This window comes from Arachis hypogaea, chromosome 4, assembly GCF_003086295.3.
Source record: "Arachis hypogaea cultivar Tifrunner chromosome 4, arahy.Tifrunner.gnm2.J5K5, whole genome shotgun sequence".
In the NCBI taxonomy this organism is placed as follows: Eukaryota; Viridiplantae; Streptophyta; class Magnoliopsida; order Fabales; family Fabaceae; genus Arachis; species Arachis hypogaea.
Genome location: NC_092039.1, coordinates 21852682 through 21924770, shown reverse-complemented (window position 1 = coordinate 21924770; position 72089 = coordinate 21852682). Strand labels below are relative to the sequence as shown.

The 72089-nt window shown below is 40.0% G+C and overlaps 1 protein-coding gene and 2 non-coding genes across 4 annotated transcripts in view; all 3 read left to right on the top strand.

The window, feature by feature from the left end:
- The window catches only part of LOC112796504 (uncharacterized), a 3245-nt gene extending 2797 nt beyond the window's left edge, over window positions 1–448 (top strand). For both annotated transcript variants that reach the window (XR_011881020.1, XM_025838974.3), the window contains exon 9: window positions 212–448. Coding sequence is in view for 1 of the 2 variants with exons in the window: in XM_025838974.3 (XP_025694759.1) it covers window positions 212–238 (27 nt within the window). In the remaining variant the exon portion in view is untranslated. The remainder of the gene's footprint in view (window positions 1–211) is intronic.
- A 25794-nt stretch (window positions 449–26242) lies between these two features.
- On the top strand, window positions 26243–26350 carry LOC112798627 (small nucleolar RNA R71). Its single transcript, XR_003200231.1, has one exon. It is a non-coding gene; the product is annotated as a small nucleolar RNA R71 (small nucleolar RNA).
- Window positions 26351–33132: 6782 nt separating this feature from the next.
- LOC112798768 (small nucleolar RNA R71) lies at window positions 33133–33236 on the top strand. Its single transcript, XR_003200365.1, has one exon. It is a non-coding gene; the product is annotated as a small nucleolar RNA R71 (small nucleolar RNA).
- The last annotated feature ends 38853 nt before the right edge of the window (window positions 33237–72089 follow it).

Here is a 72089-nt window from a genome sequence, read left to right as displayed (position 1 = left end):
ATTACTATTTTGAAAATTTGTCCAAATAAATGTTCAACTTTTTTTTTTGTTGGGGTGTTTTTGTTTTTTTTTTTTTTTGGGCGGCGGGGGGAGATAATACAAGCACACCTTAATCTCCATGGTTGAAAAACATACTGAGCGAGATTGAGTTTAACTTGTGTATTTCGTCGTTCCATTTGGACTAATCAATTTTAATGTTTCTTTCTGCCAGGAAAAATCTGTAAACTCAAGCACCTAAGCATGAATGGGCAGTTTAGTGAGGAAGGCATTATCATCACTCGACAAACTTGTTTTAGGACTCTTTTAATGTAGTTGATACCATAATTTGTAATGTTAGATAACATGCTTTTCTTTGCAACAATATATTACCATGATTTTCTTCATGTCTGCTGAAACTGTGATACCAAAGGAGCAGCATAATTTCTAAATATTAGTTTGATTGATTTCATGAATTGTCCATTAATTGAACTATACATCATGGAGTCTTCAGGACTTTTTTTTTTGTTTATTTAAAGAAAAGAATAACTAGCATTTGACATTGTTGTGATGCTGCTGTCTCTGCTTTGAGGTTTTCAGGATAAATTAGCAATTCTCAAGCTATTAGAGGCAAAATTTAAATGTAGCTTTAGTTTGTGAGGTATTATGGCAAAAAAAAAAAGTCTTAAGGTTTTAGGATCAATTAGTGTAAATATATGAATCATAAAAATGATTCACGTCTCACAAGTCTTAATATTTGATTAAGCAAAAAATAAAAAGAAAATGTAAAAGAACCAGACTAAGGATTCATTTGGGAAATTTTAAAAGTTATTTTTTTGAGCTTTTAATTTATGAAAAGTAGTAGTATTAATGTTTGGTGTAATTTTCAAAATTAAATCGTAGCTTTTTAAGAAATCCTTTAAGTATTTATAGAGAAGTTAAAAAATGATTTTTCTCATAATAAAAATATTTTTATCACTTTTTTTTTAAAATAAGTATTTTTAGAATTAAAAAATCAAATACAAAATAACTATAAGTTATTTTTAATACAAGTATTTATTGTTTAAACTGTTTAACCAAACTGGACCTAATCTATTCTTAATATATAAAAGTAGATACATGAGTTTATTCACATTACTTTTAAGACATTTTTCTCTTCCTACTAATGACATGTTAGCAACATTGCTTACTTGACAAAATTTTAGAATCAACCACTCAATTTTTGCCAAATCATCTATTATTTCCAAATCAGCAAAAAAAAAATAAAATATATAAAAATTTGTAACCTATTGAGATATTGAATTCATATTCCTATATTTATTATATTTCACCGTTATAAATAATATAATAAATTTATAACCCTAATAATTAATTTATTAATTTCTATAAATAACTCATTAAATATAATAAACATCTATATTACAAATGTCATAATAATATTATTAATCATAATAAATTTATGTTACAAATATTCAAATTCCATACTATTTGAACTAATATAAGTCTCTTATCACTATTCCTTCAAATAATATCAAATTTAGCACAAAAAATTTATTTTCGAACTACGCAGCATCTCAAACTTACTCAATAGAATATCATTCTTTGGACAATATCACCAAACAAACAGACAATTAGTTTATCAAAGTTCACGTAGTTCGTCTATGAAAAATATTAACACCCACAAATGAAGAGGAATCTCTTTGCTTAGAAATGATAATATTAGATGAAAAGATACAAAATAAACATATTTATTATATTTTTAAATTGATTTACAGAAAATACTTTAATTATTTTTACTTTTTATACTTTTTATATTATTTTATAATGCTTTATATATAGTTATATTTTAATATCATTAAATTTATACTTCTTTTAATATGCTATTCATTGAAAGAAGTATAAATGTAATCAATTTTTTTAATTAATTATTAACTATAATTTACTAACATTACAGAAAACACCTCTTCATGTAATTATAAAAAAAATATGATGAACAAATTCAAACATTTGTTACAAGAAAGAAAAGTGATAAAAAAATTTGAAGACAATAATGGAGATACCAAGCCAAGACAATGCCAAGACAAATCTTTAAAGCAGAATGATTAGAAAATGAATAGAAATCAAATAACTATCCAAGATCTAATGGCCATACAATGAGAATCTGATGATCAGGTATGACAAAAAAAACTCACAACATGCATCATATATTCATACTTAATCAAATATCATATACCTAATGATAACATAAATTGAATATTAGAATAGGAAAAGATCTTCACAATTTTAGCAACTATAAACGAAATTGATGACAAATTTAAATGGAACTATGTTAAATGTGAAAAGTGTAAGAAGAAAACATATAAAAAAGAAGACAACTATATTTGTGGCACATGTAATCAAACACCATAATATCCAACAATAAAGTAACTTTATATACTTTTCATAATCCCATCTATCAATTTTAGGTTCAGAAATTAATTAAAGGTTTCAGATCAAAGTGCTACAACAACTTTTGTACTATTTGATGGCAAAGAAAAAAATTGTTAGGCACAACTGTTTTAAATCTAATGACACTCTAGAAAAATAATGATATTGAAGCACCACCCCAATTAAAAAAATTGTGCAACCTTACACTTATATTGAAGTCAAAGTAAATTATTTTAATCTCAAAGAAGGTTCTCAACAATACACTATTACCAAGATATTTGTTCCAACCAAAAACACTAAACTTCAACGTCCATTATAACAAATAAAATAGGTAATATTCCAAAAAAATTACTTATTTAAGACATTATTTTTATTTCTAATTTAAATTATTAATTGATTATAGGAACTAACTTTGCCAATACTAATATCATCAGATGAAGGTCACATACCCATCAAGAGATTAAGGAGAAAGAAAATCATACAAATTCAAGACACATCTTCGGAATAAGAATATACATGCAAAGATGGAATAAACAACAAAATAGAAAGTGTATACAACTCAACAATTCATAAAGAACATGCCATCACAAGAACCTATGACAGAAAGAAGAAAGTAACAACTCTAACAACAACCAATAAAAAAAAGGAGGATGAGCACCACGTAAGAAGGCTAAGACCATCAACTAAAACAAATACAAAAATCAAACCATCAAATAAAAATGTTATTTTGTATAACTCTAACATCCAAATCTTTTGTACTACAAATTATTTTAAATAAAATACCTTTTAAATTTAGTTTTATTTTACACATATTTAATTTAATTCTATAAAACATAGTAATTTTTAATATTTATGATCCGGCCGTTACAAATTCAACATCATAAATCGGCATTGTCATTCATAACTCGACATTATTCACGTTATTATTCAGAAAGCTGGCGTTATAGTTTGGCATTACAGTCATTAATCGGCAATAAACGCCATTAATCGACAACTTACGTTACAACTCAGCTTAACGGACCGCTTCCCAAAAGTGAAACGTCCAACCTAATATTTCACCCTTATTATTGCTCTTTAATACAGGCAATAAAGCAGAAACATAACCGACTTGCACATTTTTACCCATAAAAGGTATGATCTTCCATCCTAAAAGGACACATTGAATTCTCAAAACTGACTTAAACTTCGGAGTGCCTTTGCAGGTACACTCCCCCCTTGTTTCTTGTTCAAAGCTCTACGCAATTGAACATCCCCTTGGAGTAAAGCTCGGATTACCACAAAGTTCAAAGGTCGGTGATAAACGAAATTTAGCATGTCGATTTAGAATTCAATGATGAATATGATCGTGAGTATAGTCTAATCGACACTTAAACTTCGCACCAAACAATCCTACAATCTATAACCGAGAGTACTAGTCTCCCGAGTTGTCCTCCCTTGGAATTGCTAGAGTGTGCATCTTATTGATTAGGAAGCCTTGTTATGATTCTTTGAAGGTTTTAGCAAAATAGAAAACAAACAATCAATCCTTAAAAAACTTGGCTTAGGGTTGGCATTAGAAATTCTATCCTTATAGTTCCTTCAATGATGACAACAATTAGGCCTTGCTTCATTTAGTTAACCCCTAGGCATAGAGGAAAGTCAAATAAGAGTAGTCAACTTGAGTCACAAGTCCTAGCTTTACCTTATGGAAATCTAGCTTTAGTGTACTCCAAGTCAATTAGCAATCCCTAATTCCAAATCAACAATTGACACAACTATTCAACTTCTTCTAATGGCCCAAACCCTATGCCAAGTAAGAAACTTTTACTCCATAACTAGTGTTGGTATTTCATCAAACATTTGGTGAGCAAGAGTGAAAATCATAGTAAAATTGAGAAGAAAGTAGAATTAAAAGTATTCCAACACAAGGAACTATCAACAATTAACAAAGAACAACAATGGAAATGAGATTCTAAAGGAATTGATTAAATCCAAAACTACAAGTTGAATCTAAGATCTATGAGAGTTGAGAAATTACAAACACTAATTGAGATTGGAGAAGAAGATCTATAACATGAACAAAATGAATTGAGAATTGCAATGGATCTCACCCAAGAGTGAATGAAAATTCAGAAATTGGATGAAGATGAACCCTAGTGAGAGCTTGGAATCTCTCTCCTTCTCCAAGAGTGTAACTAACTATCTCCCAAAAAATATCTAGAATCTAGAAAATGAGCTAAAAGTCCCTTAACCCTTGTTCCTTTGGTCTTCTTAAGCTTTTCCCGCCAGGGCACTTCCCCAAAATGGGATTCCCAACTGCCTCCACTCCCAAGTCACGTGGCTCTTTAAAAAATCACATTCAAACATCGGCGCGCACGCGTACATAATGTGCGCGGAGGCGTAATGTATGCGTGCGCGCCCACGAAGATCATGGCCTAGCCGCTACGCAAGCCGGCTTGTGGCTTGGCTCTTGGCTTCGACTTCTAACTGCTCAATCCACGCGGACGCGTTAAGTACGCGTACGCGCCCATGCTGAGATTTCCAAGTTCAATTCTCATGCTCCTTTCCTTTGCACCCGTCCTCCTTCTCTCTTCCGGTCCATCCCTGCCCTATATTCTGAAACCACTTAACACACAGGTCACGACATCGAATGGCACCAAGAGAAGATTAGAAATGTATCTAATTTAGTGCAAAATAAGCATGTTTTCATCCATGAGGCAAAATTAGGAAAGGAACACAAAGTCTTGTATTTTCATATAGAAAGCGTGTGGAATTATTGATAAAACCCCCTGAAATCAACACAAGATCAGCCCTCAAAATGGGGTATATCAACCTCCCCCACACTTAGATTCTAGCATGTCCTCATGCGTAGAGAAATGCAAAAGAAACACAAAAGACCGAGGGATCATAAAGGTATAAGGCTCATGAAGTGCAACCTACTTATATGAATGCAACTATGACTAGTGCTATTATCTACTTGGTTAGGAACAAATCAACCTTCCTAAGATATATGCAAGCATATAGGGTCCGATGGTGGTCAATATATAGAACTTACCAATTTTCAAGCATCAAATGCAATATATGCAACCTTGCATGAAGAATGCTCGTGAGAGCCGGGAATCATGAATTAGAGCCTTCGAACCCTCACCGGAAGTGTTTACACTCTATTCGCTCAAGTGTCTAGGGTTGATTCTCTCAATTTTCTCCTAATTATACTCTCCAAGATTTGTTCTCCATCTAACAATCAACATTTATTCCATGCATGTGTACAAATATCATGAGGTCTTTCTTTAGGTTGTAATGGGGCCAGGGTCAAGGTGGGATGTATATTTGGTTAAGTGAGTTGAAATTTGAATCCTTGATAAGCTTAAGCTTTCCACCTAACCTATGACATCCTATACAATTAAATTCTAACCTAACTACCCATTTTTCACTCTTTCACATACTCATGCGTTTTCTTTCTCATTTCTCAACACCTATGCATTGATTTCATTGGACTACACTTTGCTTTGGGGCATTTTGTCCCCTTTTTATTTCTTTCTTTTTCTTCTTTTTCTTTCTTTTTCCATTTTTTCTTTTTTTCTTTTCTATATTATTTTTCTTTTTTTCTTTTCTTTTTTTCTTTTTGTTTTTTCTCATTTTTTTTCTTTCTATATACAAGAGCATCAATGCATAAGGTCTATACATTTGATCAATACATGAGCATGTACCCAATTCTTAATATTTTCAATAAAAATACAAAATTACCCTTTTATTCACCCAATGTCCCGAGGTTCCCACACTTGAATGATACTCACACACACTAGCCTAAGCTAATCAAAGATCCAAATAAGGACATTTATTGTTTTTTCGCTTTAAGGCTTGTAATGTGCTAAATTAAAGAACGAAGTGGGTTAATCGTATGCTCAAATTGGCTAACAAAGGAATATAAAAGGTAAGGCTATTTGGTAAGTGAGTTACTAAAATGATGGCCTCAATCATATAAATGCGTGAATACAAGGAATAATGGACATATAGACTCAAACAAAGCAAGGATCACACTCATAGAGAGAAAACAATTTCACACAATAAGGAGAGTAGGTGACTATAAGATGTAGCCACAAAACAAGGCTCAAAGCTCACTAGCTTGTGTTCTTAACTCAAAATCCATGTTCCAAAATATAATTCTTCAAGCAAATTTGGCATCAAAGTATTCGAAATTGGTAGTGTCACGGTTGCCCCAAAGTATTGGTTTCCTAAGAAAGAGTTTCATTGTTCCAACCAAGTAAACTTATCATGCAAATGGTGTCAAATAAGATCTAATCATTCAACCTATCCTAATTATAAAGGAGTTCAAAGAACAAGAATTTATTCGGGTGTTACCTACGGAGATCGGTCGGCCGACCTCCCCACACTTAAAACTTAGCACGGTCCTCCGTGCTATAGGTGAGGCGCAAGGGTTGGTCGAGTCCCGAGTGTCCCTTATCTCCATTGTCATCGCTATGTCCGCTTGAAGTTGCGGTGGATGTGGAGATATCTGGTTCCTCCATAGGTGTAGTGACTACGCTTAGAAGTTTCTTCACGTGAGCGTATCGGCGTTGGTTACGCCTCTCATAACGGTCCAACTTCTTGTGCAGGTCTTCAAGGCGTTGGGTGGCTGATTTTTGTGGTGTGGATGATGTGGTGGTGTTGCGAGTTGGTGTGGGTAGTCCAATGTCCTTGGTGAATTCCGGAGGCTTGAGGCACCTCTTGGTCAGAATAACATCGCCCTCGACCGGAATTGAGGTTCTCCTGTCCTTAGCCTCTCAGTGGACGCCGGCCATTGCAACTAATTCGGTCACCATAGTAGGGAATGGTAGATTTCCCTTGGCATGAATGCGCCCCATGGATTGGCGAATGGCATGCGAGATGTCGACCGGTTTCTTGGTTAAGATGCACCATATCAATAATGCAAGCTCAGCGGTAATGGATGACCCATGGGTGCTCGGGAGCACGTAGTGAGCTAGAATTTGGGCCCATGCCGTGGCTTCTTGAGTGAGGTAGTGGGCATCTAAACCCTTTGGTCGTTGCTTTATGGTCCCCCGAATCCAACATGTTTCGGGTAAAGCAATTATGCGGAGGATCACGCTCCAATCGAACGCACGATCATCGCATGCAGTCAAGACTTCTTGGTAGGCATCATATCCATCCGTCAGCGGCCCAATCCCAAGGACTTCTCGGATGGTATCCACTGTGACTGACACTTGCTTTCGGTGCACAAATATTGATGTGAGAAGGGGTGAGTGGTAGTTGGAGTAGAATTCCACCACCCATGAGAGATTGGCCTTCTTTGGTTGCCTCAAGAGGAACCTCCATTGCCTCCGGTCAATGTGTGGCATCACTATCAGAGTGAGGTGAGGCGATAGGACTAGAAGAGGCTCCGGGTGATAATTCCTTTCAATCATTCTTGAGTAAACAAGTTTGCAGTAGCGGTTAGGGAACTTATTTGAATCCTTTGGAGGGTTGTCCTTCTCTAGAACATCAACGGGGCCCTTAGCCTTCTTCAGGAGTGGCTTGACCGTTAGTTCTTGGTGCGCTCTACTGGAAGCTGGCTCCTTTGGGGCTTTCCCTTTGTTCCTTTTGATTACCATCCTGTGATAGCAAAGAAAGGGGATAACATCAAACCCAAAGAAGCGTAATTGAATGCGAGTATGAAAATGAAGAGTTGTGCCATAAGAATATGGATATCATTATTACATGACAGCTGCAACATGTACTAAGATAACATGTGATGAGCAAGGCGAATCATTTGCATGTGGTGCAAGGGTAGTTTAAGCATGCAAGTAAGAAGCATGAGAGGCATACACCCTCAAATACCAAAGTGGGAGTCAATTTATGAAAAGGTGAGTAGATGGATTGGAGAATGTGGGGATGCACCCAAAAGTGATTAGTTAAGAGGCAATTAGTCAAAATGAGCTCAAAACTCAAGTATGCCTTTCCTCAAACACTTGGCGTGCATCCTTTTTGTAGTATGTAATTAGATGCAGGTGAAAGCAATGTAACATTCCACAATCCATTATTAATGACTACAGTGCACAGTGGTTGTAAGAAAATCAAGCAACACATATCATCTATTGATGAGCGGATAATTTATACGCTTTTTGGCATTATTTTTAGGTAGTTTTTAATAAGTTCAAGCTACTTTTAGGGATGTTTTCATTAGTTTTTATGTTAAATTCACATTTCTGGACTTTACTATGAGTTTGTGTGTTTTTCTGTGATTTCAGGTAAATTCTGGCTGAAATTGAGGGACTTGAGCAAAACTCTGAAAAAGGCTGACAAAAGGACTGCTGATGCTGTTGGAATCTGACCTCCCTGCACAAGAAATGGATTTTCTGGAGCTACAGAACTCCAAATGGCGCGCTCTCAACGGCGTTGGAAAGTAGACATCCAGAGCTTTCCAGCAATATATAATAGTCCATATTTTATTCGGAAATTGACGATGTAACTTGGCGTTGAACGCCAAGTACATGCTGCTGTCTGGAGTTAAACGCCAGAAAAACGTCATGATCCGGAGTTGAACGCCCAAAACATGTCATAACTTGGAGTTCAACTCCAAGAAAAGCCTCAGCTCGTGGATAGATCAAGCTCAGCCCAAACATATACCAAGTGGCGGAAGTGGATTTATGCATCAATTACTTACTCATGTAAACCCTAGGAGCTAGTTTATTATAAATAGAACATTTAACTATTGTATTAGATGTCTTTTGACCATTCGGTCTTTTGATCACCTTCATGGGGGCTGGCCATTCGGCCTTGCCTAAACCTTTCACTTATGTATTTTCAACGGTGGAGTTTCTGCACACCATAGATTAAGGGTGTGGAGCTCTGCTGTACCTCAAGTTTCAATACAATTACTATTACTTTTCATTCAATTCTCTCTTATTCTTATTCCAAGATATACGTTGCACAACAATTGATGAATGTGATGATCCGTGACACTCATCATCATTCTCACCTATGAACGCGCGTGATTGACAACCACTTCTGTTCTTCCTTAGGCCGGGCGCATATCTCTTAGATTCCCCAACAGAATCTTCGTGGTATAAGCTACATAGATGGCGGCATTCATGAGGATCCGGAAAGTCTAACCTTGTCTGTGGTATTTCGAGTAGGATCCTGGGAATCCGAAAAGTCTAACCTTGTCTGTGGTATTCCGAGTAGGATTCCGGTATTGAATGACTGTGACGAGCTTCAAACTCCTGAAGGCTGGGCGTTAGTGACAAACGCAAAAGAATCAATGGATTCTACTCCAACCTGATTGAGAATCGACAGATGATTAGCCATGCTGTGACAGAGCATTTGGACCATTTTCACTGAGAGGATGGGATGTAGCCATCAACCAAGGGTGATGCGTGCAGTGACAACGCATAGGACCATTTTCCCGAGAGGATTAAAAGTAGCCATTGATGATGGTGATGCCCTACATACAGCTTGCCATGGAAAGGAATAAGAAGGATTGGATGAATGTAAGACGAAAGTAGAGATTCGAGAGGAGCACAGCATCTCCATACGCCTATCTGAAATTCCCACTATTGATTTACATAAGTATTTCTATTCCTTTTTATTTTATTTATCTTTATTTATCCAATCTAATCACATTTGACTTTATGAGTCCACTTAACTGGGATTTACAAGATGACCATAGCTTGCTTCATACCAACAATCTCTGTGGGATCGACCCTTACTCACGTAAGGTTTATTACTTGGACGACCCAGTACACTTGCTGGTTAGTTGACGGAATTTGTGACTTCAAATAGAGCCAATTATTAAATTTCATACAAGTACAAAGAATATGGATCACAATTTCGTCAACCAAATTTTTGGCGCCGTTGCCAGGGATTGTTTGAATTACAATTACGTGCAACTACAGCACCAAGTTGATCCGGCAACAACACCAAGTTTTTGGCGCCGTTGCCGGGGATTGTTCGAGTATGGACAACTGACGGTTCATCTTGTTGCTCAGATTAGGTAATTTTCTTTTCAAAAATCTTTTTCAAAATTTTTCTTTTCTTTTTTGTTTTTTTTCTAACCATGTTTTTCGAAAAAAATTAAATAAAAATACAAAAAAATTAGAAAATCATAAAAACTAAAAATATTTTGTGTTTCTTGTTTGAGTCTTGAGTCAATTTTTAAGTTTGGTGTCAATTGCATGCTTTAAAAAATTTTCTTGCATTTTTCAAAAATCTCATGCATTCATAGTGTTCTTCATGATCTTCAAGTTGTTCTTGACAAGTCTTCTTGTTTGATCTTGATGTTTTCTTGTTTTGTGTTGTTTGTTGTTTTTCATATGCATTTTTTGTTTGTTAGAGTCCATGCATTAAAGATTTCTAAGTTTGGTGTCTTGCATGTTTTCTTTGCATCAAAAATTTTTCAAAATTATGTTCTTGATGTTCATCATGATCTTCAAAGTGTTCTTGGTGTTCATCTTAACATTCATAGCATTCTTGCATGCATTCATTGTTTTGATCATGCATTGAGTATTTTTGTTGTTTTTCTCTCTCATCAATAAAAATTTCAAAAATAAAAAATATCTTTTCCTTATTTCCCTCCAAATTTTCGAAATTTTGGGTTGACTTGGTCAAAAATTAAAAAAAAAAAATTAGTTGTTTCTCACAAGTCAAGTCAAAATTTCAATTTTAAAAATCTTATCTTTTCAAAATCTTTTTCAAAAATTATATCTTTTTCATTTTTTTCTATTTTTCGAAAATTCCAAAAATCTTTTTCAAAATATTTTCAAAATCTTTTTCCTATCTTTACATCTAATTTTCAAAAATTAGCCAACAATTAATGTGATTGGTTCAAAAATTTAAAGTTTGTTACTTTCTTGTTAAGAAAGGTTCAATCTTTAAGTTCTAGAATCTTATCTTGTAGTTTCTTGTTAGTTAAGTAATTGTTAAGTAATTTTAAAAATTAAATCTTTTTTTTCAAAAATATCTTTTTCTTAAAAATCTTTTTATCTTTTATCTTATCTTTTTCAAAAATTTTATCTTTTTCAAAATTTGATTTCAAAATATCTTATCTAACTTCTTATCCTCTTATCTTTTTCAAATTTTGATTTCAATCTTTTTCAATCAACTAACTAACTTTTTGTTTGTTTCTTATCTTTTTCAAAACCACCTAACTACTTTTTCCTCTCTAATTTTCGAAAATACCTTTCTCCTTTTCAAAAAATTCTTTTTAATTAATTACGTGTTTCCTGTTTTAATTTTAATACCTTTTAATTTTAAAAAAATACTAACCCCTTTTTCAAAATTATTTTCGAAATTCTCCCTCTCTTTTCTTATTCTATTTAATTATTTATTTACTAACACTTCTCTTCACCTCTCTTCATCTAAAAATCCGAACTCATTATATCCCTTGTGTTTGGATTCTTCTCCCCTTTCTACTTCTACTAACATAAAGGAATCTCTATACTGTGACATAGAGGATTCCTCTTTCTTTTCTTGTTTTCTTCTCTTTCATATGAGCAGAAACAGGGAAAAAGGCACTCTTGTTGAAATTGATCCAGAACCTGAAAGGACTCTGAAGAGAAAATTAAGAGAAACTAAATTACAACAATCCAGGAATAACCTTTCAGAAAATTTCGAACAAGAGAAGGAGATGGCAGCCGAAAATAATAATAATGCAAGGAGAATGCTTGGTGACTTCACAAAGCCAACGTCCAAGTTTGATGGAAGAAGCATCTCCATTCCTGCCATTGGAGCCAATAACTTTGAGCTGAAGCCTCAACTAGTTGCCTTAATGCAACAAAACTGCAAGTTTTATGGACTTCCATCTGAAGACCCTTATCAGTTTTTAACTGAGTTCTTGCAGATCTGTGAGACTGTAAAGACGAATGGAGTTGATCCTGAAGTCTACAGACTCATGCTTTTTCCTTTTGCTGTAAGAGACAGAGCTAGAATATGGTTGGATTCACAACCTAAGGATAGCCTGGACTCCTGGGATAAGCTGGTCACTGCCTTCTTGGATAAATTCTTTCCTCCTCAAAAGCTGAGCAAGCTAAGAGTGGATGTTCAAACCTTCAAACAAAAAGATGGTGAATCCCTATATGAAGCTTGGGAAAGATACAAGCAGCTGACCAAAAGATGTCCATTTGACATGTTTTCAGAATGGACCATATTAGATATATTCTATTATGGTCTCTCTGAATTTTTGAAAATGTCATTGGATCATTCTGCAGGTGGATCTATTCACCTAAAGAAAACGCCTGAAGAGGCTCAAGAACTCATTGACATGGTTGCAAACAACCAATTCATGTACACTTCTGAGAGGAATTCCGTGAATAATGGGATACCTCAGAAGAAAGGAGTTCTTGAAATTGATGCTCTGAATGCCATATTGGCTCAGAACAAAGTATTGACTCAACAGGTCAACATGATCTCTCAAAATCTGAATGGATGGCAATATGCATCCAACAGTACTAGAGAGGTAGCTTCTGAAGAAGCTTACGATCCTGAGAACCCTGCCATGGCAGAGGTTAATTACATGGGTGAACCTTATGGAAACACCTATAACTCATCATGGAGAAATCATCCAAATTTCTCATGGAAGGATCAACAAAAGCCTCAACAAGGCTTTAACAATGGTGGACGCAATAGGCTGAGCAATAGCAAACCATATCCATCATCTTCTCAGCAACAGACAGAGAATTCTGAACGAAACACCTCTAATTTAGCTAATCTAGTCTCTGATCTGTCAAAAGCCACTTTCAGTTTCATGAGTGAAACAAGATCCTCCATCAGAAATCTGGAGGCACAAGTGGGCCAGCTGAGTAAGAAAGTCATTGAAACTCCTCCCAGTATTCTCCCAAGCAATACAGAAGAGAATCCAAAAGGAGAGTGCAAGGCCATTGATTTAGTCAATATGGCCGAATGCACAAGGGAGGAGGAGGACGAAAATCCTAGTGAGGAAGACCTCCTGGGACGTCCCTCAAGCAAGAAGGAGTTTCCTATTAAGGATCCAAAGGAATCTGAGGCTCATATAGAGACCATAGAGATTCCATTAAATCTCCTTCTGCCATTCATGAGCTCTGAAGACTATTCTTCCTCTGAAGAGGATGAAGATGTAACTGGAGAGCAAGTTGCTCAATATTTAGGAGCTATCATGAAGCTGAATGCCAAGTTGTTTGGTAATGAGACTTGGGAAAGTGAACCTCCCTTGCTCATTAGTGAACTGGATACTTGGATTCAGCAAATTCTACCTCAAAAGAAACAAGATCCTGGCAAGTTCTTAATACCTTGTACCATAGGCACCATGACCTTTGAAAAAGCTCTGTGTGATCTGGGGTCAGGGATAAATCTTATGCCACTCTCTGTAATGGAGAAGCTAGGGATCGTTGAGGTACAACCTACCTTGTTCTCATTACAATTGGCTGACAAGTCATTGAGGCAAGCTTATGGAATAGTAGAGGACATGTTAGTAAAGGTTAAAGGCCTTTACATCCCTGCTGATTTCATAATCTTATACACTAGGAAGGAAGAGGATGATTGCATCATCCTTGGAAGACCTTTCCTATCCACAGCAGGAGCTGTGATAGATGTCAACAGAGGTGAATTAGTCCTTCAATTGAATGGGGACTACCTTGTGTTTAAGGCACAAGGCCATCCCTCTGTGACAAAAGAGAGTAAGCATGAAGAGCTTCTCTCAGTTCAGAGTCAAGAAGAGCCTCCACAGTCAAACTCTAAGTTTGGTGTTGGGAGGCCACAACCAAACTCTAAGTTTGGTGTTAAGATCCCATATCCAAACTCTAAGTTTGGTGTTGGGACTATACAACATTGACCTGATCACCTAGTGGCTCCATGAGAGCCACTGTCAAGCTATTGACATTAAAGAAGCGCTTGTTGGGAGGCAACCCAATTTTATTTATCTAATTTTTATTTTCTTTTATTTTATTGTTATTTTGTGTTTTCTTAGGTACATGATCATGAGGAGTCACGAAAAAATCATAAAAATTAAAAACAGAATCAAAAACAGCAGAAGAAAAAATTCACACCCTGGAGGACGCACAGGCTGGCGTTCAACGCCAGTAAGATGCATCTGGCCGGCGTTCAACACCAGAACAGAGCATCATTCTGGCGCTGAACGCCAGAAACAAGCAACATTCTGGCGCTGAACGCCAGGAATGTGCCCAGAGAAGAAAAGTTAGCGCTGAACGCCAGTAACAAGCATGAAACTGGCGTTCAACGCCAGAAACATGCTTTACATGGGCGTTGAACGCCCAGAATGTGCACCACACGGCGTTTAAACGCCAGAATGGTGTGCAAAGGCAATTTACATGCCTATTTGGTGCAGGGATGGAATTCCTTGACACCTCAGGATCTGTGGACCCCACAGGATCCCCACCTACTATATTCCCACCTTACCTCCTAATACTATTTTTGTGATTTGTATTCCTCTTCCCAATCACCCCCTTCACCACTCACATCCATCCACTCTTCCCCATAAACCCCACCTACCTTCCAAAATTCAAAATCAATTTCCCACCCATTCCCACCCTAAATGGCCGAATACACACTACCCCCTCTCCCTATAAATACCCTTCCATTCTACTTCATTTTCACACAACACAAACCCCTCTTCTCCCACTTAGCCGAACCTACATTTCTCCCTCTCTACCATATTTTCTTCTTCTTCTTCTTCTCTTCTTTCTTCTCTTGCTCGAGGGCGAGCAATATTTTAAGTTTGGTGTGGTAAACGCATAAGCTTTTTGTTTTTCCATTACCATCAATGGCACCTAAGGCCGGAGTATCCTCTAGAAAAGGAAAAGGGAAGACAAAAGCTTCCACCTCCGAGTCATGGGAGATGGAAAGATTTATCTCCAAGAGCCATCAAGACCACTTCTATGATGTTGTGGCAAAGAAGAAGGTGATCCCTGAGGTCCCTTTCAAGCTCAAGAAGAATGAGTATCCGGAAATCCGACATGAGATCCGAACAAGATGTTGGGAAGTCCTAACCAACCCCATGCAACAAGTCGGAACCATAATGGTTCAAGAGTTCTATGCCAATGCATGGATCACTAGGAACCATGATTAAAGTATGAACCCGAATCCAAAGAATTATCTCACAATGGTTCGGGGGAAATACTTAGATTTTAGTCCGGAAAATGTGAGGTTGGCGTTTCACTTGCCCATGATGCAAGGAGATGAACGCCCCTACACTAGAAGGGTCAACTTTAATCAAAGGTTGGACCAAGTCCTAATGGACATATGTGTGGAAGGAGCTCAATGGAGAAGAGACTCCAAAGGCAAGCCAGTGCAACTAAGAAGACTGGACCTCAAGCCTGTGGCTAGAGGATGGTTGGAGTTCATTCAACGCTCCATCATTCCTACTAGCAACCGATCTGAAGTTACTGTGGATCGGGCTATCATGATTCATAGCATCATGATTGGAGAGGAAGTAGAAGTTCATAAGGTCATCTCCAATGAAATCTACAAAATAGCCGACAAGTCCTCCACCATGGCAAGGCTAGCTTTTTCTCACCTGATTTGCCATCTATGTTACTCAGCTGGAGTTATCATAGAAGGAGACATCTCCATTGAAGAGGATAAGCCCATCACCAAGAAGAGGATGGAGCAAGCAAGAGAGATCCTTCACGGTTCTCAAGAGATGCATGAGGAAGCTCATCATCAAGAAATCCCTGAGATGCCTCAAGGGATGCACTTTCCTCCCAACAACTATTGGGAACAACTTAACACTTCCTTAGAAGATTTGAGCCACAATGTTGAACAATTGAGGGTGGAACATCATGAGCACTCCATCATTCTCCATGAAATAAGAGAAGACCAAAGAGCAATGAGGGAGGAGCAACAAAGGCAAGGAAGGGACATAGAAGAGCTTAAGGACATCATTGGTCCTTCAATAAGAAGACGCCACTAAAGGTGGATTCATTCCTTGTTCTTTATTTCTTTCTGTTTTCGGTTTTTAATGTTGTGTTTATTTATATTTTGTGTCTTCATTTCATGATCATTAGTATATAGTAACTATGTCTTAAAGCTATGAATAAAATCCATTAATCCTTCACCTCTCTTAAATGAAAAAATATTTTAATTCAAAAGAACAAGAAGTACATGAATTTCGAATTTATCCTTGAATTTAATTTAATTATATTGATGTGGTGACAATACTTTTTGTTTTCTGAATGAATGCTTGAACAGTGCATATTTTTGATCTTGTTGTTTATGAATGTTAAAATTGTTGGCTCTTGAAAGAATGATGAACAAAGAGAAATGTTATTGATGATCTGAAAAAAATCATGAATTTGATTCTTGAAGCAAGAAAAAGCAGTGAAAACAAAAAGCTTGCGAAAAAAAATATAGAAAGAAAAAGAAAAAGCAAGCAGAAAAAGCCAATAGCCCTTAAAACCAAAAGGCAAGGGTAAAAAGGATCCAAGGCTTTGAGCATCAATGGATAGGAGGGCCCAAGGAAATAAAATCCAGGCCTAAGCGGCTAAATCAAGCTGTCCCTAACCATGTGCTTGTGTCATGAAGGTCCAAGTGAAAAGCTTGAGACTGAGTGGTTAAAGTCGTGATCCAAAGCAAAAAGAGTGTGCTTAAGAGCTCTGGACACCACTAACTGGGGACTCTAGCAAAGCTAAGTCACAATCTGAAAATGTTCACCCAGTTATGTGTCTGTGGCATTTATGTATCCGGTGGTAATACTGGAAAACAAAGTGCTTAGGGCCACGGCCAAGACTCATAAGTAGCTGTGTTCAAGAATCAACATGCTTAACTAGGAAAGTCAATAACACTATCCAAAATTCTAAGTTCCCAGAGACGCCAATCACTCTGAACTTCAAAGGAAAAAGTGAGATGCCAAAACTATTCAGAAACAAAAAGCTACAAGTCCCGCTCATCTAATTATAATTAATATTCATTGATATTCTGGAATTTATAGTATATTCTCTTCTTTTATCCTATTTGATTTTTAGTTGCTTGGGGACAAGCAACAATTTAAGTTTGGTGTTGTGATGAGCGGATAATTTATACGCTTTTTGGCATTGTTTTTAGGTAGTTTTTAATAAGTTCAAGCTACTTTTAGGGATGTTTTCATTAGTTTTTATGTTAAATTCACATTTCTGGACTTTACTATGAGTTTGTGTGTTTTTCTATGATTTCAGGTAAATTCTGGCTGAAATTGAGGGACTTGAGCAAAACTCTGAAAAAGGCTGACAAAAGGACTGCTGATGCTGTTGGAATCTGACCTCCCTGCACTCGAAATGGATTTTCTGGAGCTACAGAACTCCAAATGACGCGCTCTCAACGGCGTTCGAAAGTAGACCTCCAGATCTTTCCAGCAATATATAATAGTCCATATTTTATTCGGAAATTGACGATGTAACTTGGCGTTGAACGCCAAGTACATGCTGCTGTCTGGAGTTAAACACCAGAAAAACGTCATGATCCGGAGTTGAACGCCCAAAACATGTCATAACTTGGAGTTCAACTCCAAGAAAAGCCTCAGCTCGTGGATAGATCAAGCTCAGCCCAAACATATACCAAGTGGGCCCCGGAAGTGGATTTATGCATCAATTACTTACTCATGTAAACCCTAGGAGCTAGTTTATTATAAATAGAACATTTAAATATTGTATTAGATGTCTTTTGACCATTCGGTCTTTTGATCACCTTCATGGGGGCTGGCCATTCGGCCTTGCCTAAACCTTTCACTTATGTATTTTCAACGGTGGAGTTTCTGCACACCATAGATTAAGGGTGTGGAGCTCTGCTGTACCTCAAGTTTCAATACAATTACTATTACTTTTCATTCAATTCTCTCTTATTCTTATTCCAAGATATACGTTGCACAACAATTGATGAATGTGATGATCCGTGACACTCATCATCATTCTCACCTATGAACGCGCGTGATTGACAACCACTTCTGTTCTTCCTTAGGCCGGGCGCATATCTCTTAGATTCCCCAACAGAATCTTCGTGGTATAAGCTAGATAGATGGCAGCATTCATGAAGATCCGGAAAGTCTAACCTTGTCTGTGGTATTCCGAGTAGGATCCTGGGAATCCGGAAAGTCTAACCTTGTCTGTGGTATTCCGAGTAGGATTCCGGTATTGAATGACTGCGACGAGCTTCAAACTCCTGAAGGCTGGGCGTTAGTGACAAACGCAAAAGAATCAATGGATTCTACTCCAACCTGATTGAGAACCGACAGATGATTAGCCATGCTGTGACAGAGCATTTGGACCATTTTCACTGAGAGGATGGGATGTAGCCATCAACCAAGGGTGATGCCTCCAGACGATTAGCCGTGCAGTGACAGCGCATAGGACCATTTTCCCGAGAGGATTAAAAGTAGCCATTGATGATGGTGATGCCCTACATACAGCTTGCCATGGAAAGGAGTAAGAAGGATTGGATGAATGTAAGACGAAAGTAGAGATTCGAGAGGAGCACAGCATCTCCATACGCCTATCTGAAATTCCCACTATTGATTTACATAAGTATTTCTATTCCTTTTTATTTTATTTATCTTTATTTATCCAATCTAATCACATTTGACTTTATGAGTCCACTTAACTGGGATTTACAAGATGACTATAGCTTGCTTCATACCAACAATCTCTGTGGGATCGACCCTTACTCACGTATGGTTTATTACTTGGACGACCCAGTACACTTGCTGGTTAGTTGAACGAATTTGTGACTTCAAATAGAGCCAATTATTAAATTTCATACAAGTACAAAGAATATGGATCACAATTTCGTCCACCATCTATCAATGCAAGAGAATGTAGACCGAATGCCTACGAAGAGTTAAATGAAAAAAAAAACAAAAACACCCCAAAGAAGTCGCTAAAAAAAAGTCAGGGAAAAAGAAAGAGACTACCGAAAACAAATTGAGATTGAAGATTAGGAAACAAAAAGAGAGAAGTAGAGCAAGAGGGGAGCCTAGTAAAGTACCTTGAGAGAGATGGAAATGGGTATGGGAGAGGAGGTTGTAAAGTGGAATGATGGAGGATGGAGGGGCAATGTAAGGGCCACCGGAGGTAGGTGGTCGGAGGTGGTTGGAAGGAAGAAGAAAGGGTAATAGGGAGATGGGTAGTAGAGGGGCTGAGAAGAAGAAAAGGAGAAGAAGAATGAAGGGGGCAAGTGTGCTCCCTGTTAAATTGGCGTCGATCACCCACGCGTGCGCGCATGGTGCGCGCTCGCGCAAAGAAGCGAGGTGGAGTGGGGGCACGCGCGCACAGTTCGCGCACGCGCCCATTCGTTTGTGCTGGTAGCACAAGGGTGGCTTAGAGGTGGCACAACTCTTTGGACGAAGTACCAGCAGTTGGCTGTAGGGCTATTGGCGCGCGCGCGCACGGTGCGCGCGCGCGGCAATGTGGTTATGCCCCAGGCATGAGATGGGCCTGGGGTGGGCCTAACTCTCTGTGAAGTGGCCTAGAGGAGGGTGCAGGACGAGGGACGCGTGCGCGGCCTAGGCGCGCGCGCGCACATCGTGTTGCGAGCATATGGACGCGTGCGCACCAAGTGCGCGCACACGGCAGAAGTGGTGGGCTGGTGGCTTAGTGCAGGTCTGAGAGTGGCCTAACTCTCTGGAATATGTGCCAGGAGTGCACAAGGGTAATCGGCACGCGCGCGCACGGTGCGCTAGCTGGTAGGCGAAATTGTGATCAATACTTTTCACAACACAAATAATCCCCGGTGATGAATCCAAAAACTTGGTGTTCAACACCATGGCATAAACACAACTTCGCACAACTAACCAGCAAGTGTACTGGGTCGTCCAAGTAATAAACCTTACGCGAGTAAGGGTCGATCCCACAGAGATTGTTGGTATGAAGCAAGCTATGGTCACCTTGTAAATCTTAGTCAGGCAAACTCAAATAGATATGGGTGATATACGAATAAAACATAAAGATAGAGATAGAGATACTTATGTAATTCATTGGTGGGAGTTTTAGACAAGCGTATGAAGATGCTTGGTCCCTTCCGTCTCTCTACTTTCCTACTGTCTTCATCCAATCCTTCTTACTCCTTTCCATGGCAAGCTTATGCAAGGGTTTCACCGTTGTCAGTGGCTACCTCCCATCCTCTCAGTGGAAATGTTCAACGCACCCTGTCACGGCACGGCTATCCATCTGTCGGTTCTTAATCAGGCCGGAATAGAATCCAGTGATTCTTTTGCGTCTGTCACTAACGCCCTGCCCTCAGGAGTTTGAAGCTCGTCACAGTCATTCAATCATTGAATCCTACTCAGAATACCACAGACAAGGTTAGACCTTCCGGATTCTCTTGAATGCCGCCATCAGTTCTAGCCTATACCACGAAGACTCTGATCTCATGGAATGGCTGGCTCGATTGTCAGGCAAGCGCTCGGTTGTCAGGCGATCAACCATGCGTCGTGTATCAGGAATCCAAGAGATATTCACCCAATCTAAGGTAGAACGGAGGTGGTTGTCAGGCACACGTTCATAGGTGAGAATGATGATGAGTGTCACGGATCATCACATTCATCAAGTTAAAGAACAAGTGATATCTTGGAACAAGAACAAGCGGAATTGAATAGAAGAACAATAGTAATTGCATTAATACTCGAGGTACAGCAGAGCTCCACACCTTAATCTATGGTGTGTAGAAACTCCACCGTTGAAAATACATAAGAACAAGGTCTAGGCATGGCCGAATGGCCAGCCTCCCAATGATCTAAGATAGCATCAGAACAAAGATAACTACCCAGATTTTTCAATACAATAGTAAAAGGTCCTACTTATAGAGAACTAGTAGCCTAGGGTTTACAGAGATGAGTAAATGACATAAAAATCCATTTCCGGGCCCACTTGGTGTGTGCTTGGGCTGAGCATTGAAGCATTTTCGTGTAGAGACTCTTCTTGGAGTTAAACGCCAGCTTTTATACCAGTTTGGGCGTTTAACTCCCATCCTTGTGCCAGTTCCGGCGTTTAACGCTGGGAATTCTGAGGGTGACTTTGAACGCCAGTTTGGGCCATCAAATCTTGGACAAAGTATGAACTATCATATATTGCTAGAAAGCCCAGGATGTCTACTTTCCAACACCGTTGAGAGCGCGCCAATTGGGCTTCATGTAGCTCTAGAAAATCTACTTCGAGTGCAGGGAGGTCAGAATCCAACAGCATCTGCAGTCCTTTTTAGTCTCTGAATCAGATTTTTGCTCAGGTCCCTCAATTTCAGCCTGAAAATACCTGAAATCACAGAAAAACACACAAACTCATAGTAAAGTCCAGAAAAGTGAATTTTAACTAAAAACTAATAAAAATATACTAAAAACTAACTAGATCATACTAAAAACATACTAAAAACAATGCCAAAAAGCGTACAAATTATCCGCTCATCACAACACCAAACTTAAATTGTTGCTTGTCCTCAAGCAACTGAAAATCAAATAAGATAAAAAGAAGAGAATATGCAATGAATTCCAAAAACATCTATGAAGATCAGTATCAATTAGATAAGCGGGGCTTTTAGCTTTTTGCCTCTGAACAGTTTTGGCATCTCACTCTATCCTTTGAAATTCAGAATGGTTGGCTTCTTTAGGAACTCAGAATCCAGATAATGTCATTGATTTTCCTAGTTAAGTATGATGATTCTTGAACACAGCTACTTATTGAGTCTTGGCCGTGGCCCAAAGCACTCTGTCTTCCAGTATTACCACCGGATACATACATGCCACAGACACATAATTGGGTGAACCTTTTCAGATTGTGACTTAGCTTTGCTAGAGTCCCCAATTAGAGGTGTCCAGGGTTCTTAAGCACACTCTTTTTGCCTTGGATCACAACTTTATTTCTTTCTTTTTCTTTTTTTCTTTCTTTTTCTCTTTCTCTCTTTTTTTCGAATTTTTTTTTTGTATTCACTGCTTTTTTCTTGCTTCAAGAATCATTTTAATGATTTTTCAGATCCTCAGTAACATGTCTCCTTTTTCATCATTCTTTCAAGAGCCAATATTCATGAACCACAAATTCAAAAGACATATGCACTGTTTAAGCATACATTCAGAAAACAAAAATATTGCCACCACATCAAAATAATTAAACTGTTATAAAATTCAAAATTCATGCAATTCTTTTCTTTTTCAATTAAGAACACATTTTTTATTTAAGAGAGGTGATGGATTCATAGGACATTCATAACTTTAAGGCATAGACACTAATGATCACAAGACACAAACATAGATAAACATAAGCACTAAAATTCGAAAAACAGGAAAATAAAGAACAAGGAAATTAAAGAACGGGTCCACCTTAGTGATGGCGGCTTGTTCTTCCTCTTGAAGATCCTATGGAGTGCTTGAGCTCCTTAATGTCTCTTCCTTGTCTTTGTTGCTCCTCTCTCATGATTCTTTGATCTTCTCTAATTTCATGGAGGATGACGGAGTGTTCTTGGTGCTCCACCCTTAGTTGTCCCATGTTGGAACTCAATTCTCCTAGGGAGGTGTTTAGTTGCTCCCAATAGTTTTGTGGAGGGAAGTGCATCCCTTGAGGTATCTCAGGGATTTGATGATGAGAGGGGTCTCTTGTTTGCTCCATCCTCTTCTTAGTGATGGGCTTGTCCTCATCAATGGGGATGTCTCCCTCTATGTCAACTCCAACTGAATAACAGAGGTGACAAATGAGATGAGGAAAGGCTAACCTTGCCAAGGTAGAGGACTTGTCCGCCACCTTATAAAGTTCTTGGGATATAACCTCATGAACTTCTATTTCTTCTCCAATCATGATGCTATGAATCATGATAGCCCGGTCTATAGTAACTTCGGACCGGTTGCTAGTGGGAATGATTGAGCGTTGGATGAACTCCAACCATCCCCTAGCCACGGGTTTGAGGTCATGCCTTCTCAATTGAACCGGCTTTCCTCTTGAATCTCTCTTCCATTGGGCGCCCTCTTCACATATGACTGTGAGGACTTGGTCCAACCTTTGATCAAAGTTGACCCTTCTAGTGTAAGGATGTTCATCCCCTTGCATCATGGGCAAGTTGAATGCCAACCTTACATTTTTCGGACTAAAATCCAAGTATTTCCCCCGAACCATAGTAAGCCAATTCTTTGGATCCGGGTTCACACTTTGATCATGGTTCTTGGTGATCCATGCATTGGCATAGAACTCTTGAACCATTAAGATTCTGACTTGTTGAATGGGGTTGGTAAGAACTTCCCAACCTCTTCTTCAGATCTCATGTCGGATCTCCGAATATTCACTCTTTTTGAGTGAAAAAGGGACCTCGGGGATCTCCTTCTTCAAGGTCACAACTTCATAGAAGTGGTCTTGATGCACCCTTGAGATGAATCTCTCCATCTCCCATGACTCGGAGGTGAAAGCTTTTGCCTTCCCTTTCCTCTTTCTAGAGGTTTCTCCAGCCTTGGATGCCATAAATGGTTATGGAAAAACAAAAAGCAATGCTTTTACCACACCAAACTTAAAAGGTTTGCTCGTCCTCGAGCAAAAGAAGAAAGAAGAGAGTAGAAGAAGAAGAAATGAAGGAGATGGGGGAGGCTTTGTGGTTCGGCCATGTATGGGAGGGTTTGGGTGGGAAAGTGGTTTGAATTTCAATGGTGAGGTAGGTGGGGTTTTATGAAGGATGGATGTGAGTGGTGAAGAGAAAGATGGGATTTGATAGGTGAAGGGTTTTTGGGGAAGAGGAGTTGAGGTGATTGGTGAATGGGTGAAGAAGAGAGAGAGTGGTGGGGTAGGTGGGGATCCTGTGGGGTCCACAGATCCTGAGGTGTCAAGGAAAAGTCATCCCTGCACCAAGTGGCAAGCAAAATTGCTCTTTGTGCCAAATCTGGCGTTAAACGCCGAGCTGGTGCCCATTTCTGGCGTTTAATGCCAAGTTCTTGCCCTTTACTGGCGTTTAACGCCAGTCTGGTGCCCATTTCTGGTGTTAAACGCCCAGAATGGTGCCAGACTGGGCGTTAAACGCCCAACTGCTAGCCTTACTGGCGTTTAAATGCCAGCAGGTTCTTCCTCCAGGGTGTGCTGTTTTTCTTTCTGTTTTTCATTTTGTTTTTGCTTTTTCCATTGATTTTGTGACTTCTCATGATCATCAACCTACAGAAAACATAAAATAACAAAGGAAAATAGATAAAATATAACATTGGGTTGCCTCCCAACAAGCGCTTCTTTAATGTCAGTAGCTTGACAGTGGGCTCTCATGGAGCCTCACAGATGCTCAGAGCAATATTGGAACCTCCCAACACCAAACTTAGAGTTTGAATGTGGGGGTTCAACACCAAACTTAGAAGTTGGTTGTGGCCTCCCAACACCGAACTTAGAGTTTGACTGTGGGTCTCTGTTTGGCTCTGTTTTGAGAGAAGCTCTTCATGCTTCCTCTCCATGATGACAGAGGAATATCCTTGAGCCTTAAACACAAAGGATTCTTCATTCACTTGAATGATCAATTCTCCTCTATCAACATCAATCACAGCCTTTGCTGTGGCTAGGAAGGGTCTGCCAAGGATGATGGATTCATCCATGCACTTCCCAGTCTCTAGGACTATGAAATCAGCAGGGATGTAATGGTCTTCAACTTTTACCAGAACATCCTCTACAAGTCCATAAGCTTGTTTTCTTGAATTGTCTGCCATCTCTAGTGAGATTTTTGCAGCTTGCACCTCAAAGATCCCTAGCTTCTCCATTACAGAGAGAGGCATGAGGTTTACACTTGACCCTAGGTCACACAAGGCCTTCTTGAAGGTCATGTTGCCTATGGTACAAGGTATTGAAAACTTTCCAGGATCCTGTCTCTTTTGAGGCAATTTCTGCCTAGACAAGTCATCCAGTTCTTTGGTGAGCAAAGGGGGTTCATCCTCCTAAGTCTCATTTCCAAATAACTTGTCATTTAGCTTCATGATTGCTCCAAGGTATTTAGCAACTTGCTCTTCAGTGACATACTCATCCTCTTCAGAGGAAGAATACTCATCAGAGCTCATTAATGGCAGAAGTAAGTCCAATGGAATCTCTATGGTCTCATTTTGAGCCTCAGATTCCCATGGTTCCTCATTGGGGAACTCATTGGAGGCCAGTGGACGTCCATTGAGGTCTTCCTCAGTGGCGTTCACTGCCTCTTCCTCCTCTCCTAATTCGGCCATGTTGATGGCTTTGCACTCCCCTTTTGGATTTTCTTCTGTATTGCTTGGAAGAGTACTAGGAGGGAGTTCAGTAATTTTCTTGCTCAGCTGACCCACTTGTGCCTCCAAATTTCTAATGGAGGACCTTGTTTCAGTCATGAAACTTTGAGTGGTTTTGATTAGATCAGAGACCATGGTTGCTAAGTCAGAGTGGTTCTGCTTAGAACTCTCTGTCTGTTGCTGAGAAGATGATGGAAAAGGCTTGCTATTGCTAAACCTGTTTCTTCCACCATTATTGTTGTTGAAACCTTGCTGAGGTCTCTGTTGATCCTTCCATGAGAGGTTTGGATGATTTCTCCATGAAGGATTATAGGTGTTTCCACAGGGTTCTCCTATGTAATTCACCTCTTCCATTGAAGGGTTCTCAGGATCATAAGCTTCTTCTTCAGATGAAGCTTCCTTAGTACTACCTGGTGCATTTTGCATTCCAGATAGACTTTGAGAAATCATATTGACTTGTTGAGTCAATATTTTGTTCTGAGCCAATATGGCATTCAGAGTGTCAATCTCAAGAACTCCTTTCTTCTGACTAGTCCCATTGTTCACAGGATTCCTTTCAGAAGTGTACATGAATTGGTTATTTGCAACCATTTCAATTAGTTCTTGAGCTTCTGTAGGCGTCTTCTTCAGATGAAGAGATCCTCCAGCAGAGCTATCCAAAGACATCTTGGATAGTTCAGAGAGACCATCATAGAAAATTCCTATGATGCTCCATTCAGAAAGCGTATCAGAGGGACACTTTCTGATTAATTGTTTGTATCTTTCCCAAGCTTCATAGAGGGATTCTCCTTCCTTCTGTCTGAAGGTTTGGACTTCCACTCTAAGCTTACTCAATTTTTGAGGTGGAAAGAACTTTGCCAAGAAGGCATTGACTAGCTTTTCCCAAGAGTTCAGGCTTTCTTTAGGTTGTGAGTCCAACCATATTCTAGCTCTGTCTCTTATAGCAAAAGGGAATAGCATAAGTGGTGGACGAAATTGTGATAAAAAAGTTTCAGGCACTGTTAGAGAAGCTCACAACTCCGTTCAACTAACCAGCAAGTGTACTGGGTCGTCCAAGTAATAAACCTTACGTGAGTAAGGGTCGATCCCACAGAGATTGTTGGTATGAAGCAAGCTATGGTCACCTTGTAAATCTTAGTTAGGCAGATTAAATTGGTTTATGGGTTTTGAAAATAGAAATAAGAAAATAAATAATAAAAGGGATAGAATACTTATGCAGACTCATTGGTGGAAATTTCAGATAAGCGGATGGAGATACTGCATGGCTCAAGGACGTCTGCTCTCCTACTGCTTCAACCCAATCCTTCTTACTCCTTTCCATGGCAAGATGTGTATAGGGGTTCACCATCAGCGGTGGCTACTTTCAATCCTCTCGGGAAAATGATCCTATGCGGCTGTCACTCGCACGGCTAATCGTCTGGAGGCATCACCCATGGTTGATGGCTACGTCCCATCCTCGCAGTGAAAACTACGCTCACGCACTCTGTCACAGCACGGCTAATCACTGGTTGGTTCCTGCGCCTACTGGAATAGAATCCCTTGATTCTTTTGCGTCTGTCACTAACGCCCAGCACTTGCAAGTTTGAAGCACGTCACAGTCATTCATTACCGGAATCCTACTCGGAATACCACAGACAAGGTGAGACTTTCCGGATTCCCAGGATCCTACTCGGAATACCACAGACAAGGTAAGACTTTCCGAATCCTCATAAATGCCGCCATCTATCTAGCTTATACCACGAAGATTCTGTTGGGGAATCTAAGAGATACACATTCAAGCTCGGTTGCATGTAGAACGGAAGTGGTTGTCAATCACGTGCGTTCATAAGTGAGAATGATAATGATCATCACTTTCATCATTACACTCATCATGTTCTTGGGTGCGAATGAATATCTTGGAATAAGAATAAGAGAGATTTGAATAAAAGAAAATAGAATTGCATTAATACTTGAGGTACAGCAGAGCTCCACACCCTTAATCTATGGTGTGCAGAAACTCCACCGTTGAAAATACATAAGCAAAGAGTTCAGGCATGGCCGAATGGCCAGCCCTCTCCATGATCAAGTGACCGAATATTCAAGAGATTAAACTGTCAAAAAATGTCTAATACAATAGTAACTTATCCTATTTATACTTAGACTAGCTACTAGGGTTTACATGAGTAAGTATTTGATGCATAAATCCACTTTCGGGGCCCACTTGGTGTATGCTTGGGCTGAGCTTGATCAATCCACGAGCTGAGGCTTCTCTTGGAGTTGAACTCTGAGTTATGACGTGTTTTGGGCGTTCAACTCCGGATCATGACGTTTTTCTGGCGTTTAACTCCAGACAGCAGCATGAACTTGGCGTTCAATGCCAAGTTACGTCGTCATTCTCCGAATAAAGCATGAACTATTATATATTGCTGGAAAGCCCTGGATGTCTACTTTCCAACGCCATTGAGAGCGCGCCAATTGGAGTTCTGTAGCTCCAGAAAATCCATTTTGAGTGCAGGGAGGTCAGATTCCAACATCATCAGCCCGAATTTACTTGAAATCACAGAAAAACACACAAACTCATAGTAAAGTCCAGAAATGTGAATTTATCATAAAAACTAATGAAAACATCCCTAAAAGTAGCTTAAACTTTACTAAAAACTATATAAAAACAATGCCAAAAAGCGTATAAATTATCCGCTCATCACAACACCAAACTTAAATTGTTGCTTGTCCCCAAGCAACTGAAAATCAAATAGGATAAAAGAAGAGAATATACTATAAATTCCAGAATATCAATGAATATTAATTTAATTAGATGAGCGGGACTTGTAGCGTTTTGCTTCTGAACAGTTTTGGCATCTCACTTTTTCCTTTGTAGTTCAGAGTGATTGGCGTCTCTGGGAACTCAGAATTTTGGATAGTGTTATTGACTTTCCTAGTTAAGCATGTTGATTCTTGAACACAGCTACTTATGAGTCTTGGCCGTGGCCCTAAGCATTTTGTTTTCCAGTATTACCACCGGATACATAAATGCCACAGACACATAACTGGGTGAACCTTTTCAAATTGTGACTCAGCTTTGCTAGAGTCCCCAGTTAGTGGTGTCCAGAGCTCTTAAGCACACTCTTTTGCTTTGGATCACGACTTTAACCATTCAGTCTCAAGCTTTTCACTTGGACCTTCATGACACAAGCGCATGGTTAGGGACAGCTTGATTTAGCCGCTTAGGCCTGGATTTAATTTCCTTGGGCCCTCCTATCCATTGATGCTCAAAGCCTTGGATCCTTGCTGCCCTTGCCTTTTGGTTTTAAGGGCTATTGGCTTTTTCTGCTTGCTTTTTCTTTCTATTTTTTCGCCATTTTTTTTCGCACAAGCTTTTGCTTTTCACTGCTTTTTCTTGCTTCAAGAATCAATTTCATGATTTTTTTCAGATCCTCAATAACATTTCTCTTTGTTCATCATTCTTTCAAGAGCCAACAATTTTAACACTCATAAACAACAATATCAAAAGACATATGCACTGTTCAATCATTCATTCAGAAAACAAAAAGTATTGTCACCACATCAATATAATTAAATTAAATTCAAGGATAAATTCGAAATTCATGTACTTCTTGTTCTTTTGAATTAAAAACATTTTTCATTTAAGAGAGGTGAAGGATTAATGGATTTTATTCATAGCTTTAAGGCATGGTTACATACTAATGATCATGAAATAAAGACACAAAACATAGATAAACATAATACTAAAAACCGAAAACTGAAAGAAATAAAGAACAAGGAATGAATCCACCTCTAGTGGCGTCTTCTTCTTGAAGGTCCAACAATGTCCTTAAGCTCTTCTATGTCCCTTCCTTGCTTTTGTTGCTCCTCCCTCATTGCTCTTTGATCTTCTCTTATTTCTTGGAGAATGATGGAGTGCTCATGATGTTCCACCCTTGATTGTTCCACATTATGGCTCAAATCTTCTAAGGAGGTATTGAGTTGCTCCCAATAGTTGTTGGGAGGAAAGTGCATTCCTTGAGGCATCTCAGGAATTTGTTGATGATGAGCTTCCTCATGCACTTCTTGAGGGCCGTGAGGAGCTTCTCTTGCTTGCTCCATCCTTTTCTTGGTGATGGGCTTGTCTTCTTCAATGGGGGTATCTCCTTCTATGATGACTCCAGCTGAGTAACATAGATGGCATATAAGGTGAGGAAAGGCTAGCCTTGCCATGGTGGAGGACTTATCGGCTATTTTGTAGAGTTCATTGGAGATGACCTCATGAACTTCTACTTCCTCTCCAATCATGATGCTATGGATCATGATGGCCCGATCCACAGTAACTTCAGATCGGTTGCTAGTAGGAATGATGGATCTTTGGATGAATTCCAACCATCCTCTAGCCACAGGCTTGAGATCCAGTCTTCTTAGTTGAACTGGCTTGCCTTTGGAGTCTATTCTCCATTGAGCTCCTTCCACACATATGTCCATTAGGACTTGGTCCAACCTTTGATTAAAGTTGACCCTTCTAGTGTAGGGACGTTCATCTTCTTGCATCATGGGCAAGTGAAACGCCAACCTTACATTTTCCGGACTAAAATCTAAGTATTTCCCCCGAACCATTGTGAGATAGTTCTTTGGATTCGGGTTCATACTTTGATCATGGTTCCTAGTGATCCATGCATTGGCATAGAACTCTTGAACCATCAATATTCCGACTTGTTGCATGGGGTTGGCTAGGACTTCCCAACCTCTTCTTTGGATTTCATGTCGGATTTCCGGATACTCATTCTTTTTGAGCTTGAAAGGGACCTCGGGGATCACCTTCTTCTTTGCCACAACATCATAGAAGTGGTCTTGATGGCTCTTGGAGATGAATCTTTCCTTCTCCCATGACTCGGAGGTGGAAGCTTTTGTCTTCCCTTTCCCTTTTCTAGAGGATACTCCGGCCTTAGGTGCCATTGATGGTAATGGAAAAACAAAAAGCTTGTGCTTTTACCATACCAAACTTAAAATTTTGCTCGCCCTCGAGCAAGAAAGAAAAGAAAAGTAGAAGAAGAAGAAGAGAATAGGGAAGAGAGGGAGAAGAGTTGGTTCGTTTATGTGGGAGAATGTGGGTTTGTGATGTGTGAAATTGAAGAAGAGTGGAAGGGTATTTATAGGGAGAAGGGAGGGTATAGGTTCGGCCAATTTGGGTGGGAATGGGTGGGAAAATGAATTTGAATTTTATGAAGGTAGGTGGGGTTTATGGGGAAGAGTGGGTTGATGTGAATGGTGAATGGGGTAATTGGGAAGAGGAATTGAGGTGATTGGTGAAGGTTTTTGGGAAGTGTGATATGGGGAAGAGTGAAATGAGATTTGGATTAGGAGAGTGTGATTAGGATTAAAAGAAAAGGTAGGAATATGGTAGGTGGGGATCCTGTGGGGTCTACAGATCCTGAGGGGGATCCTGTGGGGTCCACAGATCCTGAGGTGAAAATAAATACCATGCCTTCACCATATAGGCATGTAAATTGCCTTCATGCATCATTCTGGCGTTCAAACGCCCATTGGTGCACGTTCTGGGCGTTCAACGCCCATGTAATGCATGTTTCTGGCGTTGAACGCCAGTTTCATGCTTGTTACTGGCGTTCAGCGCCAGTTTGTCCTCTCTGTGCACATTCCTGGCGTTTAACGCCAGGTTGTTGCTTGTTTCTGGCGTTCAGCGCCAGAATGGTGCTCTGTTCTGGCGTTGAACGCCAGCCAGATGCATCTTACTGGCGTTGAACGCCAGTCTGTGCTACCTCCAGGGTGAAAAATTTTTTTTCTTCTGTTTTTGACTCTGTTTTTAATTTTTTGATTTTTTCGTGACTCCTCATGATCATGTACCTAATTAAACACAAAAATAACAAAGAAACAAAATAAAATAAAATTAGATAAATAAAATTGGGTTGCCTCCCAACAAGCGCTTCTTTAATGTCAATAGCTTGACAGTGGCTCTCATGGAGCCACAAGGTGATCACGTCAATGTTAGTGTGGTCCCAACACCAAACTTAGAGTTTGGATATGGGGTCTGAACACCAAACTTTAGAGTTTGGTTGTGGCCTCACAACACCAAACTTAGAGTTTGACTGTGTGGGCTCTTCTTGACTCTGAACTGAGAGAAGCTCTTCATGCTTACTCTGAACTGAGAGAAGCTCTTCAATTGAAGGACTAATTCTCCTCTGTTGACATCTATCACAGCTCCTGCTGTGGCTAGGAAAGGTCTTCCTAGGATGATGCATTCATCATCTTCCTTCCTAGTGTCTAGGATTATGAAATCAGCAGGGATGTAAAGGCCTTCAACCTTTACTAGCACGTCCTCTACTATTCCATAAGCTTGTCTCATGGACTTGTCTGCCAATTGCAATGAGAACAAGGCAGGTTGTACCTCAATGATCCCCAGCTTCTCCATTACAGAGAGTGGCATCAGATTTATCCCTGATCCCAGATCACATAGAGCTTTTTCAAAGCTCATGGTGCCTATGGTGCAAGGTATTAAGAACTTGCCAGGATCTTGTCTCTTTTGAGGTAGAGTTTTCTGAATCCAAGTATCTAGTTCACTAATGAGCAAGGGAGGTTCACTTTCCCAAGTCTCATTACCAAACAGCTTGGCATTCAGCTTCATGATAGCTCCTAAATATTGAGCAACTTGCTCTCCAGTCACATCTTCATCCTCTTCAGAGGAAGAATAGTCTTCAGAGCTCATGAATGGCAGAAGGAGATCTAATGGAATCTCTATGGTTTCTAGATGAGCCTCAGATTCCTCTGGATCCTTAATAGGAAACTCCTTCTTGCTTGAAGGACGTCCCAGGAGGTCTTCCTCACTAGGATTTTCGTCCTCCTCCTCCCTTGTGCATTCGGCCACATTGACTAAATCAATGGCCTTGCACTCTCCTTTTGGATTCTCTTCTGTATTGCTTGGGAGAATATTGGGAGGAGTTTCAATAACTTTCTTACTCAGCTGGCCCACTTGTGCCTCCAAATTTCTAATGGAGGATCTTGTTTCATTCATGAAACTGAAAGTGGCCTTTGACAGATCAGAGACTATATTGGCTAAATTAGAAGTATTTTGTTCAGAATTCTCTGTCTGTTGCTGAGAAGATGATGGATATGGCTTACTATTACTCAGCCTATTGCGTCCACCATTGTTAAAGCCTTGTTGAGGCTTTTGTTGATCCTTCCAGGAGAAATTTGGATGATTTCTCCATGATGGGTTATAGGTGTTTCCATAAGGTTCACCCATGTAATTAACCTCTGCCATGGCAGGGTTCTCAGGATCATAAGCTTCTTCAGAAACTACCTCTCTAGTACTGTTGGATGCATGTTGCAATCCGTTCAGATTTTGAGAGATTATGTTGACCTGTTGAGTCAACATTTTGTTCTGAGCCAATATGGCATTCATAGCATCAATTTCAAGAACTCCTTTCTTTTGAGGTATCCCATTATTCACGGAATTCCTCTCAGAGGTATACATGAACTGGTTGTTTGCAACCATGTCAATGAGTTCTTGAGCCTCTTCAGGCGTTTTCTTCAGGTGAATAGATCCACCTGCAGAATGGTCCAATGACATTTTCGAAAATTCAGAGAGACCATAATAGAATATATCTAATAAGGTCCATTCTGAAAACATGTCAGATGGACATCTTTTGGTCAGCTGCTTGTATCTTTCCCAAGCTTCATAGAGGGATTCACCATCTTTTTGTTTGAAGGTTTGAACATCCACTCTCAACTTGCTCAGCTTTTGAGGAGGAAAGAATTTATCCAAGAAGGCAGTGACCAGCTTATCCCAGGAGTCCAGGCTATCCTTAGGTTGTGAATCCAACCATATTCTTGTTCTGTCTCTTACAGCAAAAGGGAAAAGCATGAGTCTGTAGACTTCAGGATCAACTCCATTCGTCTTTACAGTCTCACAGATCTGCAAGAACTCAGTTAAAAACTGATAGGGATATTCAGATGGAAGCCCATAAAACTTGCAGTTTTGTTGCATTAAAGTAACTAGTTGAGGCTTAAGCTCAAAGTTATTGGCTCCAATGGCAGGAATGGAGATGCTTCTTCCATCAAACTTGGACGTTGGCTTTGTGAAATCACCAAGCATTCTCCTTGCATTATTATTATTATTATTTTCGGCTGCCATCTCCTTCTCTTGTTCGAAAATTTCTGAAAGGTTATTTCTGGATTGTTGTAATTTAGCTTCTCTTAATTTTCTCTTCAGAGTCCTTTCAGGTTCTGGATCAACTTCAACAAGAGTGCCTTTTTCCCTGTTCCTGCTCATATGAAAGAGAAGAAAACAAGAAAAGAAAGAGGAATCCTCTATGTCACAGTATAGAGATTCCTTTATGTTAGTAGAAGAAGAAAGGGGTATAAGAAAGAAGAAGGATGGATTCGGATTTTTGGATGAAGAGAGGTGAAGAGAAGTGTTAGTAATTAAATAATTAAATAGAATAAGAAAAGAGAGGGAGAAATTCGAAAATAATTTTGAAAAAAAAAGGGGTTAGTAATTTTCAAAAATTAAAGATAAGATAAGATTAAAATTTAAAACAATTAATTAATTAAAAAGAAATTTTGAAAAAGGGATGAGATATTTTCGAAAATTAGAGAGGGAAGAGTAGTTAGGTGGTTTTAAAAAAGATAAGAAACAAACAAAAAGTTAGTTAGTTGATTGAAAAAGATTTGAAATTAAATTTTGGAAAAGATAAAAAGATAAGAAGTTAGATAAAAGATAAAAAAGATTTAATTTTAAAATTGACTTAACTAACAAGAAACTACAAGATAAGATTCTAGAACTTAAAGATTGAACCTTTCTTAACAAGAAAGTAACAAACTTCAAATTTTTGAACCAATCACATTAATTGTTAGCTTAATTTTCGAAAATTTGATAAAAAGATAAGAAAAAGATTTTTGAATAAATAATTTCTAAAAATTTCGAAAATAAGAAAAAAATGGAAAAGATATGATTTTTGAAAAAGGTTTTGAAAAGATAAAATTTTTAAAATTGAAATTTTGACTTGACTTGTAAGAAATAACTAATTTTGAAAATTTTTGACCAAGTCAACCCAAAATTTCGAAAATTTGGAGGAAAATAAGGAAAAGATATTTTTTTGATTTTTGAATTTTTAATTATGAGAGAGAAAAACAACAAAAATACTTAATGCATGAAATTTTTAGATCAAAACAATGAATGTATGCAAGAATGCTATGAATGTCAAGATGAACACCAAGAACACTTTGAAGATCATGATGAACATCAAGAACATATTTTTGAAAAATTTTTAATGCAAAGAAAACGTGCAAGACACCAAACTTAGAAATCTTTAATGCATGGAAAATATGAATGCAAAAGTGCACATGAAAAACAACAAACAACACAAAACAAGAAATCATCAAGATCAAACAAGAAGACTTATCAAGAACAACTTGAAGATCATGAAGAACAGTATGAGTGCATGGAGTTTTCGAAAAAATGCAAGAAAAATTTTAAAAGCATGCAATTGACACCAAACTTAAAAATTAACACAAGACTCAAACAAGAAACACAAAATATTTTTTATTTTTATGATTTTCTAATTGTTTTGGATTTTTATTAAAAATTTTTTCGAAAATAAAGTTTAGAAAAACGAAAAATAAAAGAAAAATTTTGAAAAAGATTTTTGAAAAGAAAATTACCTAATCTGAGCAACAAGATGAACCGTCAGTTGTCCATACTCGAACAATCCCCGGCAACGGCGCCAAAAACTTGGTGGACGAAATTGTGATAAAAGAGTTTCAGGCACTGTTAGAGAAGCTCACAACTCCGTTCAACTAACCAGCAAGTGTACTGGGTCGTCCAAGTAATAAACCCTACGTGAGTAAGGGTCGATCCCACAGAGATTGTTGGTATGAAGCAAGCTATGGTCACCTTGTAAATCTCAGTTAGGCAGATTAAATTGGTTTATGGGTTTTGAAAATAGAAATAAGAAAATAAATAATAAAAGGGATAGAATACTTATGCAGACTCATTGGTGGGAATTTCAGATAAGCGGATGGAGATACTGCATGGCTCAAGGACGTCTGCTCTCCTACTGCTTCAACCCAATCCTTCTTACTCCTTTCCATGGCAAGCTGTGTATAGGGGTTCACCATCAGCGGTGGCTACTTTCAATCCTCTCGGGAAAATGATCCTATGCGGCTGTCACTCGCACGGCTAACCGTCTGGAGGCATCACCCATGGTTGATGGCTACGTCCCATCCTCGCAGTGAAAACTACGCTCACGCACTCTGTCACAGCACGGCTAATCACTGGTTGGTTCCTGCGCCTACTGGAATAGAATCCCTTGATTCTTTTGCGTCTGTCACTAACGCCCAGCACTTGCAAGTTTGAAGCACGTCACAGTCATTCATTACCGGAATCCTACTCGGAATACCACAGACAAGGTGAGACTTTCCGGATTCCCAGGATCCTACTCGGAATACCACAGACAAGGTAAGACTTTCCGGATCCTCATAAATGCCGCCATCTATCTAGCTTATACCACGAAGATTCTGTTGGGGAATCTAAGAGATACACATTCAAGCTCGGTTGCATGTAGAACGGAAGTGGTTGTCAATCACGTGCGTTCATAAGTGAGAATGATAATGATCGTCACTTTCATCATTACACTCATCATGTTCTTGGGTGCGAATGAATATCTTGGAATAAGAATAAGAGATATTTGAATAAAAGAAAATAGAATTGCATTAATACTTGAGGTACAACAGAGCTCCACACCCTTAATCTATGGTGTGCAGAAACTCCACCGTTGAAAATACATAAGCAAAGAGTTCAGGCATGGCCGAATGGCCAGCCCTCTCCATGATCAAGTGACCGAATATTCAAGAGATTAAACTGTCAAAAGATGTCTAATACAATAGTAACTTATCCTATTTATACTTAGACTAGCTACTAGGGTTTACATGAGTAAGTATTTGATGCATAAATCCACTTCCGGGGCCCACTCGGTGTATGCTTGGGCTGAGCTTGATCAATCCACGAGTTGAGGCTTCTCTTGGAGTTGAACTCCGAGTTATGACGTGTTTTGGGCGTTCAACTCCGGATCATGACGTTTTTCTGGCGTTTAACTCCAGACAGCAGCATGAACTTGGCGTTCAACGCCAAGTTACGTCGTCATTCTCCGAATAAAGCATGGACTATTATATATTGCTGGAAAGCCCTGGATGTCTACTTTCCAACGCCGTTGAGAGCGCGCCAATTGGAGTTCTGTAGCTCTAGAAAATCCATTTCGAGTGCAGGGAGGTCAGATTCCAACAGCATCAGCAGTCCTTTTGTCAGCCTTCTTCAGAGTTTTGCTCAAATCCCTCAATTTCAGCCAGAATTTACCTGAAATCACAGAAAAACACACAAACTCATAGTAAAATCCAGAAATGTGAATTTATCATAAAAACTAATGAAAACATCCCTAAAAGTAGCTTAAACTTTACTAAAAACTATATAAAAATAATGCCAAAAAGCGTATAAATTATCCGCTCATCAATAAGTCTGTAGACCTCAGGGTCAACCCCATTAGTCTTGACAGTGTCACAGATTTGCAAGAACTCAGCTAAGAACTGATGAGGATCTTCCAATGGAAGTCCATGGAACTTGCAATTCTGTTGCATTAGAGAAACTAATTGAGGCTTAAGCTCAAAGTTGTTTGCTCCAATGGCAGGGATAGAGATGCTTCTCCCATAGAAGTCGGGAGTAGGTGCAGCAAAGTCACCCAGCACCTTCCTTGCATTGTTGGCATTGTTGTTGTTTTCGGCTGCCATGTGTTCTTCTTCTTTGAAGAATTCAGTTAGGTCCTCTATAGAGAATTATGCCTTAGCTTCTCTTAGCTTTCGCTTCAAGGTCCTTTCAGGTTCAGGATCAGCCTCAACAAGAATGCTTTTGTCTTTACTTCTGCTCATATGAAAGAGAAAAGAACAAGGAAATATGGAATCCTCTATGTCACAGTATAGAGATTCCTTGAGGTGTCAGAAGAAAAGAAAAATAGAAGGCAGAAGTAGAAAATTCGAACTTATCAAAGAAGATGGAGTTCGAATTTTGCATTAAGGAATAGTGTTAGTCCATGAATAGAAAGATGTGAGAAGAGGGGAAGCAATTTTCGAAAATTAAGTAAAAGATTTTGAAAACATTTTGAAAAACACTAATTGATTTTCGAAAATAAAAGTGGGAAAGAAGTAAAGTGATTTTTGAAAAGATTTTGAAATTAGAAATTAAAAAGATATGATTGAAAACTATTTTGAAAAAGATGTGATTAGGAAGATATGATTTGAAAAATATTTTAAAAAGATTTGATTTTAAAAATTAATGACTTGGCTATCAAGAAAAGATATGATTCAAACATTAAACATTTCTCAACAGAAAAGGCAACATACTTGAAATGTTGAATCAAATCATTAATTGATAGCAAGTATTTTTGAAAATAGAAAGAAATTGATTTTGAAAAAGATTTGATTGAAAAGATTTGATTTGAAAAAGATTTGATTTTGAAAAATTTTGAAAACTTGAAAAAAATTTGCATTGAAAACAAAATCTTCCCTCTTGTGCCATCCTGGCGTTAAACGCCCAGAATGGTGCACATTCTGGCGTTTAACGCCCAAAACTCTACCCTTTTGGGCGTTAAACGCCCAGCCAGGCACCCTGGTTGGCATTTAAACGCCAGTTTGCCCTTCTTCACTGGGCGTTTTGAACGTCCAGCTTTTTCTGTATAATTCCTCTGTAGTATGTTCTGAATCTTCAATTCTCTGTATTATTGACTTGAAAAGACACAAATTAAAATTATTTTTGGATTTTTAATAATAAGGAATAATCAAAACGCAACTAAGATCAAATAACAATGCATGCAAGACACCAAAGTTAGCAGTTTGTATACTACTGACACTAATGAGAATGCATATGAGACACATAAACACTCAAGTCAAGAGAATTCAAAGATCAGAGTAAGAAAATCATCAAGAATTACTTGAAGATTCTTAAGACACATGTATGCAAGAAGAACAAAAACATGCAATTGACACTAAACTTAAAATGAGACTCTAGACTCAACAAGGAGCATAAAATATTTTTGGTTTTTATGATTTTGTAATTTTTTTGTGCTTTTTTTTTCGAAAATTAAGTGGAAAAAGAAAATAAAGGTATCAAAATTCTCAATGAGAATTCCAGGAATCATGCAATGTTTAGTCTAAGACAATGGTCCAGGAATTAGACATGGCTTCACAGCCAGCCAAGCTTTCAAAGAAAGCTTCGGTCCAAAACACTAGACATGGCCAATGGCCAGCCAAGCCTTAGCAGATCACTGCTCCAATAGCAAGATTGATAGAAATCAACATGCTCTTGTGATGATAAGTTGAAACCTCGGTCCAATGAAATTAGTCATGGCTTCACAGCCAGCCAGACTTCAACAGATCATCATGAAACTCTAGACTTCATTCTTAAGAACTCTGAAGAAAAAATACCTAATCTAAGCAACAAGATGAACCGTCAATTGTCCAAACTCAACAATCCCCGGCAACGGCGCCAAAAACTTGGTAGGCAAAATTGTGGTCAATACTTTTCACAACACAAATAATCCCCGGTGATGAATCCAAAAACTTAGTGTTCAACACCATGGCATAAACACAACTTCGCACAACTAACCAGCAAGTGTACTGGGTCGTCCAAGTAATAAACCTTACGCGAGTAAGGGTCGATCCCACAGAGATTGTTGGTATGAAGCAAGCTATGGTCACCTTGTAAATCTTAGTCAGGCAAACTCAAATGGATATGGGTGATATACAAATAAAACATAAAGATAAAGATAGAGATACTTATGTAATTCATTGGTGGGAGTTTCAGATAAGCGTATGAAGATGCTTGGTCCCTTCCGTCTCTCTACTTTCCTACTGTCTTCATCCAATCCTTCTTACTCCTTTCCATGGCAAGCTTATGCAAGGGTTTCACCGTTGTCAGTGGCTACCTCCCATCCTCTCAGTGGAAATGTTCAACGCACCCTGTCACGGCACGGCTATCCATCTGTCGGTTCTCAATCAGGCCGGAATAGAATCCAGTGATTCTTTTGCGTCTGTTACTAACGCCCTGCCCTCAGGAGTTTGAAGCTCGTCACAGTCATTCAATCATTGAGTCCTACTCAGAATACCACAGACAAGGTTAGACCTTCCGGATTCTCTTGAATGCCGCCATCAATTCTAGCCTATACCACGAAGACTCTGATCTCACGGAATGGCTGGCTCGGTTGTCAGGCGATCAACCATGCGTCGTGTATCAGGAATCCAAGAGATATTCACCCAATCTAAGGTAGAACGGAGGTGGTTGTCAGGCACACGTTCATAGGTGAGAATGATGATGAGCGTCACGGATCATCACATTCATCAAGTTGAAGAACAAGTGATATCTTGGAACAAGAACAAGCAGAATTGAATAGAAGAACAATAGTAATTGCATTAATACTCGAGGTACAGCAGAGCTCCACACCTTAATCTATGGTGTGTAGAAACTCCACCGTTGAAAATACATAAGAACAAGGTCTAGGCATGGCCGAATGGCCAGCCTCCCAATGATCTAAGATAGCATCAGAACAAAGATAACTACCTAGATTTTTCAATACAATAGTAAAAGGTCCTACTTATAGAGAACTAGTAGCCTAGGGTTTACAGAGATGAGTAAATGACATAAAAATCCACTTCCGAGCCCACTTGGTGTGTGCTTGGGCTGAGCATTGAAGCATTTTCGTGTAGAGACTCTTCTTGGAGTTAAACGCCAGCTTTTATCCCAGTTTGGGCGTTTAACTCCCATCCTTGTGCCAGTTCCGGCGTTTAACGCTGGGAATTTTGAGGGTGACTTTGAACGCCGGTTTGGGCCATCAAATCTTGGGCAAAGTATGGACTATCATATATTGCTGGAAAGCCCAGGATGTCTACTTTCCAACGCCGTTAAGAGCGCGCCAATTGGGCTTCTGTAGCTCCAGAAAATCCACTTCGAGTGCAGGGAGGTCAGAATCCAACAGCATCTGCAGTCCTTTTTAGTCTCTGAATCAGATTTTTGCTCAGGTCCCTCAATTTCAGCCAGAAAATACCTGAAATCACAGAAAAACACAGAAACTCATAGTAAAGTCCAGAAAAGTGAATTTTAACTAAAAACTAATAAAAATATACTAAAAACTAACTAGGTCATACTAAAAACATACTAAAAACAATGCCAAAAAGCGTACAAATTATCCGCTCATCACTAGCGCGTCGATTTGCTGATTTGTGAAAGCGTGCGTACATGCCATGTGCGCGCACGCGGGATTGGCCTGTGCCTCAAGCATGGGGCTGGCGTAGTGTGGGCTCAACTATCTGAAAAATGTATGGAGGGTTGCTTTTGTCGATCCATGCATCCGCGTACGGTGCGCGTCCGCGCAGATGGTCGACAATGGCTTCAAAGACGCGTGCGCGCCAGGTGCGCGCACGCGCAGAGGGGTGCCTTTTCCAAAGTTTGCATGTTTTCGCACCACTTATAGCATTCCAACCCTCTAAACAGCCACTTAAGCACTATAGAAGGATGTTTTAACTTGATACTACCGAATGAACTCAACAAATGAAGCAAAATTAGAATTGAAATCTAACTACAACTACTTCTATTACCTAGGTACCAATCATGAAGTCAAGTGTTAAGCAAGTGTCAAGCAAGGAATGATGCAATGGTGTACAAAGGAAGATCTTACCATGGTGGGGTGTCTCCCACCTAGCACTTTTGTTTACCGTCCTTAAGTTGGACTTCCACTAGCTCAAAGTTCTTGTTCAAGAGATGCATCCCTCAAGAGGAATACTTCAAATTTCTTGGAGTTCTTTCTTTGCTCACCATGGTACAATTTGAGACGGTGCCATTTACCTTGAAAATGTCCAGACTTGATGGGTGGCGCAAGTGGTAGACCCCATAAGGTTTTACTTTCTCCACTTGGTAGGGTCCATCCCACCTTGATCTAAGCTTTCCGGGTAGTAATCTCAACCTTGAGTTGTAAAGAAGGACAAGGTCACCGGGTCGGAATTCCCTTCTCCTAATGTTCTTGTCATGGATGGCTTTCATCTTTTCCTTGTAAAGTCTAGAGTTGTCATAAGCTTCTAATCTTAAGCATTCCAATTCCGCTAATTGAAGCTTTCTCTCTACTCCGGCTCCACCCAAGCTCATATTACATTCCTTTATGGCCCAATAAGCTTTGTGTTCGATTTCTACCGGTAAGTGGCATGCTTTACCATATACAAGCCTAAAGGGGCTCATGCCAATGGGTGTTTTGTAAGCCGTTCGATATGCCCAAAGTGCATCGGAGAGTTTAGCGCTCCAATCCTTCCGATTCGGCTTCACAATCCTTTCCAACACATGTTTGATTTCCCGGTTAGAAACCTCAGCTTGGCCGTTTGTTTGAGGGTGGTAGGCCGTGGTGACTTTGTGTATGATGCCATACTTCCTCATGAGGCCGTCCATTTTTTTGTTGCAAAAGTGGAATCCTTGGTCACTTATGATTGCTCTTGGGGAGCCAAAGCGACAAATGATATTGTTCCTCACAAAAGAATAAACAACATGAGCATCATCCGTTCGGGTGGGGATTGCCTCCACCCATTTTGACACATAATCGACGGCTAACAAGATGTAGAGAAAGCCATTGGAATTTGGAAATGGTCCCATGAAGTCGATTCCCCATACATCAAAGATTTCACAAAAAAGCATATTTTGTTGGGGAATTTCGTCCTTCTTAGAAATATTTCCAAATCGAATACATTGGGGGCAAGATTTGCAATAGAGAGAAGAATCTTTGAGAAGTGTTGGCCACCAAAATCCGCAATCAAGGACCTTTCTTGCCGTTCTTTGGGGGCCATAGTGGCCACCTCCTTCGGAAGCATGGCAAGCGTCCAAGATTGCTTGGAATTCGGTTTGAGGTATGCACCGTCGCACTATTTGGTCCGCTCCACACCTCCACAAATAGGGATCGTCCCAAACATAGTATTTGGATTCGCTTTTCAGCTTATCCTTTTGATGTTTGTTGAGATTGGGAGGGAGGGTGCGTGAAACCAAGTAGTTTGCTATTGGGGCATACCAAGGAACTACTTCCGAGATTGCGTGCAAACCATCTAGAGGAAAGGAGTCATTGATAGGAGTGGTGTCGCCTTTTGTGTGTTCGAGGCGACTTAGATGGTCCGCCACTAAGTTTTGGGAACCACTCCTATCTTTGATCTCCAAGTCAAATTCTTGTAACAAAAGCACCCAACGAATTAATCTCGGTTTTGATTCCTTTTTGGCCAACAAATACTTTAGTGCTGCGTGATCCGAGTACACTACAACCTTGGAACCAAGAAGATAGGCTCGAAACTTGTCCAAAGCAAAAACAATGGCTAGGAGTTTCTTTTCGGTAGTAGTGTAGTTGGATTGGGCACCGTCTAGGGTTTTGGAAGCATAAGCTATGACATAAGGAATTTTACCTTCGCGTTGTGCTAACGCGGCTCCTATCGCATAATTCGAGGCATCGCACATGATTTCAAATGGTTGAGTCCAATTTAGTCCTCGCATAATAGGGGCTTGTGTCAATGCTACTTTAAGTTTGTCATATGCTTCCATACATTCCTTACTTAGCTCAAATTCAGTGTCCTTTTGTAGTAGTCGAGAGAGAGGTAAAGCCACCTTGTTAAAGTCTTTGATGAATCTCCGGTAGAATCCTGCATGTCCAAGAAAAGAACGGACTTCCCTCTCGGAGGAGGGGTAAGGTAAACTGGATATGACATTTATTTTTGCCGGATCTACGGAGATGCCTTCTTTTGAGACTATGTGTCCCAAAACAATGCCTTGTTTGACCATGAAATGACATTTTTCAAAATTTAATACAAGGTTTGTTTTGGTGCATCTCTCTAAGACTTTTTCAAGGTTATCTAAGCAATGATCAAATGAATCACCGTACACACTAAAGTCGTCCATAAAAACTTCCATACATTGTTCTAGAAAGTCCACAAATAAGCTCATCATGCATCTTTGAAACGTTGCTGGTGCATTGCATAGGCCAAATGGCATACGCTTGTAAGCATACGTTCCAAAGGGGCAAGTAAATGTGGTTTTTTCTTGGTCCTCTAGAGCAATGTGAATTTGGAAGTATCCAGAGTAACCATCAAGAAAGCAATAATATGATTTACCGGCTAGTCGATCAAGCATTTGATCAATGAATGGTAGTGGGAAGTGATCTTTTCTTGTGGCCGCATTCAACCTTCGGTAGTCTATGCATACTCTCCAAGAATTTTGCACTCTTGTTGCTATAAGTTCACCACTTTCATTTTTGATTGTTGTCACCCCGGATTTCATTGGCACCACTTGGACCGGGCTTACCCACTCGCTATCCGAGATAGGATAGATGACGTCTGCTTCAAGTAGCTTAGTGACTTCTTTTTTCACAACCTCAAGAATGGTTGGATTGAGTCTCCTTTGAGGTTGTTGGACCGGTCTTGCTCCTACTTCAAGAAATATGCGATGCTCGCATACTTGGGGGCTTATTCCCACTAGATCCGCCAAACTCCACCCAATTGCCCTTTTTTTTTTCTCAATACATCTAGTAATTTTTCTTCTTGTTGAGGGGTTAACTCTTTTGCAATTATCACGGGGAGCTCTTGGGCTTCATCAAGATATGAGTACCGTAAATGGGGTGGTAGTGGCTTCAATTCCATCTTTTTGTCATTCTTTGAAGTTTGAGTTTCCGGATGGTTTGTATGGTGTGTGGTGTTTAATTTGCTTGGACCTTCATTTGCTTCTTCAATCATGTACTTCTCATCTAACTTTGCAAGGTGCACTTCGGCAACCATGTTGTCAATTGGGTCACACCAGAATAGAGAGTGATTCTCCGGTGGATGCTTCATTGCTTCTTCTAGGCTAAAACTTACGACTCTCCCATCTATTTCAAATGAGTAGGTTCCCGAGTAGGCATCTAGCTTAAATCTAGAAGTTCTCAAGAATGGTCTTTGATGAGCGGATAATTTATACGCTTTTTGGCATTGTTTTTAAGTAGTTTTTAGTATGATCTAGTTACTTTTAGGGATGTTTTCATTAGTTTTTGTGTTAAATTCACATTTCTGGACTTTACTAGGAGTTTGTGTGTTTTTCTGTGATTTCAGGTAATTTCTGGCTGAAATTGAGGGACTTGAGCAAAACTCTGAAAAAGACTGACAAAAGGACTGCTGATGCTGTTGGAATCTGACCTCCCTACACTCTAAATGAATTTTCTGGAGCTACAGAACTCCAATTGGCGCGCTCTCAACGGCGTTGGAAAGTAGACATCTAGAGCTTTCCAGCAATATATAATAGTTTATACTTTATTCGGATATTGACGATGTAACTTGGCGTTGAAAGCCAAGTACATGCTGCTGTCTGGAGTTAAACGCCAGAAACACGTCATGATCCGGAGTTGAACGCCCAAAACACGTTATAACTTGGAGTTCAACTCCAAGAAAAGCCTCAGCTCGTGGATAGATCAAGCTCAGCCCACACATACACCAAGTGGGCCCTGGAAGTGGATTTATGCATCAATTACTTACTTATTTAAACCCTAGTAGCTAGTTTATTATAAATAGAACTCTTTACTATCATATTATCATCTCTGGACGCCTAGTCCTTAGACCATGGGGGCTGGCCATTCGGCCATGCCTGAACCTTTCACTTATGTATTTTCAACGGTGGAGTTTCTACACACCATAGATTAAGGGTGTGGAGCTCTGCTGTACCTCAAGTTTCAATGCAATTACTATTATTTTCTATCCAAATCAATTTTATTCTTAATCCAAGATATACGTTGCACTTAACTTTGATGAATGTGATGATCCGTGACACTCATCATCATTCTCACCTATGAACGCGCGTGATTAACAACCACTTCCATTCTACCTTAGGCCGGGCGCATATCTCTTAGATTCCCCAACAGAATCTTCGTGGTATAAGTTAGATAGATGGCAGCATTCATGAGGATCCGGAAAGTCTAAACCTTGTCTATGGTATTCCGAGTAGGATTCTGGGATTGAATGACTGTGACGAGCTTCAAACTCCTGAAGGCTGGGCGTGATGACAAACGCAAAAGAATCAAGGGATTCTATTCCAACCTGATTGAGAACCGACAGATGATTAGCCGTGCTGTGACAGAGCATAGGAACGTTTTCACTGAGAGGATGGGATGTAGCCATTGACAACGGTGATGCCCTACATACAGCTTGCCATGGAAAGGAGTAAGAAGAATTGGATGAAAGCAGCAGAAAAGCAGAGATTCAGAAGGAACACAGCATCTCCACACGCCTATCTGAAATTCCCACCATTGGATTACATGAGTAACTATCTTTATTTTCGGTTTATTTAATTTAATCCTATAATCTCTTAATTTAGTTATTTAACCTGACTGGGATTTACAAGGTGACCATAGCTTGCTTCATACCAACAATCTCCGTGGGATCGACCCTTACTCACGTAAGGTATTACTTGGACGACCCTGTGCACTTGCTGGTTAGTTGAGCGAGACTGTGAAGTTAATTTTGGACCATGGTTCTGTGCACCAAGTCTTTAGAGCCATTACCTTGATTGTTGAAGTGAAAAGAATGAATCACGATTTCGCCCACTAGTCTTTCAAGTAGGATAGATGATGCTCTCTCGGTTTCGCTTGATGGCATTTCAAGGACATAGAAGTCAATTGGAAACACCAACCCTTTGATATTCACCGATACGTCTTTCGCAACACCCGTCATGGTTATTATGCTTTTATCCGCTAGGACAAATCTTGCCGTCGACCTTTTTAGTGGTGGCAACTTTAATACCCGGTAGACGGAGAGCGGCATGATGCTAACACATGCTCCGAGGTCACACATACAATCGATAAATTGAACTCCATTGACGGTGCAAGTGACCATACAAGGGCCCGGATCATCACACTTCTCGGACAATGCTCCCATTAAAGCGGAAATAGAACTCCCCAATGGGATGGTTTCCAATTCAAGAATTCTATCCTTGTTCATGCATAGGTCTTTAAGAAATTTTGCATATTTAGGAACTTGATGGATAGCATCAAAGAGGGGAATGGTTACCTCAACTTTCTTGAACATTTCTACCATTTTGGGGTCAAGTTTTATGTGCTTTCTTGCTTTCTTTGCAAGTGTTGGGAATGGGAGTGGTTGAGCAATTTCTTCTTCCAAGGTTCTCTTGGCCTTGGGAGTCTCCTTTGTTGGTTGAGCTTCATCCTCAATTATGACTTTTGGTGTCTCCTCTTCCTCTACCTCTTCTATATCTATTCTCTCCTCCTCTTGGTCGATTGTGATAGGGTTTGAGCCCTTTGCTCCCTTCTCCTTTAATTGTGTTCCAGATCTAAGGGTGATGGCATTGATGCCACCCTTAGGATTTGGTTGAGGTTGGGAGGGAATGACGCTTTGGATTAGGGGTTGAGGAGTGGGATTTGATGGTGTATCCATGCGTGCAAGAAGAGCTTGTAGTGTAGAGGTGAGGCCGGTAAGGCCGGAAGCAAGTGTGTTTTGTAGTTTCTTTTGGCCTTGGATGATGGTCCGGAGTGTTTCGTCTTGGTTGGAGGGGGTGGTTGCATATGTGAGTTGAGGGGTTTGTGATTGGTTGGGTGGCGGTTTTTGATGTGGTGGTTGGTATGTTTGGTAGTTTCTTTGTGGGTTTTGTTGGTTGTATGGTTGATTTTGTTGGTTGTATGGTGGCCGGTTTTGTGAGAAATTTTGTGAGTTGTTGTTCCATCTTTGGCCTCCTCCGTTGTTGTTGTTGTCCCTATTCCCTTGTTGATGATTGTCTCTCCAATTTTGATTATGGTACCCACTCTCTTGATTGTAGCTTCCTCCTTGATAAGGGTGCCCTTGGTTAGGATTACCGCCTTGGTAGTACCCTTGATTTGGGCGGTCATAGAAATTATGGGTAGCCGCCAAGGTGTTATCTTCTTGAATGCTTGGGCACTCATCCGTGTAGTGGGAATAGCAAGAACAAATGCCACACACTTTTTGAGGGACCAATTGTTGGTTGTGTTGTTAAGGGGGTGGGGGGTGTTGTTGGTGTGATTGGGGTTGTTGTGGTTGTTGTCGGTTCAATTGGAGTTGCCTCAAGATGGATGTCATTTCGCTCAAGGATTGAGTTAGAGCGGTAGTTTCACTACTAGTTGATACCTCATTCACGGTTCTCGGGTGGTTGACTCTTCGTCTCATATGTTGATTGGATTCGGCTAAGTCAATGATAAGTTGCCATGCCTCCTCCGCTGTTTTATATTTAGACAAAGAACCATTGCTAGAGGTGTCCAAAAGAGTTCTATCTTGTTCTCGCATCCCTTGACATATGTATCCAAGCAATACTTGAGTGTCAAGCATGTGATTAGGGCATGCGTCTAGTAGCCTACGAAACCGTTCCCAATACTCGTATAGCGGTTCCGTTTTACCTTGCACAATACAAGACATTTCCTTTCTTAGCCTATCCATCTTCTCCGGAGGCAAGAATTTATCCAAGAATCCTCTTCTAAGTAAGTCCCAATCGGAGGTGACTTCACTAGATAGAGTGTAAAACCATTCTTTTGCCTTGTCCTCAAGAGAGAAAGGGAAAGCAAACAACCATATAGCAACTTCATCGGATCCTTCCCGTCTAGTGGTTGAGCATATACGATGAAAGTCCTTGAGGTGTCGAATAGGGTCTTGTGTGGGAAGCCCGTGAAACTTGGGTAAGAGGTTGATCAAAGCGGTCTTCAATTCAAAGTTTGCATTCAAGTTGGGGTGAGTTACATGAAGGGGTTGAAGGACATAATCCGGTGCACCCGCTTCCTTGATGGTAACCCTCCTCGGAGCATCCATGGTGTTGGTACCTAAAACGAAAGAAGAGTTGTTAATGATATTGATGGGAGTATGACTAATGCCTTCTTTGAGTGACGGTTCAATGTTCACTTTTAGTAAGGTGGTTGAGGTGGTGAAGACCTCTTCACCTTTCCCAAACTTTAGCCGCCTCCGACCTTGTCTAATATGAAACAAAGTTCGTTCTATTTCCGGATCAAAGGGGACTAAGCTCGGATTCGGTTGTGAACGCGTCATGCAATGAAGGGGAAGTGGAATTCATGGTAACGATGAGGGGTTAGTCACTTGAACAATTTACAATGAAATGCAACTATGTACATATATACACATTTATTTCAATCAATAACATGGCACACTAAGCAAAATCCCCGGCAACGGCGCCATTTTGATAAACGAAATTTAGCATGTCGATTTAGAATTCAATGATGAATATGATCGTAAGTATAGTCTAATCGACACTTAAACTTCGCACCAAACAATCCTACAATCTATAACCGAGAGTACTAGTCTCCCGAGTCGTCCTCCCTTGGAATTGCTAGAGTGTGCATCTTATTGATTAGGAAGCCTTGTTATGATTCTTTGAAGGTTTTAGCAAAATAGAAAACAAACAATCAATCCTTAAAAGACTTGGCTTAGGGTTGGCATTAGAAATTCTATCCTTATAGTTCCTTCAATGATGACAACAATTAGGCCTTGCTTCATTTAGTTAACCCCTAGGCATAGAGGAAAGTCAAATGAGAGTAGTCAACTTGAGTCACAAGTCCTAGCTTTACCTTATGGAAATCTAGCTTTAGTGTACTCCAAGTCAATTAGCAATCCCTAATTCCAAATCAACAATTGACACAACTATTCAACTTCTTCTAATGGCCCAAACCCTATGCCAAGTAAGAAACTTTTACTCCATAACTAGTGTTGGTATTTCATCAAACATTTGGTGAGCAAGAGTGAAAATCATAGTAAAATTGAGAAGAAAGTAGAATTAAAAGTATTCCAACACAAGGAACTATCAACAATTAACAAAGAACAACAATGGAAATGAGATTCTAAAGGAATTGATTAAATCCAAAACTACAAGTTGAATCTAAGATCTATGAGAGTTGAGAAATTACAAACACTAATTGAGATTGGAGAAGAAGATCTATAACATGAACAAAATGAATTGAGAATTGCAATGGATCTCACCCAAGAGTGAATGAAAATTCAGAAATTGGATGAAGATGAACCCTAGTGAGAGCTTGGAATCTCTCTCCTTCTCCAAGAGTGTAACTAACTATCTCCCAAAAAATATCTAGAATCTAGAAATGAGCTAAAAGTCCCTTAACCCTTGTTCCTTTGGTCTTCTTAAGCTTTTCCCGCCAGGGCACTTCCCCAAAATGGGATTTCCAACTGCCTCCACGCCCAAGTCACGTGGCTCTTTAAAAAATCACATTCGAACATCGGCACGCACGCTCAATGTACGCGTGCGCGCCACCGGGGCATCTTGTAATGTGCGCGGAGGCGTAATGTACGCGTGCGCGCCCACGAAGATCATGACCTAGCCGCTACGCAAGCCGGCTCGTGGCTTGGCTCTTGGCTTCGACTTCTAACTGCTCAATCCACGCGGACGCGTTAAGTACACGTACGCGTCCATGCTGAGATTTCCAAAGTTCAATTCTCATGCTCCCTTCCTTTGCACCCGTCCTCCTTCTCTTTTCCGGTCCATCCCTGCCCTATATTCTGAAACCACTTAACACACAGGTCGCGGCATCGAATGGCACCAAGAGAAGATTAGAAATGTATCTAATTTAGTGCAAAATAAGCATGTTTTCATCCATGAGGCAAAATTAGGAAAGGAACACAAAGTCTTGTATTTTCATATAGAAAGCGTGTGGAATTATTGATAAAACCCCTTGAAATCAACACAAGATTAGCCCTCAAAATGGGGTATATCAGTCGGCACCGAAGATAACAACTCGGCGTCGATTCCCAGAGACCGAGCTCTCCCTCCAGGTATCCATACAAGAACAATTGGTGCCCACCGTGGGGCCGAGAATATAATCCCTTTCATATATCATCGGCCTCGAGGTTCTCGCCTGAGTCATGGCTGAACAACTTCCACCCACACTATTCGAACTCTTCCAGATGGTGACCGAGTTACGGCAAGCCAACCAGTGCATGACCGAGGAGAACCAAAGAATGGCACAGCAAATTGCCAACTTGAATAACACCCGAATCAAAAACAACAATGATCGGCAAGAACGGACAGAGGAAGCCGAGCAGCAATCAGGGCTAACACATGTCTTTGACACTGTTGGACAGAAAGAGGAGCAACCTGAGCATAATAAGGAAGCTCGGCCAGACGACGAGAATGACAATCAGGAAAGCTCCCCTGGACCATTCACAGCCGAGGTGATGAACTTCGTGCTACCCAGGAGGTTCACTATGCCGACCACCCTAACTCCCTATGATGGGTTAGGTGATCCGAAGAAATACATCAAGAAGTTCACCTCCATAATGATAGTAAACGGTGCATCAGATAAAGTTTTATGTTGTTGCTTTCCATCTTACTTAGATGGTCCAACACTTGATTGGTTTTGTTCTTTGCCTGCAGGTTCTATTTCCCAATTTCGAGACATATCAAAGCCCTTTGAGGAACACTTTGCTGGATCGGCCACTACCTACACGACTCTAATTACCTGAACACAATCAAGCAAGGCCAGCACGAAAGCCTCAGGGAATACATGACGCGCTTCACAAAGATAGCCATGAGTATACCCGACCTCCACCCCGAGGTGGAACTGCACGCAATAAAAAGCGGACTACGACCAGAAAAATTCCAGAAAATTATTGTCGTAGCCAAACCTAAGACTATGGCCGAGTTCCGTGAAAAGGCTAAAGGTTAGATTGACATCGAGGAACTTCGACAAGCTCGGAAAACAGAAAAACCACACTACCAAGACAACGACAGAACACGAGACAACAAGAAGAACTCCAAACCAGCTTCGCAATATGAGTCTTACACTCAATTCAACACCAAGCGTGACGATATCATCAAGGAGATCTTAAATTCAAAGTTGATCAAACCACCAAGAAAAGCCAGCAGTTACCCAGATTCAAAAGGCATGGACAGATCAAAATACTGCTCTTTCCACCAAAAGCACGGCCACACTACCGACGAGTGTGTCATTGCCAAAGACCTTCTGGAGCGATTAGCTCGGCAAGGTCACCTAGACAAGTACATCGGCGGCCACATACAACGACGAACAAACTCCTCTGGTGAACAAAACTCAGTGACACAGCATGGCCGAGTTAAAGATCTGCCAGACACCAACCATCCCGACAAACCAAGACGTATCATTAACTGTATTTTCGGAGGTTTTGCAGGTGGAGGAACCACAAGCTCGGCAAGAAAGCGATCTTACCGAGCCATGCTTTCCATTGAAGCCAACCAAACTCAACAACAGACACTTTCGCAGTTTCCACAGATAACATTCCATACAGCCGACCACAACACTAATGTGACAAATCTAAATGACCTGGTCATAATCACCCTGCAGCTCGGAGATCTCCAAGTCAAAAAGGTGTTACTGGACCTAGGAAGCAGTGCCGATGTTCTATTTTACTCTACATTCCAGAAAATAAAACTAAGCAGTAACATCCTCCAACCTTCCACTAGAGAGACCTGGTAGGTTTCTCAGGTGAGAGAGTCCCAGTTATGGGCTCTGTGTGGTTACAAACCACACTCGGTGAGTTTCTCTCTTCAAAAACTACAGACATTCAGTACTTAGTCGTTGACTGTTTTAGTCCTTACAATTTAATACTTAGCCGACCTTTCTTAAATAGGTTCGGCGCTATAGTATCTACAATTCATCTTTGTGTTAAGTTCCCTTTGCAGGATAACACAATTGCAACCATTCACAGTGATGTCCGAGAAGCCAGCGAGTGCTATAACAATAGTCTTAAAAGACCTAACCGAAACACAAAAGCCCATGTTCACAACATCGGCAACATGAACAACCAACAAATGCTGGCCGACCTTGATCCCAGAGCGGGAACACTGGAAAGGCCAACCCCAATAGAATACCTGCATAAAATCTATTTCACAGAAAGCACGGACAAATTCACATATGTCAGTTCAACATTATCCTCAGAAGAAAAATTCTCATTCTGAGCATTCTTACAGCAAAATGCCGACCTATTCGCTTGGACTCCAGCTGATGTGCCAGGCATCGATCCATCAATCATATCGACAAGTTGGCATTAGACCCATATGTCTGACCAATAACACAGAAAAAAGGAATCTCGGCCATGACCGAAAACAAGCCTCCCTGGAAGAAACCAAGAAGCTCATCAACGCGGGCTTCATCCGAGAAATCAGATTCACAACATGGCTGGCGAATGTCGTCATGGTTAAAAAACATAACGGTAAATGGCGCATGTGTGTTGATTTCACCGATCTCAACAAAGCATGCCCCAAAGATTCCTACCCTTTGCCTTCTATTGATTGCTTAGTTGATAATGCATATGGTTTTGAAAAACTCAGCTTTATGGATGCATATTCTGGTTATAACCAGATCCAAATGCATCCCTCCGATCAAAATAAGACAGCCTTTATTACTGAATATGGAAACTATTGTTATAAAGTCATGCCATTTGGCCTTAAGAATGCAGGTGCGACATATCAACGTCTAATGGACAAAGTCTTCGCCAAACAAATCAGCAGAAACATTGAGATCTATGTTGACGATATGGTCGCTAAGACAAAGATCAGCAACAATCACCTTGATGACCTCGCAGAAATCTTCGGACAACTAAGAAAATACAACATGCGGTTAAACCCCGAGAAGTGCGCATTTAGGGTCTAGAGTGGCAAATTTCTCGGCTTCCTGCTCACTAGCTGAGGTATTAAGGCAAATCCAGAAAAATGCCGAGCTGTTTTAGACATGACAAGCCCACAAACAATCAAAGAAGTCCAGCGGCTAACAGTGAGACTTGCTGCCCTCTCTAGATTTTTACCTTGCCTTGTTTCTAAATCTTTATGTTTTTTCGAAACTTTGAAAAAGAAAAAAGCTTTTCAATGGTCCGATGACTGCAAACAAGCTTTCAAAACCATTAAGGAAAATCTTTCTAAACCACGAATCTTACAAACCCCCCCTTCAAGGGGAACCATTATTCTTATATTTATCTATCACTAACTGGGCTATAAGCTCCGCTCTTGTTGCAGAAAGGGAAAAGAAGCAGTTCCCGATCTATTTTACCAGCAAAATATTGCAGAATGCCGACCCTCGATATCCGAGCATTGAGAAGCTGGCCCTAGCCCTTGTCTTCTCGGCCAGAAGACTCCGACCATATTTCCAGAGCCATGAAATCCATGTTCGGACATATCATCCCCTACGACAAGTCCTTCAGAAACCTGAGCTTGCTGGCTGACTAGTAAAATGGTCAGTTGAGCTATCAGAATTTGATATCAAATATGAAAGCCAAAAATCGATCGAGTCCTAATTCTTGGCCGACTTCATAGCCGAGTTTTCAATTCCAAACACAACCAAATATTACATCGAATGGTTCTTATACGTCGATGGGTCCTCCAACCCACAAGGATGTAGAGCAGGTATCATACTTGATGATAGCCACGGCAACGTCATCAAACATTTCCTCAATTTTTCATTTAAAGCAACCAACAATCAAAGTGAGTACAATGTCCTAATTGCCGGACTTAGACTTGCGGCCGATCTAAACATCACCGAACTTAATGTATACTGTGACTCCTTACTCATCGTTCAGCAGGTAAATAATTTATACCAAGTAAAGGACCATTTGCTTTCAAAATACCTTGACATCGTACAAAATTTACTTTCCAAATTTTCTAAATATGAAATACAGCACATACCCAGGGAGAGTAATGGCCGAGCTGACATTCTGTCTAAATTCGCCAGTACTCAACCAAACGGGTCATCCCTTTATCAGTCAACATTGCTTAAGCCAAGCATCGAACTCACAAAAATCTTAAGTGTAACACAAGAAGCAGTGGAGATCTCCATATATACATTATCTTCAGACAGGGATCTTGCCAAGCGACGTCGAAAATGTTCGACTCTTTCGCCGACAAGCCTCCTTTTTTACAATTTATAACAATTGCCTATATAGACGAGGATTCTCTCGTCCATTACTAAAATGTCTTTGCAGACTAGAAGCCGAACTTGCACTTGCCGAAGCACATGAAGGGATCTGTGGTACACACCTCAGAACCCGAAGTCTATCTTCAAAAATCCTGAGAGCTGGATTATACTGGCCGACAATACGACATGATTGCAAGTAAAAGTTAAAAGCTGTAACAACTGCCAGAAACACAGTCCAATCACACATCTCCCGGCCAAACTCTTACACTGTTCCGAGGTAAGATGGCCGTTCAACCAATGGGGCATAGATATCCTCGGCCCTTTTCCCATAGCAGCAGGTCAGGTACGGTAAAATTCCTGGTTGTAGCAATTGATTATTTTTTCAAATGGATAGAGGCACAACCTCTAGCCAAGATTACATCACAACAATACTTTCTTTTGTCTGGAAATATATTATTTGTCGATTTGGCATTCCCCGGCACATTATCACAGATAATAGTTGCCAGTTTGCCGATCAAAAATTCACATCTTTCTTGCAGAACTTGAAAATCAAGCAACACTTCTCATCAGTAGAGCACCCACAAACAAACGGGTTAGATGAAGCTGAAAATAAAGTAATACTACATGCTCTAAGAAAGAAACTAGATGAAGCAAAAGGCCTCTGGGCCGAGCTTATCCCAGCGATCATATGGGGTACAATACCACTGTCCACTCAACAACAAAGGAGACACCTTTTCGGCTAGTCTACGGGTCCGACGCAATGATACCCGTGGAGATCTCCCAATCCTCACTGCACACTGAACTAGCTGACCAGACTACAAAAGGCACAGCTCGGCAAACCGAACTCGACCTTACAGAAGAAATAAGATCATCAACAGCAGTCAAACATTTGGCCATGCAACAACACATAGCTCAAAGATATAACCAGAGACTTCAACCAAGGTCTTTCCAAGTCCACGACCTTGTGCTAAAAAAACAGAACAAGCTAGGAAACCATCAGCACATGGCAAACTAGCAGCTAATCGGCAATGGAGCCTACCGACTACAAACCTTAGAGGGTAAAGATCTCCCTAACACTTGGAATGTATCTTCCTTAAAGTTATATTACAATTAATACCAAGAACATGCCAGTACTCTATTTCCTACTGCCAAGATTTTTTCCACAAGGATTTTGCTTGGAGAGGTTTTAACGAGGCTAGCCTACCTGGGCCTTTGAAATCAAGGGTTCTTCAATAAATAAATTTCTTATTTTATCAAATCATTATTTTCTCCATTTCATAGTTCCACTTCATCTATAAACATATAATGTCGACCTATACTATCAATCCGACCATTCGGATACTATCAACACCGATCATATGCCAAAATAGGTCATTCAAAATTTATCAGTCAATCCGATATCCGACCTTAAAACAGAATACGATCACTCGGATACAATGTCATTCCGACTGCCGACCTTAAAACGGAATCCGATTACTCGGATACAATCAGTCAATCCGACTGCCGACCTTTAACATAATCCAATCACTCGGATACAATGATTCAATTCGATAACCGATCTTAATCTGAAAACCGATCATTCAAAAACATTCAATCAAACAAATATCCGATCTAAATCGGAATCCAATCATTCAAACAAACTTCCAATCTAAATTGGAAGCCGATCATTCAAAATTAAACAAATATCCGATCTCACTCGGAATCCAACCTCTCGGATACAATCATTCCATCAAGTAACTAATCTTAATCAAAATCCAAACACTCGGATACTATCATTCAATCAAATATCCGATTATAATCCGAACCCGACCTTTCAAAAAATATCAGTCAAAACAAATCCACGATCTTAAACAAACTACTCGAACTTAATAACAGATTGCCGAGCAATACTCAGAATTACTGTCGACCATTAAACAAAATTCAGTTACACAACATACTATCAATGCCTATTAAATCGGCATCTCAATAAACTCCGCCCACTCAGCCTTTCAATGATACTTCTCCATCAAATTAATAGCATTACACCATTAACACAATTTTGCCTAAAAAACAAATTGACTCCAAGCCACAATCACAACTAGGCAAAATTCACCTATCATAACAATATATATGTTTTTTACAAAATCAACATGTGCAAATAACCAAAAGCCAAATAAACTGTTTTACATAAACAGTACCAAAATTAAGAACATAAACAGTCATAAGCTCACTACAGGAGCAAAACAAATCACCAATATACATGTTTTAACACATAAAACATACACACTGATCAACTATTCTCATCCTCTTCCTCGGCATCTCCGTCATCTTCAACCATAACTCCATCTCTGACAATTTTGCCCGGATCCATCTGAGAAAAATCACTATCGGGAGACAAAAACTTTGCTTGCAAGGAAGTCCTTTCAAATCCCTCAACAAAAGAGTCTAAAATTTCTATTACCTTACTTTTCTCAACTTCCTTCAATCTCGCTGTTACCTCTACAACCTGGGAAGTCATAGAAGAAAGCTCGACCTCTTTCTTCTTCAAATCTTCAACCTCTTTTGCATAATTTTCCTTCATCAATTTTAGCTCTTTCTCAAGATCAGCTACTTTACTCTCTAGTTCTGTAACCCTTACATTCTTCAAGCTCAACTGTTCCTCCAACTTCATATCTGGCTTATGCTAGGCCACTTGACGATATTTCTTTTCTCGGCTACGCCCTAAACTGGCAAGCCTCAGACCAACAACCTTATACAAATAAATAAAAATGCACCAAATTGGTCATCCATAAAAATATCAACAATACAAACAAATAATTGCACATTACCTGCATGTACTGATCAATAACCACATATCCCACCTCTTCAGCCAAGATAACATCGGCAGGAGTCTAACAAACTTCATCGGCAGTAATCATGAAGGGATAATCCTTCCCCCAAAGAGAGGAACCCTCACTCTGCTAAACAACGTCATGCAATTTTTTCTGATTATCATAGAACCTCCGCAGCACTTCAGCCGGAACTCCGAGACCATCTTCAGAATCTTCTGATAAATCGACCACGTCAGATTGCTTCCTTTTCAAAATTACCTTTGTCCTCCTTGGCTTTGGCTGATCAACCTCCCCAGCACCTACCATTTTTTCTGCCTTTGATGTTGAACCTTCCTTCTCCAAGTTTTTGCTCTTCACCCGAGATCTAAGGGTAGCTGCGGAGACCCCAGGATACTTCCCACCTTCAAAAAACAATAATCCAAAAATCAATTACAAAATGAAAAACAAGTCTTATCTAGACTACATCATTTACAACTAAGCTCACTAGTGCACGAAATTGTGATCACTACAACTTCGCACAACTAACCAGCAAGTGTACTGGGTCGTCCAAGTAATAAACCTTACGCGAGTAAGGGTCGATCCCACAGAGATTGTTGGTATGAAGCAAGCTATGGTCACCTTGTAAATCTCAGTCAGGCAAACTCAAATGGATATGGGTGATATACGAATAAAACATAAAGATAAAGATAGAGATACTTATGTAATTCATTGGTGGGAGTTTCAGATAAGCGTATGAAGATGCTTGGTCCCTTCCGTCTCTCTGCTTTCCTACTGTCTTCATCCAATCCTTCTTACTCCTTTCCATGGCAAGCTTATGCAAGGGTTTCACCGTTGTCAGTGGCTACCTCCCATCCTCTCAGTGGAAATGTTCAACGCACCCTGTCACGACACGGCTATCCATCTGTCGGTTCTCAATCAGGCCGGAATAGAATCCAGTGATTCTTTTGCGTCTGTCACTAACGCCTCGCCTTCAGGAGTTTGAAGCTCGTCACAGTCATTCAATCATTGAATCCTACTCAGAATACCACAGACAAGGTTTAGACCTTCCGGATTCTCTTGAATGCCGCCATCAGTTCTAGCCTATACCACGAAGACTCTGATCTCACGGAATGGCTGGCTCGGTTGTCAGGCGAGCACTCAGTTGTCAGGCAATCAACCATGCATCGTGTATCAGGAATCCAAGAGATATTCACCCAATCTAAGGTAGAACGGAGGTGGTTGTCAGACACACGTTCATAGGTGAGAATGATGATGAGTGTCACGGATCATCACATTCATCAAGTTGAAGAACAAGTGATATCTTGGAACAAGAACAAGCGGAATTGAATAGAAGAACAATAGTAATTGCATTAATACTCGAGGTACAGCAGAGCTCCACACCTTAATCTATGGTGTGTAGAAACTCCACCGTTGAAAATACATAAGAACAAGGTCTAGGCATGGCCGAATGGCCAGCCTCCCAATGATCTAAGATAGCATCAGAACAAAGATAACTACCCCGATATCTCAATACCATAGTAAAAGGTCCTACTTATAGAGAACTAGTAGCCTAGGGTTTACAAATATGAGTAAATGACATAAAAATCCACTTCCGGGCCCACTTGGTGTGTGCTTGGGCTGAGCATTGAAGCATTTTCGTGTAGAGACTCTTCTTGGAGTTAAACGCCAGCTTTTATGCCAGTTTGGGCGTTTAACTCCCATCCTTGTGCCAGTTCCGGCGTTTAACGCTGGGAATTCTGAGGGTGACTTTGAACGCCGGTTTGGGCCATCAAATCTTGGGCAAAGTATGGACTATCATATATTGCTGGAAAGCCCAGGATGTCTACTTTCCAACGCCATTGAGAGCGCGCCAATTGGGCTTCTGTAGCTCCAGAAAATCTACTTCGAGTGCAGGGAGGTCAGAATCCAACAGCATCTGCAGTCCTTTTTAGTCTCTGAATCAGATTTTTGCTCAGGTCCCTCAATTTCAACCAGAAAATACCTGAAATCACAGAAAAACACACAAACTCATAGTAAAGTCCAGAAAAGTGAATTTTAACTAAAAACTAATAAAAATATACTAAAAACTAACTAGATCATACTAAAAACATACTAAAAATAATGCCAAAAAGCGTACAAATTATCCGCTCATCACAACACCAAACTTAAATTGTTGCTTGTCCTCAAGCAACTGAAAATCAAATAAGATAAAAAGAAGAGAATATGCAATGAATTCCAAAAACATCTATGAATACAGCTACTTATTGAGTCTTGGCCGTGGCCCAAAGCACTCTGTCTTCCAGTATTACCACCGGATACATACATGCCACAGACACATAATTGGGTGAACTTTTTCAGATTGTGACTTAGCTTTGCTAGAGTCCCCAATTAGAGGTGTCCAGGGTTCTTAAGCACATTCTATTTGCCTTGGATCACAACTTTATTTCTTTCTTTTTTCTTTCTTTTTCTCTTTCTTTTTCTTTTTCTTTCTCTCTTTTTTTTTCGAAAATTTTTCTTTTCTCTCTTTTTTTTTGTATTCACTGCTTTTTCTTGCTTCAAGAATCATTTTTATGATTTTTCAGATCCTTAGTAACATGTCTCCTTTTTCATCATTCTTTCAAGAGCCAACATTCATGAACCACAAATTCAAGATACATATGCACTGTTTAAGCATACATTCAGAAAATAAAAGTATTGCCACCACATCAAAATAATTAAACTGTTATAAAATTCAAAATTCATGCAACTCTTTTCTTTTTCAATTAAGAACATTTTTCATTCAAGAAAGGTGATGGATTCATAGGACATTCATAACTTTAAGGCATGGACACTAAGACACTAATGATCACAAGACACAAACATAGATAAACATAAGCATTAAAATTCGAAAAAAAAACAGAAAATAAAGAACAAGGAAATTAAAGAACGGGTCCACCTTAGTGATGGCGGCTTGTTCTTCCTCTTGAAGATCCTATGGAGTGCTTGAGCTCCTCAATGTCTCTTCCTTGTCTTTGTTGCTCCTCTCTCATGATTCTTTGATCTTCTCTAATTTCATGGAGGAGGACAGAGTGTTCTTGGTGCTCCACCCTTAGTTGTCCCATGTTGGAACTCAATTCTCCTAGGGAGGTGTTTAGTTGCTCCCAATAGTTTTGTGGAGGAAAGTGCATCCCTTGAGGCATCTCAGGGATTTGATGATGAGAGGGGTCTCTTGTTTGCTCCATCCTCTTCTTAGTGATGGGCTTGTCCTCATCAATGGGGATGTCTCCCTCTATGTCAACTCCAACTGAATAATAGAGGTGACAAATGAGATGAGGAAAGGCTAACCTTGCCAAGGTAGAGGACTTGTCCGCCACCTTATAAAGTTCTTGGGCTATGACCTCATGAACTTCTATTTCTTCTCCAACCATGATGCTATGAATCATGATGGCCCGGTCTATAGTAACTTCGGACCGGTTGCTAGTGGGAATGATTGAGCGTTGGATAAACTCCAACCATCCTCTAGCCACGGGCTTGAGGTCGTGCCTTCTCAATTGAACCGGCTTTCCTCTTGAATCTCTCTTCCATTGGGCGCCCTCTTCACAGATGTCTGTGAGGACTTGGTCCAACCTTTGATCAAAGTTGACCCTTCTAGTGTAAGGATGTTCATCTCCTTGCATCATGGGCAAGTTGAATGCCAACCTTACATTTTCCGGACTAAAATCCAAGTATTTCCCCCGAACCATAGTAAGCCAATTCTTTGGGTCCGGGTTCACACTTTGATCATGGTTCTTGGTGATCCATGCATTGGCATAGAACTCTTGAACCATTAAGATTCCGACTTGTTGAATGGGGTTGGTAAGAACTTCCCAACCTCTTCTTCGGATCTCATGTCGGATCTCCGGATATTCACTCTTTTTGAGTGAAAAAGGGACCTCGGGGATCACCTTCTTCAAGGCCACAACTTCATAGAAGTGGTCTTGATGCACCCTTGAGATGAATCTCTCCATCTCCCATGACTCAGAGATAGAAGCTTTTGCCTTCTCTTTCCTCTTTCTAGAGGTTTCTCTGGCCTTGGATGCCATAAATGGTTATGGAAAAACAAAAAGCAATGCTTTTACCACACCAAACTTAAAAGGTTTGCTCGTCCTCGAGCAAAAGAAGAAAGAAGGGAGTAGAAGAAGAAGAAATGAAGGAGATGGAGGGGGCTTTGTGGTTCGGCCAAAAGGAGAAGAAGTAGTGTTTAGGTTGTGTGAAAATGAAGGAGTGAAGATGGGTTTATATAGGAGTGGGGAGAGGGGTAGGGTTCGGTCATGTGAGGGTGGGTTTGGGTGGAAAAGTGGTTTGAATTTGAATGGTGAGGTAGGTGGGGTTTTATGAAGGATGGATGTGAGTGGTGAAGAGAAAGATGGGATTTGATAGGTGAAGGGTTTTTGGGGAAGAGGTGTTGAGGTGATTGGTGAATGGGTGAAGAAGAGAGAGAGTGGTAGGGTAGGTGGGGATCCTGTGGGGTCCACAGATCCTGAGGTGTCAAGGAAAAGTCATCCCTGCACCAAGTGGCAAGCAAAAATGCGTTTTGAGCCAATTCTGGCGTTAAACGCCGAGCTGGTGCCCATTTCTGGCGTTTAACGCCAGTCTGGTGCCCCTTTCTGGCATTAAACGCCCAGAATGGTGCCAGACTGGGCGTTAAACGCCCAACAGCTAGCCTTACTGGCGTTTAAACGCCAGCACGCTCTCCTCCAGGGTGTGCTGTTTTTCTTTCTATTTTTCATTCTGTTTTTGCTTTTTTCATTGATTTTGTGACTTCTCATGATCATCAACCTACAGAAAACATAAAATAACAAAAGAGAATAGATAAAATATAACATTGGGTTGCCTCCCAACAAGCGCTTCTTTAATGTCAGTAGCTTGACAGAGGGCTCTCATGGAGCCTCAGAATTGTTCAGAGCAATGTGGGAACCTCCCAACACCAAACTTAGAGTTTGAATGTGGGGGTTCAACACCAAACTTAGAAGTTGGTTGTGGCCTCCCAACACCAAACTTAGAGTTTGACTGTGGGGGCTCTGTTTGGCTCTGTTTTGAGAGAAGCTCTTCATGCTTCCTCTCCATGGTGACAGAGGGATATCCTTGAGCCTTAAACACCAAGGATTCTTCATTCACTTGAATGATCAATTCTCCTCTATCAACATCAATCACAGCCTTTGCTGTGGCTAGGAAGGGTCTGCGAAGGATGATGGATTCATCCATGCACTTCCCAGTCTCTAGGACTATGAAATCAGCAGGGATGTAATGGTCTTCAACTTTTACCAGAACATCCTCTACAAGTCCATAAGCTTGTTTTCTTGAGTTGTCTGCCATCTCTAGTGAGATTTTTGCAGCTTGCACCTCAAAGATCCCTAGCTTCTCCATTACAGAGAGAGGCATGAGGTTTACACTTGACCCTAAGTCACACAAGGCCTTCTTGAAGGTCATGGTGCCTATGGTACAAGGTATTGAAAACTTCCCAGGATCCTGTCTCTTTTGAGGTAATTTCTGCCTAGACAAGTCATCCAGTTCTTTGGTGAGCAAAGGGGGTTCATCCTCCCAAGTCTCATTACCAAATAACTTGTCATTTAGCTTCATGATTGCTCCAAGGTATTTAGCAACTTGCTCTTCAGTGACATACTCATCCTTTTCAGAGGAAGAATACTCATCAGAGCTCATGAATGGCAGAAGTAAGTTCAATGGAATCTCTATGGTCTCATTTTGAGCCTCAGATTCCCATGGTTCCTCATTGGGGAACTCATTGGAGGCCAGTGGACGTCCATTGAGGTCTTCCTCAGTGGCGTTCACTGCCTCTTCCTCCTCTCCTAATTCGGCCATGTTGTTGGCTTTGCACTCTCCTTTTGGATTTTCTTCTGTATTGCTTGGAAGAGTACTAGGAGGGAGTTCAGTAATTTTCTTGCTCAGCTGACCCACTTGTGCCTCCAAGTTTCTAATGGAGGACCTTGTTTCAGTCATGAAACTTTGAGTGGTTTTGATTAGATCAGAGACCATGGTTGCTAAGTCAGAGGTGTTCTGCTTAGAACTCTCTATCTGTTGCTGAGAAGATGATGGAAAAGGCTTGCCATTGCTAAACCTGTTTCTTCCACCATTATTGTTGTTGAAACCTTGCTGAGGTCTCTATTGATCCTTCCATGAGAGATTTGGATGATTTCTCCATGAAGGATTATAGGTGTTTCCATAGGGTTCTCCCATGTAATTCACCTCTTCCATTGAAGGGTTCTCAGGATCATAAGCTTCTTCTTCAGATAAAGCTTCCTTAGTACTACCTGGTGCATTTTGCATTCCAGACAGACTTTGAGAAATCATATTAACTTGTTGAGTCAATATTTTGTTCTGAGCCAATATGGCATTCAGAGTGTCAATCTCAAGAACTCCTTTCTTCTGACTAGTCCCATTGTTCACAGGATTCCTTTCAGAAGTGTACATGAATTGGTTATTTGCAACCATTTCAATTAGTTCTTGAGCTTCTGTAGGCGTCTTCTTCAGATGAAGAGATCCTCCAGCAGAGCTATCCAAAGACATCTTGGATAGTTCAGAGAGACCATCATAGAAAATTCCTATGATGCTCTATTCAGAAAGCATGTCAGAGGGACACTTTCTGATTAATTGTTTGTATCTTTCCCAAGCTTCATAGAGGGATTCTCCTTCCTTCTATCTGAAGGTTTGGACTTCCACTCTAAGCTTACTCAATTTTTGAGGTGGAAAGAACTTTGCCAAGAAGGCATTGACTAGCTTTTCCCAAGAGTTCAGGCTTTCTTTAGGTTGTGAGTCCAACCATGTCCTAGCTCTGTCTCTTACAGCAAAAGGGAATAGCATAAGTCTGTAGACCTCAGGGTCAACCCCATTAGTCTTGACAGTGTCACAGATTTGCAAGAATTCAGCTAAAAACTGATGAGGATCTTCCAATGGAAGTCCATGGAACTTGCAATTCTGTCGCATTAGAGAAACTAATTGAGGCTTAAGCTCAAAGTTGTTTGCTCCAATGGCAGGGATAGAGATGCTTCTCCCATAGAAGTCGGGAGTAGGTGCAGTAAAGTCACCCAGCACCTTCCTTGCATTGTTGGCATTGTTGTTGTTTTCGGCTGCCATGGGTTCTTCTTCTTTGAAGATTTCTGTTAGGTCCTCTACAGAGAGTTGTGCCTTGGCTTCTCTTAGCTTTCGCTTCAAGGTCCTTTCAGGTTTAGGATCAGCCTCAACAAGAATGCTTTTGTCCTTGCTCCTGCTCATAAGAAAGAGAAGAGAACAAGAGAATATGGAATCCTCTATGTCACAGTATAGAGATTCCTTGAGGTGTCAGAGGAAAAGAAAAATAGAAGGCAGAGGTAGAAAATTCGAACTTATCAAGAGAGATGGAGTTCGAACTGTGCATTAAGGAATAGTGTTAGTCCATAAATAGAAGGATGTGAGAAGAAGGGAAGTAATTTTCGAAAATTAAGTAAAGGATTTTGAAAACATTTTGAAAAACACTAATTGATTTTCGAAAATAAAAGTGGGAAAGAAATCAAGTGATTTTTGAAAAAGAATTTGAAATTAGAAATCAAAAAGATTTGATTGAAAGCTATTTTGAAAAAGATGTGGTTAAGAAGATATGATTAGTTTAAAAAGATGTGATTGAGAAGATATGATTTGAAAAACATTTTAAAAAAGATTTGATTTTAAAAATTAATGACTTGGCTATCAAGAAAGGATATGATCCATACATTAGACCTTTCTCAACAGAAAAGGCAACATACTTGAAATGTTTGAATCAAATCATTAATTGATAGCAAGTATCTTTGAAAATGGAAAGAAATTGATTTTTGAAAACATATGATTGAAAAGATATGATTTGAAAAAGATTTGAATTTGAAAAATTTTGAAAACTTGAAGAAAATTTGCATTGAAAACAAAATCTTCCCTCTTGTGCCATCCTGGCGTTAAACGCCCAGAATAGTGCACATTCTGGCGTTTAACGCCCAAAACTCTACCCTTTTGGGCGTTAAACGCCCAGCCAGGCACCCTGGCTGGCGTTTAAACGCCAGTCTGTCTTCTTCACTGGGCATTTTGGACGCCCAGCTTTTCCTGTGCAATTCCTCTGCTGAATGTTCTGAATCTTCAATTCTCTGTATTATTGACTTGAGAAGACACAAATTAAAAATATTTTTAGATTTTTAATAGTGAGGAATAATCAAAATGCAACTAAAATCAAATAACAATGCATGCAAGACACCAAACTTAGCAGTTTGTATACTACTGACACTAATGAGAATGCATATGAGACACATAAACACTCAAGTCAAGAGAATTCAAAGATCAGAGTAAGAAATCATCAAGAACAACTTGAAGATTAATGAAGATACATGCATGAGTGCAAGAAGAACAAAAACATGCAATTGACACCAAACTTAAAATGAGACTCTAGACTCAAACAAGAAATTTTTGGATTTTATGATTTTCTAAATTTTTTTGTGCTTTTTCGAAAATTAAGTGGAAAAAGAAAATGAAGGTATCAAAATTCTTAATGAGAATTCCAGGAATCATGCAATGTTTAGTCTAAGACTCCGGTCCAGGAATTAGACATGGCTTCACAGCCAGCCAAGCTTTCAAAGAAAGCTTCGGTCCAAAACACTAGACATGGCCAAAGGCCAGCCAAGCCTTAGCAGATCACTGCTCCAATAGCAAGATTGATAGAAATCAACAAGCTCTTGTGATGATAAGTTGAAACCTCGGTCCAATAGAATTAGACATGGCTTCACAGCCAGCCAGACTTCAACAGATCATCATGAAACACTAGAATTCATTCTTAAGAACTCTGAAAAAAAAATACCTAATCTAAGCAACAAGATGAACCGTCAGTTGTCCATACTCGAACAATCCCCGGCAACGGCGCCAAAAACTTGGTGCACGAAATTGTGATCACTACAACTTCGCACAACTAACCAGCAAGTGTACTGGGTCGTCCAAGTAATAAACCTTACGCGAGTAAGGGTCGATCCCACAGAGATTGTTGGTATGAAGTAAGCTATGGTCACCTTGTAAATCTCAGTCAGGCAAACTCAAATGGATATGGGTGATATACGAATAAAACATAAAGATAAAGATAGAGATACTTATATAATTCATTGGTGGGAGTTTCAGATAAGCGTATGAAGATGCTTGGTCCCTTCCGTCTCTCTGCTTTCCTACTGTCTTCATCCAATCCTTCTTACTCCTTTCCATGGCAAGCTTATGCAAGGGTTTCACCGTTGTCAGTGGCTACCTCCCATCCTCTCAGTGGAAATGTTCAACGCACCCTGTCACGGCACGGCTATCCATCTGTCGGTTCTCAATCAGGCCGGAATAGAATCCAGTGATTCTTTTGCGTCTGTCACTAACGCCCCGCCTTCAGGAGTTTGAAGCTCGTCACAGTCATTCAATCATTGAATCCTACTCAGAATACCACAGACAAGGTTTAGACCTTTCGGATTCTCTTGAATGCCGCCATCAGTTCTAGCCTATACCATGAAGACTCTGATCTCACGGAATGGCTGGCTCGGTTGTCAGGCGATCAACCATGCATCGTGTATCAGGAATCCAAGAGATATTCACCCAATCTAAGGCAGAACGGAGGTGGTTGTCAGGCACACGTTCATAGGTGAGAATGATGATGAGTGTCACGGATCATCACATTCATCAAGTTGAAGAACAAGTGATATCTTGGAACAAGAACAAGCGGAATTGAATAGAAGAACAATAGTAATTGCATTAATACTCGAGGTACAGCAGAGCTCCACACCTTAATCTATGGTGTGTAGAAACTCCACCGTTGAAAATACATAAGAACAAGGTCTAGGCATGGCCGAATGGCCAGCCTCCCAATGATCTAAGATAGCATCAGAACAAAGATAACTACCCCGATATCTCAATACCATAGTAAAAGGTCCTACTTATAGAGAACTAGTAGCCTAGGGTTTACAGATATGAGTAAATGACATAAAAATCCACTTCCGGGCCCACTTGGTGTGTGCTTGGGCTGAGCATTGAAGCATTTTCGTGTAGAGACTCTTCTTGGAGTTAAACGCCAGCTTTTATGCCAGTTTGGGCGTTTAACTCCCATCCTTGTGCCAGTTCCGGCGTTTAACGCTGGGAATTCTGAGGGTGACTTTGAACGCCGGTTTGGGCCATCAAATCTTGGGCAAAGTATGGACTATCATATATTGCTGGAAAGCCCAGGATGTCTACTTTCCAACGCCGTTGAGATCGCGCCAATTGGGCTTCTGTAGCTCCAGAAAATCCACTTCGAGTGCAGGGAGGTCAGAATCCAACAGCATCTGCAGTCCTTTTTAGTCTCTGAATCAGATTTTTGCTCAGGTCCCTCAATTTCAGCCAGAAAATATCTGAAATCACAGAAAAACACACAAACTCATAGTAAAGTCCAGAAAAGTGAATTTTAACTAAAAAATAATAAAAATATACTAAAAACTAACTAGATCATACTAAAAACATACTAAAAACAATGCCAAAAAGCGTATAAATTATCCGCTCATCAACTGTGCAAGGAAACAACTCCAATCGCGCCCCACACCCACCCCTCACTATCCTACTAACTTCTATCTCCTTAACAGCACCTTCGTCCAAAAACAGCGACGGATACCTCTTCACATCCTCATTCACCCACTCATATGACCAGTCAATCTTTTCCCTCTTCTCTTTCTCAAACCCCATTATCAACCAAAAAACAAAAAGAGAAAGAACAAGAAAAAAGATAACAGAGAAGGAAAGCAAAGATCACAGATGTCAGAAAAAGATGATACACCCCTTGCTCATATTTTGCTTCAAACTTCTTCTGAAAAGGCTCACACAACCTTATGTCAAACCACCAAACCTTTTCAACTCCAAAATTTAATTTCAAAACCCAAAAATCGCTTCCCAAAACCACCAAGTAGTCACTTCAACTGCCCCAAGAGATATGATGTGCTTTGGGAATACGCACGTCATTAATAAGTACGCGCACTATTCTTTCTCTCATTAATATTAATTTATTAATTGTTTAACAAAGCATCTTGAACTGGGGGCTCCTAGACCACGTCAAATGCCGAGTTATGCACCAACTCAAATAATCGATCTGTTTATTAAAAAGCTCAACCTGCTTCATTAAACACAATTCCCAGGCCAAGCTTGGGGCTATGATCTGGCCGTTACAAATCCAACATCATAAATCAGCATTGTCATTCATAACTCGGCATTATTCACGTTATTATTCAGAAAGCTGGCGTTATAGTTCGGCATTACAGTCATTAATCGGCAATAAATGCCATTAATTGGCAACTTATGTTACAACTCAACTTAACAGACTGCTTCCCAAAAGTGAAACGTCTAACCTAATATTTCACCCTTATTATTGCTCTTTAATACAGGCAATAAAGCAGAAGCATAACTGACTTGCACATTTCCACCCATAAAAGGTATGATCTTCCATCCTAAAAGGACACATTGAATTCTCAATACTGACTTAAGTTTCGGAGTGCCTTTGCAGGCACACTCCCCCTTGTTTCTTGATCAAAGCTCTACGCAATTGGACATCCCCTTGGAGTAAAGCTCGGATTACCACAAAGCTCAAAGGTCGGTATCGAAGATAACAACTCGGCGTTGATTCTTAGAAACCAAGCTCTCCCTCCAGGTATCCATACAAGAACAATTTATTATATTATCATTAATTTATCGCTCCGCGCATCGCGTGGGTAGTTAAATTATTGGAAATAGAATTGGTTAGCGGGGGACAGCCACGTGGCATACGATCCAAATCCTCAAGGGTTGAGACGCAGCGCAAGGGAACATACTACAAGTAGGAAATTGCATGGGCATGAGTGCTAGCATTGCAGTGGTATTGCCTTCTCTCCCTTCTGGAATTCTATTCTTCTTTCTTCTTTCTTCTCTTCTCTGGTTAGAAACACATGGTTGAAGATGCTGCGAGCTCATATCGTGGATTATGAATCAGGTTATATTTGTTTTATGCATGAAGGAAGCTTGATCACAGTGCATAGTGAAAATAACACAACCATAGCACCAGCTGAATTCCATCACATAAGGCGACTTGTCCATACAGATTCCATAGCGGTAGCTTTTACTTTACAGCTTTAGCCTAAGGATGAAGAAGAGTCCCCTGCTTTAGAGTTACCAGATGAGCTGAACCCATATATGGCTGCATTATTTCACCAATATGCGGAGGTTTTTGCGGAACCCAAGGGTCTTCCTCCTCATCGCCTTCATGATCACTCCATTCCACTTATGAAGGATGTGGAGCCTGTCAAAGTTCGTCCGTATCGTTACCCTCACAGCCAAAAGGCCCAAATAGAAGTTATGGTGAAGCAAATGTATTCAACCAAGCCGGAGTCTTTTCTTTTCCCCAATTATTCTTGTAAAGAAAAAGGATGGTACATGATGATTTTGCACGGACTATCGAGCTTTGAACAATATCACAATCAAGGACAGCTTCCCTATTCCTATTGTGGATGAACTCCTAGATGAATTGTTTGATACTTCTACTTTTTTCAAGTTGGACTTCTGTTTTGGTTACTACCAAATTCTTGTTAAACCAGATGATCATTACAAGACAGCTTTTATAACTCACCAAGGTCTTTATGAGTGGCTCGGGATGCCATTTGGGCTCACTAACTCTCTTGCTACATTTCAGAACCTCATGAATGACATCTTTTGGTCATACTTAAGAAAATTTGTGCTGATTTTCTTCGATGATATTTTGGTTTACAGTCCTTCAATGAGTCTTCATTTACATCACTTGGAGGTGGTGATAAAGATATTGTAGCAAGAGTCTCTATACCCTAAACCGCAACCCTCAAATGTCAAGCAGTTGAGATGTTTCCTGGGTTTAACGAGATACCATAGAAGGTTCATTAGGCAGTATGCTTCCATTGCTACTCCTCTTACGGACCTACTCAAGAAGGATGCATTTTTTTGGGATGAAAAAGCCACTACTGCGTGCATTCCAACTGTTGAAACAGGCAATTACTTCACAGCCTGCGTTGGCTTTACCTAACTTTGAGTTTTCTTTTGAGATTGAGACAGATGCTTCTGGTAATGTTGTAGGGGACTATTTTGACACAAGGAAAGCACCTTATCGCTTTTTTCTCAGAAGCAATCAGCCTACTCCCGAGAATTCTATGCCATTACTGAGGCAGTGGCCAATTTCAGACATTATCTACTCAGAAAGAAATTTATTATCAGAACCGATCAGCAAAGTCTTAGAGCATTGATGGATCAATCTTTGAATACTCCTGAGCAGTAGAAATGGTGCATAAATTGCTGGGGTATGATTTTGAAATTCAATATAAGCCTGGTCATGAGAATACAGTGGCAGATGCCCTTTCGAGGTGTTTTTTGGCAGCTTGGTCTCATCCAAAATCAGATTGTTTGGATACATTAAGAGTCGAAATTACTAAGGATGAACAATTGCGAGAACTATGCCGTTTTGCTTCTGTTTTGAGAACCCAAAGCGATGGCTTGATATGCTGCCATGGGCTTAATTTTGGTATAATTCCAATATCCATATGAGTATTAAAATGTCTCAATTCAAAGTATTATATGAGCTCTCTTCCTCTGATGGGAAATCCTTGCAAGATCTCTTGATGAGAGGGATAGATTGATTGAGCAGTTTTAAGTACAATTTAAGGCGTTTGCAGCAATTCATGAAAGCTAACGATGATAGAAGGTGCCACCACATTGAATTTGAAGGTGACTTTGTGCTGGTGAAACTCCAGCCTTATTGACAACATTCGGTAACCTTGTGTCACAACCAAAAACTGGGAATGCGTTTCTTTGGCCCTTTCAAAATTTGCAAGAAGTTGAGTGCAGTGGCATATAGACTTGAGTTACCACTAGCAACAAGAATTCATAATGTGTTTCACATTTCGGGACTTAAGCGATTTCGTGAGGATCATCGTGATCAATACCTACCATTGCCTCTTCAGACTACCGAGGAAGGGCCTATCATAGCTCCTCATGCAGTACTGGCAAGTAGAACAATTCTGCAGCACGACCAAGAAGTACATCAGCTGCAAGTACAATGGGGGAATGGATCAGGAGCTGAGAAAAACATGGAAAATGGCTGAGGATTTCCTGAAGAATCATCCAATTTCAACCTTGAGGGCAAGGTTAAGGTTAAAGGGATGGGTAATGTAACGAACAAAGGAGGGAGCACTAATTTTGCGAGTCGTATTGATAAGCAAAATGATAAGAGGAAAACAAAATTGGTTAGTGAGGATAGTCACATGGCATGCGATCCAAATCCTCAAGAGTTGAGACGCAGCGCGAGGGAACGTACTACAAGTAGAAAATTGCATGGGCGTAAGTGGTAGCGTTGCAGTGGTATTGCCTTCTCTCTCTCTCTCTCTCTCTTATGGAATTCTATTCTTCTACCTTCTTTCTTCTCTTCTCTGTTTTGAATTCCTTTCTCTTGTTCTTCCCTTGTAATGAGATTATTGATGGATAGCTTGGATGAATCTTTCCCTTCATTGTCTCAATATTTTTCATATGTTTTTGCTTAGTTTTCTTATATTGATCTTGTTTTCTTGTAATCCCTTATTTTTGTCTTATTTTTTCTACACGATAATACAAATTCCCACTTTTTCAAGGCAAATATCACTGAATTACTGTTTCATTAATCTTTTATACATTTCACCCTTACATTATCTCACTTCACAAAATCAAAATTCGAGTTGAATTGAATCTAATCCTGAATATCAATTTAGGTGTATTAACACAATTCATTCCATATACAAGCACCTTATCCTCCAAGGTCATTATTACCTAATTGTTATAGATTGTAGATTAATAACACTCTCCTTAAACCTTTTTATCTTA